The following is a 72,089-nucleotide window of genomic DNA, read 5'->3' as shown; positions in this document are numbered from 1 at the left end:
CAATCTCGGAAGGGTTGAACCTAAAACTTTTATTAGTCGATTGTTCTTATTTAGAACAGTCGACTAACGTTAGTTCAAGTTCACATCACCTTGTTAAAATTTGGTCAAAGTTCATGGCTGGTCCAATGTTATTTCTTAAAAAAAATTGAACGAACATAGGTAACTTCTGGCACTTTCTTTTTACTGTTCATTTTTCTTTTCTTCTTTCTTTGTTGATTCCTCCACTTGGTTAATTGTTTCTGATTTAGCCGCATAATCTAGGTTCTACTTTCTTTGACAGTTAGTTTCATTATTTGCATGTGATATTAGAGTAATTGAAACATGTTTAGGTTCAAGTTTTAATTAGGGTTTGATGTTTTGTATGCTCTTTCTTTGCCATCAGTTTTGGTTTGAATTCAGTGTTATTAGAGTTATTTAGGTAAGCAGTTTTTCATTTATTAATTGGTTTAGTTTTAGGTTTAATTGTATCATCATGTTTCTATTTCAGCATTTTGATTTGGGTTCTTGATACTTTATGGTTTTATCTTTTTTTTGTCCTGATTTGAAATTCAGTAAAAATTATAGGAGTTAAGTGAACAATTGAAAACTTAGGGGTAATTTGGGAGTTAGAAATAGGATTTTTTGGATAAAGTTAAGGTTAGAAGCTTCTAGAATATGGAGCAGTTGGCCCTATTTGGCCAGCACAAATGCTGAAACTAATTAGAGGTCAACAGTTGTCGCAATTCTGTTAGAAAGATGTCTTTTGCAGGCTAAGAATAATTCCCATTTTTTCTGTTTTAAGCACATGGCTAAGACGCCTATAAAGGAGGCCCTTTCCTTCATTCTAGAAAACAGACTTGGAGCCTCATTTTCTGGGATAAAAATTCTGAAAAAAGATCAGAAATCTTGACCCTAGATAAAAGTTTTCCAAAAGGTTCTTGCATTGTTTGAAGTCTTCTTCTGATTTTCACAAAATATTAGAAGGACTCCTTTGAAATTCCTGGGTTTGGATCAAGGTTGAAACATGGTTTAAGTGATAAAAGTTGTGTTGTTGCTGCTGGATTTCTATTGCTGCTTTCATTATTGCTGATTCCCAGGCTCATTTTAGTCTATTTTAACTATATTCAGGTATTTCTTGGACTATGATGGCTACTGAAGTGCTGAAATTCTTTTATATATGTATTTGTAACAAGAATCCCTATGATTGAAACATGGACTTTCAGTTTCTTACATGTGTTTTCTGAATTACCTATGTATCATGTAGTTCAGTTTTATTCGGCTTATTAAGATTATTATGTGATTTGTGGAATGGATAATAGTTTAGGGAGAATTTCATATATTAGGATTAGATTAGTCCACTTCTCATGAATCATTCAGATTTTCGAATTAGTAGATGGTTTTGTAACTTCTTTCATATTTAAGACTACTGGTTTGAATATCAGGTGTATTATCTAGCTATTGGACACACATATAAGTTTAGCTGTCGAATTTCAGCTTTGTTCATAGTTTCTTTGTTGCATGCACCAATGTGCTCAAACGAGTAGTTTAACATCCATGCCCATGATATTATTACCTGCAGCATGCTTTTAAAGTATATAATCTGGGGTTCATGTATTTTGACGCATAGAACTTCTATACTGCTTCACCACGAAATAATTAGAGAAAGTTTGCACCTGTTGGGGCCTCACTACTGAAGTTTTCTTCGTTAAAAGCGTTGGGATTAGCCTTGGCCCAAGTGAGGCAGCCTTCTTGGAAATGGGATTTTCTTGCCCATTTTTCTTTGCCTCCTCTTCGTTCCTTAGGCTCAATTCTGAGCCCCATTATATCCAGCAATTTCAATTCATTAGGTTTGTATTTGGTATAGTGAAAAGGGGTGATCATGGTCCTGGTTCTTGGCCACTCGAAATGTGGTGGTCATTCACCTTTGTCCCAGTACTGGGTTTGACGTCGAGCCTAGGCTTTGCTTGTCATCTTTTCTGGAAAGCTTTGAATAGCATTGGGCCTACTGCTGGCCCAAAACCTTGTTAAAATAATTTAGTACCTAGTAATTTATCTAATGCTTGCTTTAAATAAGTAGTTTTAGATTGAACTTTAATTAGATTAAACCTTAGCAGCCATAATTCGCTCTAGTTTTGTACAAGTTTTTTTAATTATTATTGAGGTGTGCCATCTTAATTAAACCTCCCATGGCCCTCACAAAATATTGTAAAAGAGCTATTAAGAATGAATATTCGTAGAAAAGCCTTTAGGCGCGTTTAAAATACAATTGTAATTGTGTACACGTTCGCGTGACATAATTACGATTCTAAAAACCAAATTGGAGTATGCATTCACGCAACTTCGACCAAACTTTCTCGTAATAATAAAATTGTTCTCAATGTAGTCCGAGGTGTGCCATTCACAATTTGAATCACTTATGGCCCTCTTGTTAACTGTTTTAAAAAATGATATCAGTAGTTTGCTTTAGGCACGTTTAATATACCATCGTGGTTGTGTACACGTTCGCGTGACACAATTACGATTCTAAAAACAAAACCGGAGTATGCGTTTGCGCAACTTTGGCCAAACTTTCTTAACAATAATAAAGCGTTACTAATTGTGGACACGTTCGCGTGACATAATTTTAATGCGCCAAACAAATGGGTACACGTGCGCGTGACTTGTTTCAAGATAATTTCTTAAAGGGCAAATGCACATAGGTGCTAAAATGAGTACTTAGACAATTTGATTAAGCCAAGTATGATCAAAGCGACCGTGCTAAAACCATGGAACCTGAGAATGCCTAACACCTTCTCCTAGGTTAACAGAATTTCTTACCCGAATTTCTGTGTTCGCAGACCGTAAATAGAGTCAACTTCCTTGATTCGGGATTTTAACCGGTGACTTGGGACACCATAAATTATCCTAAGTGGCGACTCTAAATTTGAAAAAAATAATATCATTTTGATTGTCACTTAAATTGGAAAAAACTCCCTTATACCCCTTTCCGGGGGTAGGAAAAAGGAGGTGTGATAGCTCTGGCGACTCTGCTGGGGATTAGGACCCCGAACTTCTGGTTCAGGGTTCAAGAATTCGAACTTGTTAATATGATTTTACTTGGCTTCATTTATTGTTAATATTACTGTATTCTGTGAACCTTTTGTGCCAACTATTGTATGTTTACTGCTTTGATATTATTTGGAATGTATATAACTATCTTCTTACGCCACCCCTCTGAGTCTTCTGAAAATGGTGCACACGTTCGCGTGGCCATTTTTTCTGTAGAAGTTATCCCAAATAGAACGAGGTTGGGCCAGCAACAAGGCCGGGTAGACTTTCGTGCTCCCGGTACGTTGCCCCCTCTTCGGCTCGAGTTGTCTGCTCGGGTAAGCCAGGTCAAGAACACAACCCCAGGTTCTAAAACCTAGAAAAACACAGCCTCATGTCGGATCCCTAGTAGGAACGTTTGTTTGCATCATGTGCATTTGACTTTGAGGACTCAACACAGGGGTTGGGTCCGTCTAGGACAGGTGTACCCAAAATAACATACCATCCTGATGCATCCTATGTGCTATATGAACATTTATTTGTTTCGGTCTGCATGCTGACCGGCTAGGAAAAATAAATTAAGAGAAAAAACAAGAGTGATGTAAGGAAGATATAAAGCCTAGTTCTGAAAAGTCCCCGGTATTTGGAAATGTCCTAAAACTCTGCCGAAAATTTTCAAAAAAATAAAAGAAAAGAAAAAGAGTCATTTCAAAATAAGTCAATACTGTGTCCCTTTCAAATGTGTCAAAACTGACCGAACTGCGCAGGTCTGATTCTCACCGGATGTGGGATACGTAGGCCACCTACATAAGGTTCGGCCTTATTTTCCGAAAAAAGGGGAAAAGAGTAAATGGTCAAATAAATGTAGTTTAGGGTTTTGGTCAAAAGAATAGCCGACCCAGCTTCGGTGATGTCTTAAGCCATTCTTGTCGGGATAGCCTTAGAGTATCTTCAGTTGTCGAAGGGTTGTTTTCGTAAAGAACGGACAAGTTTGTTAGTAAAGTGTCATTTTCATAAAGTACTTATCCCTGGCCTCAAAATTTATTTGAAATTATGAAGGGGCCACGTTTGCAAAAACAATTACTTTTGCTAAAAATAGCATAGAGAGGAGGGAGTCATGGTCCGTTGATTTTAGAAATTGAAAAACCTATTTTGCAAAAAAGTCCACCAGAGTCAAACCTAACCTTAACCTTCCACAGGTAAAAATGAACACTGTCCAGAATCTGTCAGAGTAGGTCATAGAACAGGCTCAGCTGCAGCTGCGTATGTGGTGGAATGATCTAGATGAAGATGGTCGAGATTAGGTGAAAGAGCAGTTAGGTGCCCTTATAAACATTCTGGAAATCAAACCACGAAAAGATATGATCAAGGCTTTGGTAACTTCTTGGGATCCCGTCCACAATGTTTTTTACTTCTCGGATTTTGAGATCACTCCTACTCTGGAGGAGATGGCCGAATATATTGAGTTTGGCCGAGACTTGAGGAAACAACAACTTATATTTTCGAGGGCTCCTTCTGTGCACAAGTTCTTTGACCTCCTGAATATCAGTAAACAGATGAAGAAGGCCCATGTAAGCAAAAGGTGTTATTCTTTCTACTTCTTGTACTTCAGGTTCGGTTACTCAGCTGGCTTCGAAATGCAAGAAAAGGGTTTGAACAACAAACAAGATAAGGGCCTCTGGCAAATCTATCGTCGGTTTGCTTTTATTGTGGCATTTTTGGGGATCATGGTCTTTCCAAATGCGGAAGGGACATTGGATATCCGTATGGCTAGAATTGCATAAATCCTCACTACGAAGAAAGATCATACACTCACTCTGTTAGTGTTGGCAGACATTTATCGAGCGTTGACATTGTGCAAGGTCGGGGCTCAATTCTTTGAAGGTTGCAACATTCTTCTACAAATGTGGTTGATCGAGCATCTACGCCATCACCCCAAATTCATTAGCTATGGTTCGAGCACAGATAACTTTATCAAGAGCTAAGAGGAAAGGGTGAAAGACTACAATGCTCCAGAAGGGTTTGAAGCCTAGGTCTCCCACTTGAAAGCTCTCAAAGCAAGTCAGGTCGAGTGGACTATAGGATGGCTCCCGATGACAGAATCCATATACATGACGGCAACTAGGGGTCACCTAATGTTGATGGGTTTGAGGAGTGTCCAGCCATATGCACCGCAGAGAATCTTAAGGCAATTAGGAAGATATCAGGTGGTGCCCGAAGATGGAGATCTAACCACCCAGGTCATTGAGTTACATCCAGAAGCTGCATTGCCTGAAACCTTAGTTTAGCAGGATTGGAATGGTTGTCGTTATCTGAAAAATGGCACCCAGGTACCAGATGTTGCAAAGGGGGAAGTGGATCCAGATTATGCTGTATAGTTTGGGAAAAGGTCTTGTGTAAACAACGAGTCAGAGCCTGAGCCCGAAAGGCCTGCCAAGAGACCTCATGTTCATGCTTTTGTTAATAAAAATCCAAGAAAGGTTGGCCTGGGGAGAGAATGAGAAAAAATATCAAGCCGCGATTCACACCTTGGAAGAGAAGCTGAGAAACATGGAATCCAATAACGATCTCCACGCATAAGAGGCTGAAGGTGAAAGAAGAAGGCTGGCCCAAGAAAATGAAGCTCTCCGAGCCCAAGTTCAAAACATGAGAATAGCAGCTAAGAACCCGAGCAAAAGCAGAAAAGATGAAAAGCTCATCTAAAGCCTTACACAAAAAGTACGTGACTATAAGGATGATTTGCAAAAGACTGAAGTTGAACTAGCAAAAGCCCGAGCCAAGTTAGCTAAGAATGCGGAGGGATGGGCCAGTTTCATTCGGCAACTGAAGGAGAAGTACGACAAAGGAATGGTGGGTCTAAAGAAAAAGGTCAATGTCCTTGAGAACGAAATGGCCAAGCAGGCAAGAGACTTTAAAGCAGAAAGGGAGCACTGCTATGCCTTGATGTCGTAGCTAGAAAAAGACCTACAGCAGCTTCAAGAGCAAAATCATACAGCCGAACAAGTTTTGGATGCCAGATCTTAGCAGATTGGACGGTTGCTACAGGAGAAGGGTGTTATTAGGGAGAGGGTTAGAAGAATTGCGGACTACACTATGATGAAGTGCAACGAATGTGAAGACGTGACCAGGTCCATGTTCTTCACGTCAGTTATGATTTTTGTCCGACAAATCATGGATGACTTGTTTTGTCTCTAAGAAGATATGGCTCAAAGGCCCACAGCAAGGCCAAATGGAGCGGTAGTTGAGGCACTTATGTATTCTTGACTTTGTTTGTTCGAGTCTGTATTGTCAGTTTCTCTTAAAGTTTGTTAGTTCATTTTCTAGTCTGTATTTTTAGTTTTTCTTTTGGAGTTTGTTAGTCCACTTATCGAGTCTGTCAGTTTTTATGTAGGGGAATCATTGTAATCAAGATGTTTTTTATTTTATTTTATTTTATAAAAATTTGAAAACCCCCAAAAAAAATTATTTTATTTCGCACATGTTCCTAGAACTACGCTTGGTTTGATTCATGCGGTGTCATGATACGTAGGCAATCCCCATAGGATTCGATCATAACCATGAAGTGAAAAGGAAAAAGAGGAGAGAAAACAAGAAATTGCGGGGAAAGAAATAATGGTAGAACAAGAGAGAGAAAATGAAAGAATAAAAGAATAAAGACAAGAATCAAGCAAAGAAAAGCAGGAATGAAAAGGAGAGAGAGAAAGAAAATTGCAAAATGAAAATTAGTGAAAGCTGGGATGATGCAAGCAACCATTCAAATGCATAATAGAAATGGTTGACTGCTTAGGTGCATTGCATCCCCAACTTGCGGTTTCCTATCTATTAAGCTCTTAATCGCTAACAAGTTTGCTTGTTGTCATCAAGTACAGGCAGGTGGTTAGTTTGTTCGGCATTCTGGCAACCCACCCGCACAACACCAGGTCTAAAAACAAGTTGATCATGGCTGGCCAAGAGCTGGATGCAAGTGTTATTGATCCGTCGAGAGAGGGAGAAGAGTCTGATATTAATCTGAAAGAGGAGTTACATAAGTTGAAACACCAAATGGCAGAGATGTACTAGACGTGGATGAAAGGGCATCCACCACCACCATACCCCGCCAACCCTGCTTTAATCCCGCCACTATCTCAATCCCAAGAACCTCCCGCTGTTGATTCATCTCCGCAACATGCACCAGCTTCACCCATCACCACCACTATCAGGGTACCACTTCCTAAACCACACAAGCACCACCAGCCAAACCAATCCCATACCCCCTCCACCAGCCACCCCTATTTTTGTAGCACCCCCGCCAGCTACACTTCATCAATCTTCTAGTGAGAAATTATTCCAGACCCAAGATAATCGATACTATCCCCCAGAGCCCACTTTCAAGGCCCCAGATTATTACTCCTACACTCCTCGTTTTGACCTCCCTGTTGAGACTGAGAAACCACCTAAAAACCCAGAATAAGAGGAGATGTTTAGGAAGGTAAGAATCCTGGAATAATCATTCAGAAACATGCAGGGATTAGGAGGCGAGGTGAGCGTAGCCTACAGAGATTTGTGTCTACTTCCCGATGTTCAGTTGCCTGTGGGATTCAAGATGCCTAAATTCGACCTATATGACGGGCATGGAGACCCGGTGGCCCACTTAAGGGGATTCTGCAGTAAAATGAGAGCAGCCAGTGGAAAAGATGAGTTATTGATGGCATACTTTAGCCAGAGTCTGAGTGGCGCGCATTAGAGTGGTGCACTCGTCAGGATCACATTAGATGGTATACCTGGGATGATTTGGCCCAAATATTCGCTCTTCATTTCCAATACAACATCGAGATTGTTCTAGATCATTTGTCTTTGAATAAGATTGAAAAGAATCCTAGTGAAAGTTTCAGGGAATACGGTTTTTGCTGGAGAGAACAAGCGGCAAGAGTCAACCCTTCGATGGAGGAAAACGAAATGGTGGAATACTTTCTGCAGGCTCTGGAGCCTACATACTTTGGCCATCTGATATCGGTCATAGGCAAGTCTTTCAACGAGGTAGTGAAGATGGGTGGCATGGTTGAAGAAGGGATTAAATCAAGCAAAATCATGAGCTACTCGGCCATCAAAGCAACCACCCAAGCCATTCAGAATGGTACCAGGGGAGTGATCGGAAAGAAGAAAAAAGAAGATGTGGCAACAGTTGATTCAGGATCGTGGTTTGGACCGAGAAGCCCGTCACACCATTATACCCAGCCTCGACCCCATCACTGAACCTACACCTAAATCCCATATAATCCACCCCAACATTACTTACCATCACCAGACCCTCAAATTTCTATCCACCACGCCCAATCACATAATCAACATCCTTCCTACTCACAATAGCGTGCCCCAGCCCCATAAAACACCTACCCAGCTCCACAAAATGCTTGCCCTCCTCTACGAGCCTACCGAAACCCTATTGGTCTAGGCTTCCGGCCCAAACTAGTATTCAAAAACGAGAGGTTGCAGCGGAAGAAAACTTTTACCCCGTTGGGGGAGTCTTATTCTAGAGATTGAGGCAGTTGGAGGTGCTGAGGTCAATTGAGTCGAAATTGCCAAACCCTCCTCCAAAGAATCTTGATTACTCCCTGAGTTGTGCATATTGTTCTGGTACTCCAGGGCATGATACGAAAAAGTGCTGGCACTTGAAAAATGTCATCCAAGAGCTCATCGACACAAACCAGATTGTGGTCTAAACTTCAGAAGCACCCAACATCAATCAGAACCCATTGCCAATCCATGAGGAAACAAACATGATTGAGATAGTAAACAAGGAGAGGGAGCCCAAGAAGCCTTCGCAATCCGTTATGATGATTCAGTCTAGTGAAATCAAGCCAGTCAAAAAACCAACGGTTGAAGGATCAGTGAACAAGTTGAGCATGACAAACGGTGAGCCATCTATGATAGTTGAGAAAAGATCCCCAAGTGATGCTATAGCAAAGCAAGAAAAGTCAAAGGTAATTGTGCCAGGGTTGGAAAGTAAGCCTATCATAATTGTAGAGGGTGCTCGTACGGACCCTGTCATCATCAAGCATGTAACCCAGTTGCCGGTAATCAACACCAAGGCTATCCCATGGAACTATGAACGGGTGATAGTGACTTATAAGGGGAAGGAAGTTAAAGAAGAAGTCAATGAGGCCCAGGGATTAACTCGTTCGGGGAGATGTTTTGCCCTGGAAAAGTTAAGAAAAGCTAAAACATCCAGAGATAATCCAGTTCTAGTAAAGAAAGCAGTCACTGAAAAAGAGGCGGAGGAGTTTTTGAAAAAAATAAAGGTACAAGATTACTCCATCGTGGAGCAGTTGAGAAAGACGCCCGCTCAAATTTGCTTGCTATCATTGTTGATCCATTCAGATGATCATTGTCGGGCCTTGATGAAAATTCTAAACGAAGCTCATGTCCCCGAAAAATCATAGTGAACCATCTGGAGAAGATCGCCAACAAAATATTTGAGGTGAACAGGATCACCTTCTCTGATGATGAGTTGCCCGTGGAAGGTACTGAACACAACAAAGCTCTCTATCATACAGTAAAATATGAAGATTCTGTAGTCACCAGGGTGTTAGTTGACAATGTTTCCAGTGCAGACATTTTCCCTCTCTCTACTCTAAACAAGTTATAGGTTGATGATGAGAGGATTCACAAGAACAGCATATGCATCCGAGGTTTTGATGGTGGAGGAAAAGATTCGGTTGGTGATATAGTGTTTGAATTGACAATAGGACCGGTCGAATTCACCATGGAGTTCCAGGTACTGAACGAGGCCATCTCTTATAATTTGCTATAGGGTCGGCCTTGGATACATGCCGCCAAAGTAGTCCTGTCCTCTTTGCACCAAATGGTCAAGTTCGAGTGGGACAGACAGGAGAACGTTGTGCATGGTGAGGAGAACTTGTGTGCTCACAATGATGCCTCTGTCCCATTTATTGAGGCCGAAGATGACAAAGGGCCTTGGGTCTATCAAGTTTCTAAAACAATGTCGGTTATGAAGGTTCGGAAAGGAAATGTATTCCAACTCCAAAGATAGCCTCTGCATCCGTCATGGTGGCCTCTGAAATGCTGAGAAATGGCTTTGTGCCAGGTAAAGGTCTGGGTGCATCTTTGCAGGGTATCGTACAACCAGTGTCCCTTCTTGAAAATTTGGGTATGTTCGGTCTTGGATTCAAACCTACAACGGCAGATGTGAAAAGGTTTAAAAGGTTGAAACGGAAGGTGTGGGCACTTCCGAAGCCTATCTCGCGTCTCTCCAGGTCCTTTGTCAAGCCCAGTGTCGGCAGTTCCAAGTCCTGTGGTTGACATTGATGAAGAGCTAATTGAAATGTTCCAGAGGTTGTTTGATGATGTGAATATGGTAGGAGTTGGAGAAGGTTCTAGCAAAGCAGACGTGCAATAAAGCTTAACAATTGGAAGGCTAATCCTCTCCCTACTCGGAAGGAGTTTTGGTAGTTTGTTTTGTTTTCCTTTCTATCTGGGTTATTCCAGTGTTGTGACCCAGATTTTTATTTTTCACTTGTTTGATGTACAAACCCTGTTATCCTTTATTTTCAATGAAATGCAATTTCCATTTTCCATCATTCCTGATAGTTCTTATTTTTGTTTTCTTTTCTTCTTTGTACAGTTCTTTTTATGCCGGTTTCAATGACATGACATGCATGAGGAATCTCCGGCCAAGTCTTAAAAGTCAATCTAATTCTGAAATAATAATCCAAGAAATAGAGTGTGATGATGAAACAGAATATGATGAGGATGAGGCATTTGAGAGATTAGTAAGGAACTAAATCATTTTGAAGAAAACCCCAAGCCTAATCTGAATGAAACGGAAGCAATCAATTTAGGAGATCTAGATAATGTCAGAGAACCCAAGATAAGTGTCCATCTTGAACCACAAATCAGGGAAGAAATAATTAAAGCATTGTTTGAATATAAGGATATATTTGCATGGTCGTATGATGACATGCCAGGCTTGAGTACCGATTTGGTGGTCCACAAATTGCCAATTGATCTAGCATTCCCTCCCGTCAAGCAGAAATTAAGGAAGTTTAAGAACGACATGAGTGTGAAGATTAAAGAAGAAGTCATAAATCAGCTTGATGCAAAGGTCATTCGAGTCACGCGGTATCCCACTTGGTTAGCCAATGTTGTGTCTGTGCCAAAGAAAGATGGTAAGACCAGAGTGTGTGTTGATTACTGTGACCTCAACAAGGCAAGTCCAAAGGACAACTTCCCACTGCCAAATATACACATTTTGATTGATAATTGTGCCAAGCACGAGATTGGGTCTTTTGTGGACTGCTATGCGGGGTATTATCAGATCTTAATGGATGAGGAAGATGCGGAAAAGATGGCATTCATCACGCCATGGGGAACATATTGCTACCAGGTCATGCCATTTTATTTGAAAAACATTGGGGAAACTTACATGAGGGCAATGACTACCATATTCCATGACATGATACACAAGGAGATTGAGGTTTACGTGGATGATGTGATCATAAAGTCCAGGAAGCAGTCTGACCACGTCAGAGATTTGAGAAAGTTTTTCTAGAGGCTCCGCAGGTACAATCTTAAGCTCAACCCTGCAAAGTGCGCATTTGGTGTTCCATCTGGGAAACTATTGGGGTTCATAGTTAGTCGGTTGGGCATTGAGTTGGATCCGTCAAAGATCAAAGCTATCCAGGAATTACCACCGCCAAAGAACAAGACCGAGGTGATGAGTCTGCTAGGGAGGCTAAACTATATCAGCAGGTTTATGGCTCAGCTCACAACAACTAATGAGCCCATCTTTAAGTTGCTAAAGAAGGATGTTGCGGTCAAATGGACTGATGAGTGCCCGGAAGCATTCGATAAGATCAAAGAGTATTTATCGAACCCACCTGTGTTGGTCCCGCCGGAACCCGGAAGACATTTGATTCTTTATTTGACAGTCCTAGATAATTTATTTGGTTGTGTGTTGGGTTGTGGAGTTCAGGCATATCCCTAGGATCCACAATGAGGTTGCTGATGTCTTGGCTACTCTGGCGTCAATGTTACATCATCCAGATAAAGCTTATATTGACTTCTTGCATATTCAAGTCCGCAATCAGCATGCTTACTGTAATATGGTGGAAGAAGAGCTTGATGGTGAACCTTGGTTCCACGATATCAGGGAGTACATCAAGTCAGGGGTATAACCGGTACAAGCCACGGGAGATCAAAAGAGAACAATTTGACGTTTGGCAAGTGGATTTTTCTTCGGTGGAGGAGTTTTGTACAAAAGAACTCCAGATCTTGGATTGTTGAGATGCATAGATGCCAGACAAGCCACGACTATTATGATCGAAGTGCATTCCGGAGTTTGGAGGCCGCATGTGAGTAGGTATGTTCTAGCAAAGAAAATTTTTCGAGCAGGTTATTATTGGCTCACCATGGAGCGAGATTGTATCAGTTTTGTGCGCAAGTGTCATCAATGTCAAGTACACGGAGACTTGATTCATTCTCTACCATCTGAGTTGCACACAATGTCTGCACTATGGCCCTTTGTTGCTTGGGGTATGGATGTTATCGGACCAATTGATCCAGCGGCATCAAACGGACACAGGTTCATTGTGGTGGCCATCGATTATTTCACTAAGTGGGTTGAAGCTAAGACTTTCAAATCTGTAACCAAGAAGGCAGTGGTCGATTTTGTTTATTCAAATATCATTTGTTGGTTCGGAATCCCAAAGGTGATCATCACAGATAATGGTGCTAATCTTAACAATCATCTAATGAAAGAAGTATGTCAACAGTTTAATATTACGCATCGAAATTCCACCCCATACCGCCCCAAGGCGAATGGAGCAGTCGAGGCAGCCAACAAGAATATAAAGAAGATACTTCGGAAAATGGTGCAAGGTTCCAGGAAATGACATGAGAATTTGCCCTTTTCTTTATTGGGTTATCACATTACTATTCGCACTTTAATAGATGCAACTCCTTATTTGTTGGTATATGGCACTGAAGCAGTGATACCCGCGGAAGTTAAAATTCCATACCTTCGGATTATTGCTGAAGCCGAAATTGATGATGATGAGTGGGTCAAAACCCGTCTGGAGCAACTGAGTCTGATTGATGAGAAAAGACTGGCAGCGGTATGTCATGGCCAGTTGTATCAAAAGAGAATGGCAAGAGCATACAAAAAGAAGGTGCGTCCCCGGAAATTTGAAGTGGGTCAGCAAGTATTGAAACGCATCCTTCCACATCAGGCTGAAGCGAAAGGCAAGTTCGCCCCAAATTGGTAGAGGCCGTTCATTGTAACAAGAGTGTTGTCCATTGATGCTATATATTTAATAGATATAGAAGGCAAATATGTAGATATGGCTATCAATTCTGATGCAGTCAAAAGATATTGTGTATGATCTCTTTGGTTTGTCTAATTGTTGTTTGTACTTTGCATATTTTGAAGATTGGAATGACGAAGGCATTTTATTCTGCTATCTAAACACTTTATCCTTTGTTACCCCTTTGATCCTTATTTATTTCCTTTCATACATCTCTTTTGGAATCAGTAGCAAAATTCAGAAACACAGACGCAAAACGTAAGTAAATAGTGATAAAAAAAAGAGAAAAAGAAAAAAAAAAGAGAAAGGAAGAGTGGAAAAAAAGAGAAAGGAAAAGGAAAAAAAGAGAGAAAGAAAAAGAAAAGAGAAACAACAACAAAGCAATTCCTATGACATTAACTACGTTTGACTTGATTCCTTTTTAAGGATACGTAGGCAGCCTCACGGTTCGGTCCCATCATATAAAAATTAAAAAGCCCCCAGGCAAAGAAACTGGGGCAGAAGTTGTGGTTTTGTAAAAAATATCTGATTCCAAAAGTTGTAATTTTGAACTCGTTCAAGTTGTTTTCAGCCTTTATGATATCCTTTCTTTCTAAACCCTATCCAAAATCCCACATTACGGTCCAAAGAAAGACCTTACAATCAATCTTCTAGGGATGACAAGTCAAGAAAGTAGATGTGTGATTCATATCAGGGGTAACACTCCGTTCTAAGCGAGAAAAATGAAAAAAATGAGAGAGTCTTATTGGTGAAAACCCTCATGGGCACCATAAGGCGATGGAAAGCTGAGAGAAATTAAAAAATGAGAGAGTCTTATTGGTGAAAACCCTCACGGGCACGGTAAGGTGACGGTGATTTGAGAGATGAATAAATGAGAGAGGTTTGCTGGTGAAAACCCTTCAGGGCACCGCAAGCCGAATAAGGTTGTTGACTTTGCAAAGGAATCAGATTATGGGAACCCCAGGCATAAAGTGTGAAGACTGAAAGAGGATTGATGAACAGACTAGGCTGATTAATCCGATGTGCATGTCATGATCATTGATATCAGCAACCTCACTCAGATAAGTCCCTTTACTTTCTCAAACAGTCCTTCTGTTTTGATTTTTCTTCTCTATTCATAAATCTCGAAGTCATTGCATTTCATTTCCTTTTGGGTCTACTCCTCTAAGGCTTTTTCAATATTAGCCTTGCTAAACAAGAAGAAAGGATTGCAAAGCTTATTACTAACTTCCAAAATGGACAAAAGCAAAGTGCGGTCACATCATGCTAGAAATAGCATGATGCAAAATGGAAAATAAGGTGTTAGTCGAGGTTCAAGTGATCAAGTGGTTTCTTGAATTGTGGGGAGAAATATAGAGGTTCAGATGGGAAAGACAGATATGCTAAAATAGCAGGTTGACAATAGAGCACTCGGGTCATTCAGGGTTTCATGGTTAAGGTTCAATCAGAAGGTGAAACAATTCTTTGACAGTCGGATACAGCTGAGCAAAACAAAGCATGGCAATGGAAAGGCCACCCTCAGCAAGAATGCTGCAGACTAACCACCACATTTTCAAACTGACAAGATTTTTCTTTGATTTAAACAGGGGCAGGAAATTTTGTTTGTTCCGGAGAAACCCTCCGTGAGGAAAGCATGTGCCAGACAGGCTCGGCAGTAAGTTTCCAGTACCCTCCTAGATAACAGGATTTAGTATGTTTTGAGACCCTCGGAATGACAAGGTCTGACGAGAGGTCTACTTTGGGAAGTATAATTTGGCATTTAAGTTTTTCACTTTTGAGATGAGACTTGATTTGAAATTTTTAGGATGAGGGGATTTAGCTTGGAACTTATTTTGATAACAAGAATCGGTTAACACTTAGAGATGTTCCCAATATCAAACTGGGGAAGAAAAATTTCTTTTGTTTTGTCTGTTTTGTTGTAATCAGGCGTCCACTTGGAGAACAAGGGAAGACAGCACAGGTTTCAAGGGAAAACAGTTTAAAGTAACAAAGAGAAAACGGTTCAAGTTTCGGCAGTCAGGCGCCCACCTGGAGAACAAGGGAAAACGGTTCAAGTTTCAGGGAAAAATAGTGTAAGTGTTGGAAATTAGGCGCCCACTTGGAGAATAAGGGAAAGCTGCTTAAGTTTCAGGGAAAAGCAGTTCAAGTTCAGCAATCAGGCGCCCACCTGAAAAATAAGGGAAAGCAGTTCAAGTTTCAAGGAAAAACAGTTCAAGTTCAACAATCAGGCGCCCACCTGGAGAACGAGGAAAAGCAATTCAAGTTTCAAGGAATGCAGGTCAAGTGCAGCAATCAGGCGCCCACCTGGAGAACAACAGAAGACATCACAGGTTTCAAGGGAAAATAGTTTGAAGTAACAAAAAGAAAACTGTTCAAGTTTCGACAGTCAGGCGCCCACCTGGAGAACAACGGAAAACAGTTCAAGTTTCAAAGGGAAGTGGTTCAAGATTTAAAGGGAGACAGTCCGAGTTCAGCAATCAGGCGCCCACCTAGAGAACAAGGGAAAGCAGTTCAAGTTTCAGGGAAAAATAGTGCAAGTGTTGGCAATCAAGCGCCCATCTGGAGAACAAGGGAAGGTAATTCAAGTTTCGAAGGAAGACAGTTCGAGTGTTGGCAATCAGGTGCCCACCTGGAAAACAAGGGAATTCACTTCAGAATGTAATTCAAGTCAGCAACAAAAGGAAGCTTACTTGGAGAGTACAAGTCAACAGGGCAGTAGAAACTGCGAGATCAAGTTTGAAGATATGTAGATAGGATTTTATAATTCATAGATCATAGTTTATTCTAGCTTCTTATTTTGTCTTGGTGTAATAAGGAGTTCAGCAAGCAGTAGCAGTAGTAGCAACAGCGAAATCACAACTTCCCGGTAGTCCCAATTACCGAAACTTCCCGAACTACACTGACCTGATTCCTTTATAGCCAAGGATATGTAGGAAATCTCGAAAGCAAAGTGCGGTCAAATCTTTCAAAAATGCTTCCCACGGAGTATTCAAACGGGCAAAAATCGCTCGTATCCGCTCACTTTATCTTTGCACGAAAACTCTTCGTATTTTCGAGCAAAGAGGGGCACCTGTGAGCACGTGATTTTTGCCCTATAGGAATTACTCCCATAAAATATAAGAAAATAATTGTTTTCCATTTTTTGCAATTTTATAGGATTTTGTAGAAATTTGTGCTAATTGTTTGCATTTCTGTGCATGTTTACTTTTGTTAAAAATCATGAAAAATGCCAAAATACCATGCATTGCATTTAGGTTTCGTTTTTACATTTTTAAGGTTAGCTAGTTAATTATTTAGTTTATTAAAAAATGAAAATCAAAAATTGGTTCATTTTTGTTTTTTTAGCTTTAATTTTAGATTAGTAGTTTTTCTCTTTTAATTTAAGATCAAGTAATTTTCATAATTAGATAATTAGTTTAATTTTACAATTTAGATTAATTTAGGATTTTTAATCAAAGAAAAAGGAAAAGGAAAAAAACAAAAGAGAAAGGGAATTGAAAAGAGGGCTAGTGTTGAAATTGGCCAGTGCACCCGGAATCCGCCCCAAATCCAAGCCCAAATCCTAGCTACCTGGTTCAGCCCCAATACCTAACTAAACGACGTTGTTCCATGACCGTTTAATCCCAACCATTGATCTTTGATGATCCAACGACTGGGAACTCCCTCCCCTCTTTCCATATAACTGTCTGAACTCCCCCCATACCCATTCAACCCTTCCCATTCCATCTCTATCAGTTGAAAAAGCAAACCCTAGCCGCCCCATGAACCCTCGTTGCTTCCGCCGTCAACCACCCGCTGGAAATTGCCTCATGGCGGTTCCGGCGCTCCAATCCACCCCAAATTTACACCCCAGAATCCCCGTCACCTTCTCTCTCATAATATCCAAACAACTTCCCTCAAATCTTCACCCAATTGCTCGAATTTTAGATGTAAAATCGGATCCCAAAAAACCCTAGGTGTTCCAAATCGCCCCAAATTAACATCCTACAACCCTTGCACCCCTATGAACCCTAAACCACCTTCAATCCTTTTCAAATCAGTCCCTAATTCTTTGAATTATAGATCTAAAAAAAAGCCAAGCCCTAATTTTCATACTTCTCTGATTTTTGGTCAATCTCGGAAGGGTTGAACCTAAAACTTCCATTAGTCGACTGTTCTTGTTTAGAATGGTCGACTAATGGTAGTTCAAGTTCACATCACCTTGTTGAAATTTGGTCAAAGTTCGTGGCTTGTCTAGTGTTATTTTAAAAAAAAAAATTGAATGAACATAGGTAATTTCTGGCACTTTCTTTTTACTTTTCATTTTTCTTTTCTTCTTTCTTTGTTGATTCCTCCGCTTGGTTAATTGTTTCTGATTTAGCCGCATAATCTAGGTTCTACTTTCTTTGATTGTTTTCATTATGTGCATGTGTTATTAGAATAATTGAAACATGTTTTGGTTCAAGTTTTAATTAGGGTTTAATGTTTTGTGTGCTCTGTCTTTGCAATTAGTTTTGGTTTGAATTCAGTGTTATTAGAGTTATTTAGGTAAGAAGTTTTTCGTTTATTAATTGGTTTTAGTTTTAGGTTTAATTTGTATTATCATGTTTCTATTTCGGCATTTGATTTGGGTTCTTGATACTTTCTGGTTTTATCTTTGTTTGATTTGAAATTCAGTAGAAATTATAGGAGTTAAGTGAACAATTGAAAACTTAGGGGTAATTTGGGAGTTAGAAATAGGATTTTTCAGATAAAGTTAAGGTTAGAAGCTTTTAGAATTTGGGGCAGCTGGCCCTATTTGGCCAGCATAAATGCCGAAACCAATTAGAGGTCGACAGTTGTCCCAATTCTGTTAGAAAGATGCCTTTTGCAGGCTGAGAATAATTCCCATTTTTTGTTTTAAGCACATGGCTGAGAGGCCTATAAAGGAGGCCCTTTCCTTCATTCTAGAAAACAAACTTGGAGCCTCATTTTCTAGACTAAAAATTCTGAAAAAGGATCAGAAATCTCAACCCTAGATAAAAGTTTTCCAGAAAGTTCTTGCATTGTTTGAAGTCTTCTTCTGATTTTCACAAAATATTAAAAGGACTCCTTTGAAATTCCTGGGTTTGGATCAAGGTTGAAACATGATTTAAGTGATAAAAGTTGTGTTGTTGCTGCTAGATTTCTATTGTTGCTTTCATTCTTGCTGATTTCCAGGCTCATTTTAGTTTATTTTGTTGTATTCAGGTATTTCTTGGACTATGATGGCCACTGAAATGCTGAAATGCTTTGATATATGTATTTGTAACAAGAATCCCTATGATTGAAACATGGACTTTCAGTTTCTTACATGTGTTTTCTGAATTACCTATGCATCATGTCGTTCAGTTTTAATCGGCTTATTAAGATTATTATGTGATTTGTGGAATGGATAATAGTTTTGGGAGAGTTTCATATATTAGGATTAGATTAGTCCACTTCTCATGAATCGTTCAGATTTTCGAATCAGTAGATAGTTTTGTAACTTCTTTCATATTTAAGACTCCTGATTTGAATATTAGGTGTATTGTCTAGATATTGGACACATATAAGTTTAGCTGTCCAATTTCAGTTTTGTTCATAGTTTTATTTGTTACATGCACCAATGTTCTCAAATGAGTAGTTTAACATCCATGCCCATGATATTATTACCTGTAACATGCTTTTAAAGTATATAATCTGGGGTTCATGTATTTTGACACATAGAACTTCTATACTGCTTCACCACAAAATGTTTAGAGAAAGTTTGCACATGTTGGGGCCTCACTACTGAAGTTGTTCTTCGTTAAAAGTGTTGGGCTTAGCCTTGGACCAAGTGAGGCAGCCTGCTTGGAAATGGGCTCTTCTTGCCCGTTTTTCTTTGCCTCCTTTTCGTTCCTTGGGCTCAATTCTGAGCCCCATTATATCCAGCAATTTTAATTCATTAGGTTTGTATTTGGTATAGTGAAAAAGGGTGATCATGGGTCTGGTTCTTGGCCACTCAAAATGTGGTGGTCATTCACTTTTGTCCTAGCGCTGGGTTTGACGTCGAGCCCAGCCTTTGCTTGTCATCTTTGCCGAAAAGCCTTTGAATAGCATTGGGCCTACTGCTGGCCCAAAACCTTGTTAAAATAATTTAGTACCTAGCAATTTATTTAATGCTTGCTTTAAATCAGTAGTTTTAGATTGGACTTTAATTAGATTAAACCTTAGCACCCATAATTTGCTCTAGTTTAATACAAGTTTTTTTAATATTATTATTGAGGTGTGTCATCTTAATTAAATCTCTTATGGCCCTCACAAATATTGTAAAAGAGCTATTAAGAATGAATACTGGTAGAAAAGCCTTTAAGCGCATTTAAAATACAATTGTGATTATGTACACATTCGCGTGACATAATTACGATTCTAAAAACCAAATCGGAGTATGCGTTCGCTCAACTTCGACCAAACTTTCTCATAATAATAAAATTGTTCTCAATATAGTCTGAGGTGTGCCATTCACAATTTGAATCACTTATGGACCTCTTGTTAAGTGTTTTAAAAAATGATATTCATAGTTTGCTTTAGGCATGTTTAATATACCATCGTGGTTGTGTACACGTTCGTGTGACACAATTACGATTCTAAAAACAAAACTAGAGTATGCGTTTGCGCAACTTTGGCCAAACTTTTTTAATAATAATAAAGCGTTATTAATTATGGACACGTTCGTGTGACATGATTTTTGATGCGCCAAACAAATGGGTACACGTGCGCGTGACCTGTTTCAAGATAATTTCTTAAAGGGCAAATGCACATAGGTTCTAAAATGAGTAATTAGACAATTTGATTAAGCCAAGTATGATCAAAGCGGCCGTTCTAAAACCACGGAACCCGGGAATGCCTAACACCTTCTCCCAGGTTAACAGAATTCCTTACCCGGATTTCTGTGTTCGCAGACCGTAAATAGAGTCAACTTCCTCGATTCGGAATTTTAACCGATAACTTAGGACACTATAAATTATCCCAAGTGGCGACTCTGAATTTGAAATAAATAATCCCATTTCGATTGTCACTTAAATTGGAAAAAACTCCCTTATACCCCTTTCCAGAGGTAGGAAAAAGGAGGTGTGACAAGGAGTTCATCCGGTATTTCATGTTTCGATGCTCCGGAGATATCACGGTGATTCGTCTCACATTTAGATTGGACAAGGATCTATCTTATGTTGAGGAGCCAATGGCTATTTTGGACAGGCAGGTTCGAAAGCTGAGGTCAAAAAATATTGCATTATAAAAGGTTCAGTGGCGGGGTCAGCTGGTCGAGGAGGCGACTTAGGAGACCGAGCAGGATATGCACAACCGTTATCCTCATATTTTTACCACTTCAGGCATGTCTCTATGCTCGTTCAAGGACGAATGATTGTTTTAAGAGGGGGAACATGTAACGACCCATCCGGTCATTTTGAGAGTTAGAGCCCCGATCCCCTATTAACTGCTTCCCCCATATCTATTTCTGCTAATGTGACTTGCCGGGAGGTTCATTTTGGTGTTTTTTGAAAGTGTTTGGGACACTTAGTCCCTAAAACAGAGGCTTAAGACTTAAAATTTGGTCCGAAGTTGGAACTGTGTGAAGACGACTCCGAAATGGAGTTCCGTCGATTCCGTTAGCTCAGTTGGGTGAATTTTGGATAGGGGCATGTTCGGATTGTATTTTGAGGCCCGTAGCTCATTTATGCTTGAAATGGCGAAAGTAGAATTTTTGAATTTTGGGCTGGTAGTGGAATTTTTGATATCGGGGTCGAAATCCGATTCCGAAAGTTGGATTAGGTCCATAGTGTTGAATATGACTTGTGTGCAAAATTTTAGGTCAATCAGACGTGTTTTGATAGGTTTCGGCATCGATTGTGGAAATTTAAAGTTTCAAGTTCTTTAAGTTTAAATTGGAGGGTGATTTGTGATTTTAGCGTTGTTTGATGTGATTTGAGGGCTTGACTAAGTTCGTATGGTGTTTTAGGACTTGTTGGCATATTTGGTTGAGGTCCCGAATGCCACGGGTGTGTTTCGGATGTTTAACGGATTGAAATTTGGACTTAGGCAATTGATGAGATTTCCTGGTTTCTGGTGTTTTCGCACCTGCGGAGGGGAGACTGTATGTGCGGATTCGCACGTGCGGAAGATCAAGCGCAAAAGCGGATTTATATGGAATGGTCAGGGGTCGCAGGTGCGAGGGAAACGCCGCATCTGCGATACCCGCAGATGCACTCTAGGACCCGCAGAAGCGGACATGGTCAATATGTTCTTATCTAGTTAAATATTAGATGTTCTTATCTAGTTCTAAGAAAAAGTTTAATGGTCAATATGTTAATTAATTTCCAAATTTAAAATATTAGAAACATTAATTGCAATTATATTAGTATTACATTAATGATTTGTTATTTTTAAACTTAATACATATAATATAGACATATAAATTTATTCGGTTCGGTTCGGTTAGGTATTTTTTGATATTTAAAAATAAAAAATTATCCTAATTATTCGGTATGGTCATAGATTTATATCGAACCTATGATCTTATTTAGAAAAGCTTATTAATCGATTTGAAAGGTTCAGTTCAGTCTATTCAATTGAGTTTTAGAGAACTATTGACATCCCTACATAAAATCTAATGGGAGCATTTTGTTTATTTTTCGTAAAAACCAACCTTTGATTTCTTACTTCTAATAGCATTTTTGTTTTAGACAAAATAGAAGGAAAAAAACAAGGCATTATTTTGTTTCCTTAGAACTTTGCGAAAATCTTTCTTCTTTTGGCCTTGAAATTTTAGAATCGTTTTAACGTTTCTTGCTATCATATCCTTCTTTATAATAATAATCTTATTAATTTAAAGTTCGATATAGTTAGAAAGTAATTAATAAAAAAAGATTTAATTAATTTAATAGTCCTGAATATTAGGAATAACAATATAGAAGAAATTATAGTTGTGTTACTTAATTCTAGTAAGGATTTTTTTTATATAAGGTAATATAATTTAATTGATTTTAAAGTCCTAAAATTATGATTTTTTACATAATTTAAATAAGGAAATATTTAATAAATAAAATTTTAGTTATTTTACAATTCTAATAATTAGGAAAAATAAATAAATGATAATTTTGTCCAATGTGAAATTTATTTTTTTAGGATAAGAAAGACGAATAATATTTCGCTAAGGGTATTCGTGCTTGTATAGATAAATATAGATATAAATAAGTATGTTAACTTGTTAAGGCCAGTTATACGATTCCTCTTAAAGTAATTGTTTCTCCAAATTAAGAACAACGAAAACAACTTCTCTTTTTCCTCTTTTCAGCTGATTGTAACTTAATTCTTTTTTGATTGGTATATTTAGGTAAGCTATCACCAAGTACATTTCTTTTGCAAGACAGGTGGAGAATAGTTATGTTCATTACCCTATTTTACTTAGGACTTATCTCTTATGTCAGAAATGTTTGATATTATTTTATCTCTTAAATGCCTAATCTTATTTGACGCAATTTTTGTTTTGTAGTTTGAAGCTATTTTAGGTAAAATGTCTGAGTTTGGATAGTTAATTGAAATCAAACTTTAAGCTTAACTATCATAACTTATAAATGTAGTGAATAAATATTAGGTTTCGGAATATTTAAATGAAATTATCTTCATGCCTGTACATGAAAGCAGTCGTATATCTAAAACTTCATTGACTAAGACTGCATGCGCGTCATTATATTTCGGTCTTTTTCTGCATTTTCATTCTTTAAGATTAAATTCAATTAGGGCACAATAAATCGAATTTGAAAATATTGCATATTAAAAGTTCTGAAAATTTAATTATAGACTAAATAAAGTGGGACAAAAAAAAAAGGACAACAAACTATATGGGTCAACCATGGAAGAAAAACATGTTTTTGGTCCAGCACCCGCTTACGAGCCTAAATCCCTTGGACTTTTGGTCTTGTCTTTCGATCTAAACATCCTTAGCGAGGTAAATTGTTTATATATATTTTAAGTAAATATACTATTTATTGAATCTTCTTTATTTATTTATATATTTATTCTTTATATTTTGATATCTTTAATGTAATTTCTAGCTTCGCCACAACCTATAGCTCAAAGTCAAAATCTTTAAAAAATATAAAGGATCCTAACCTAATTTCAGATCATACCTCTCACTAATCTAGAGTCCAAATTTTACTAACACTAGTACACATGACTCTAATCCAGTAAATACATGACACACATCTTAATATACATACTGGTCATAAGACTAATTTAAATTAATTTTTTATTTTTTATTTAGTCATTAGATATTCGACGTTAAGACTTTTGTAAGATGTGAATGAGAAATGAAGGAATGTTTCCCATATGAAAGAAAGAAAAGAAGGTTATTGGGCTTATATTGAAAAATACTTTAACTAACTCTTAAATAGTTGAAAAGAAGGTAAGGTTCGTGTTGTCGTCGTCCAGTAACTTCGGCTTCGGTCAAATCTGATTGAATTGATAATTTTTTTTAGACTAATATTTTCTCTTTAAATTTTATTTTGGTGAGTTTTTGTAAGCCACGTGGCATTTCCCAAACGGTCATTAACTAAAGGTTGAACAACAATTTCCGGAATAAACACTTGGGGTATTATCACTTTTAACCCGTGCCAGAAACTATTTACATCTGGTAGCCGAAAATGTGTATAAAATTTATATATTTTTTGTATATAACATGCAGAATGTATGTATGTATATGTATGTATGTATGTATGTATATATATATACAAAATATATAAATTTTATAGATTTTTCCCGCTATTATTTCTACAGCGGCTATATAACGTCATTTTTCTTAAATACTAGGGTCGTTTGGTAGGAGGTATTAGAAAAAATAATGCAAGCATTAGCTCTATGCATTACTAATACCTTGCTTGGTACATTTTTTCAACATGTGTATAACTAATACTTGTATTAGGTATACATCATACTTGGTATTATCCTATGCATTAGTAATGCATAGAAAACCATGGCATTAGTAATATCAAGGCTATTAATGCATGCATTAGTATGTTTAAAGACAAAATTGTCCTTAAAGTCCTTTAAAGCTAGAGAATATGGAGGACATTTTTGTAAATAATTATTTTTCTAAAAAATTATGCAATGCATTATAATTTTAATACACCACACCAAATAGTAGATAAGAAATAATATATGCACAACTAATACTTACATTACAAATATATGCATTACTAATACAACTTATTCCGCATTATTCTTATACGTGCTACCAAACCACCCCTAGCATGTTCGCGCTTGTTTCCAAACAGGCATCTTCCCACCTTTTGAATTTCCAACTCGTTGGCTATAAATTCAGAAGTTTGGCACAATTTTCTACACCAACTACTTTGAAAATCTCTCACTTTTTTTCTTTATATTTTCAAATAGTCAAATGTGATTTGGTCTAATATTTGAGTTCGCCGTTCTATAATTTGAAATGAAGCTATTATATAGTTTCTACCCTTTTATGCTGAGAGTAATTAATTTAAAACCTTGGAGACTAAATTCCGTAGAGAAAATAATTTTATGGGTCTTTATAAATTTGTTTTAAATTTTATGATCCTATCTATGTGGGCTAGTAACTTCATTCTTTTTATTGATTTTTGGTTTTAGAATGAACCGCAAAAGTTATTGTACATTACTTAGAAAAGAGTAGCTTAAAAAATCGTGAAGTATCTAACACATTATATAGTGTAAGATTCCAACCACAATGCGCGGTGACACGCGTGATCTCCATCTTCGTCTTCTTCCTTACTCCTCCTTCCTACTTTCCTTTCTTCACTTCACCACTAACCCCTCAAATCTTCTTCTCATTTACACATATCATATACATACACGCCCCAGAATCACCCACCTACCCCCCTCCAACTCCTACCCCAAGCCATTTCCTCTCAGCTTGCATCCTTCACTCTGTAAATATACACATAAAACACACACAGAGACCTTTATATATAAATATACTTATACTACTACAAGTTCCTTCCATTTTCACCCTTTAAAAAACTAGATCTTGGGTTCAATGGCGATTTGGAAGGTGAGTTTTGCAGCGGTGGTGGTGGGGTTAACTATGGCGGTTGAATGTGGGGTAGTAGCGGCGGATATGTTCTATTCCTCAAAGTTAGTCCATAGATTCTCCGACGAGGTAAAAAAACTTAGGGTTTCAAGGAATGGGGAAGTGTGGCCGCAGCACAGGAGCTTGGAGTACTATGGGAGGCTGATGAGCAGCGATTTGCAGCGGCAAAAAATGAAGCTTGGTCCTCAGTTTCAGCTTCTTTTCCCTTCCGAGGGTAGCAAAACGATGCCGTTAGGAAATGACTTTGGATGGTCCGTTACCTCTTTTTCATTTTATGTGGCACACCTTACTTTTCAGTTTGTCTTGAAAAGAATGGTCTGTCTTTCTTTCTTAAAGTTCGTGCCAGTCAAATACCATCACGTAAAATGGAATAGATAGAGTAGTTATTTTGATCTTAGTGTTAAAACAAAGCAGTTCGTAGAAAATACTGTTTGAGGATTAATGATGTTACTTTCTAAAAAAGGGTTGTGAATGTTGTTAACTTTAATCAGTCTGTGTTTAATTAAGACTTTGTTCTGATTCTAGCCTGTAACTATCTAACAGGATTATTATAGTATGTCAACTGGGAATTTTAAATTCTGGGTTTTGGAAGCATTAATGAAAAATAAATGGGTCATTAATGAATATGTACCATCTCTCTTCTAACTATATGGTCTAAAATTGGCGTTTTAGTCAAAGTAATAGATGCAAAAATATTAGTTGTACTATTTTGGGATGTTGATGTGACATTATTTTGTTTGGAACATTTTTGTTAATTTTTAAGTGTATTTAATTAGGCTTAATTGATTTTGGCTTGTACCTGTCCGAGCAATTTATTATCTGTTGCTAAAATAGAAACAAAAATTTGAGTTTGGAAAGCATTAATGAAAAGTCAATGGGTTTTTAAAGAATATGATTTCATGGATGATGGCTACATATGTACTATGGCAATATTTAGTTGTTCCATCGTAATTGGAACATTTTGCTTGTGTAGGTTATGAATTAGCCATAATGCTCATAACTACAAACTAGTCCAAAATCAAGTTTTCTGTAATCTATTTATTGATGAATACGCCCATAACGATCATAACTACAAAGTAGTCCATAATCAAGTTTATCTGTAGTCTGTCTACTGATGAATACACTAGATTGACATATCCTAAAAATGGGACATAGTGGAATAGTCAGGATGGAATAATATAATGGGACAATGCATATGTCAGCTAGTAGAAGTATTTTGGGTTTGGTTTATGTATGTTCTCTTTCGGTGGTGGAATGTAGGATGTTACTGAAAACTTTTCTGAAATTAGTGGTTTCAGCTTGAATTTAAAAAAAGAAAAAAACATGGTTAGGGGTTCATCGAATGAAAGTCTCAGTGTGCGTGAATTGCATTTCTGGCCCATGTTTGATGCAAGTTCGGATTTGGTGCTTAATTTTATTCTTTTTCGTTTATTACATTGTAAGAGTTTGCATTCCGGGTTATATGAAGATCTTAATCCAAATTTATGCAATTTTGTTTAGGTTACATTACATGTATATTGATATAGGAACCCCAACTGTTTCTTTTCTCGTCGCACTGGATGCTGGAAGTGACTTGCTTTGGGTTCCATGTGAATGTGTACAATGCGCTCCTCTATCAGCCAGTTACTATAGCAGCCTGGTATGCAGTATTAACCAAGAATGTTATATCACTGTTATAAATGTTTGTTCCTAGTTTCTTGCTGTTAGTGACTGCACTAGTATTATATATTTTATATTTCTTGGCTGGCTTCAGCTGAGTGGTTTGACATCCAAACCACGCTACGAAATTATTAATCAAGTTGATACAGCACGTTAAATTTTTCTTTATCTCTATACTTTTGACACTTGGACTCGTGTAGAAGGATAGAGAATATGGTTGTTAGTTGCGACTCACATTTGGATCCTAACGCCATTCCCTTTTGAAGTCTCGTTCAAGTCTTACCGGAGTTCAATAATGTTTGGTGAAAAGGTTAAAATGTTTCCATTGGAACTTATAAAGTGCCAATTCTTAACCTTCAGTGATGAGAGATCATGTCCACTCATCAGAATTATATAATTAGTATAATTCCTAAAGGATTAGAAAAATTGTTTAAATCTTAATGTCAACTACTTCAAAAGGAAAGAAAAAGCCTTGATGTTTTAAGGGGTCGTTTGGTAGGAGGTATAAGAATAGTACTGAGTAGGGGGGTATTAGCAATGCTCGTATTAGTAAAGCTGAGATTAGTTATGCTAGCATTAGATATGCTGAGATTATTTCTTATCCACTATTTGATTTAGTGTATTAAAGCATTGCATAATTTCTTAAAAAATTATCTGTTTTCAAAAATACTTTCCACATTCTTTAACTTTGTACACTTTGAGAGATTTGAGGGGCAATTATGTCTTTAACCATGCTTATGCAAGTATTAAAAATCCTTGCATTGCTAGTACCATGGTTTGCTATGTACTAGAATTAGGGCTGTTCACGGTTTGATGGAAAACCGATCCAAACCAAACCGATTAAGTAAACCGATATTTTTTTTTGATTTGGATTGGTTTTGGTTTTAAATTTTAAAAACCGATAATATTTGGTTTGGTTTTGATTCTATTATAAAAAACCGAAAAATAAACCGAACCAAACCGATTAATTATATACAAAATTTAATAATCATTTATATACAATATAATATCTTTTTCTAAATAATTTTAAATATTTTATGCAATTTAATTGTTATTTTGAATTTTGATTTATCCTACTTATATCTTAAAAGATTGCCTAAGCCCAAAACAATAGGAATCAGCCAATTTTCTTTTCCTTAAGAGACTTTAATTCTCTAACCCTCCGCACATACTTTTGCCTAACAGAAGAGTTAAAAAAAAAAATCCTACCATAAGAGTAAAGAAAGCAAACTCAAATTGCAGGACTACAATGGCTAAAGCTTGAGAAAGCAAACATTTAGTTTGTTTTTTTGTTCATTCTTTTCATATAAATAGGTAAATAAACTTTCAGTTCCGGAAGAAATATATAAAAAGCATAAATTTAGCAAACTATTTTCAGATTATTGTATAGTGTTGTTTCACTATTATCGACTTATTATTAGCTTACTAAGAACCGAAAAACCGAACCAAACCAATAACAACCAAACCGATGGTTTGTATTTAATTTGGTTTGGTTTTGGTTTTAAAATTTTAAAAACCGATTAAATTGGTTTGGTATTGGTTTTAATTAAAAACCGATCAAACCGAACCGTGAACACCCGTAGTACTAGTTATACATAGGATAATACCAAATAGGATGTATAACTAATACTAGGTTGAAAATTTTTATCAAACAAGGGACTAATAATGCAAAAACCTAATGCTTGCCTTAATTTTGCTAATACCTCCTACCAAACGACCCTAAGACTCACAGGAACTTGTAATACTTTAATTACCAGGTAGACAAGGTCACGTACTGCATTAAACAATGTTTCATGTTTTCTAATTTCATACTCCCTCTGTTCCAGTTTATGTGAACCTATTTCCTTTTTGGTTCGTTCCAAGAAGAATGATCCCTTTCTAAATTTGGTAACAATTTAGCTTAAACTTACAATTCTACCCTTATTGAGAAGCTTTTATAACCACACAAATACTCTAAGCCCCTTGTTGACATGTTTAGGACCACAAATTCCAAAAGTTTTCATTTTTTCTTAAACTCCGTGTCCAGTCGAACAGGTTCACATAAATTGGAACGAAGGGAGTAGTAGACTTGGTATAACTGAAAATATAGGGCCTTTAGTGGTCAAGTACCCTCTCTGTAATCAGCCTTACTTGTCTACTTCTTGATTCCTATTTGTTCATTTGGTTTCTGTCATTTGCCTTTTAATTTCTTGTTCTTTTGGTTTTAGTTGATAACTGATCTATTATGTGACTGTTTATGCCGCCAAGACAAGTATTGCGGTTACCATTTTGAGATATCTGAATATAGAGTTCTCTTCCTTAAACTGAAGTTTTGCTTTTGAATATTGAATAACAGAAGGGTCGAAGGCCATTTCAGGTATATAATCAGTATCACCTATCCATTGGATATGATCCTCACATTCATTTAATTTAGGCCTACAGTAGACAGAAACAACTACTCTAAGAGTGATAAGAAGGCAGTTGGGTCAACTTGAAAGGGGTTGAGTAAACTAAGGGTCATGACCCAACCCGAGGTTGTTTCGGTCAAGATAGGTTGGTCAGTTTTGGGCTAAACAATCAGTCATGGCCCAACCTGTCTAATTCAAAATCATTGTTTTGTTTGTGTGCCTTTTTCTGGAGTTCATTTAATTACATAGAATGACTTTTTCTTTATACATACAGAGAGTAGATGAACGCAGACTAAACCAATGACTTTTGTTTCATACTTTTTAACAAAGTTTTCTTCTGGGGTCAACTTGTGCCACCTGGTCACTTGACCAATCAATACTTTATCAGTTGGTCAGATTACACTAATATGGGCTAGATTTGACACCCCTAGAGTACACTAAGGGATCAGAGAAACAGATAAGCTGAAAAACCGAAAATAAAACAAAAAGAGATTCCTACAGAATAGCAAACCTGAGAGATGTCTTCATGCAGTATTATATCATCTTATCTTTCTACATTGTTTTCGGGTTCTATTTATAACACGCAGTTCATTATTTACGATGGATACTTCAGAAATTTGTACATTTTATTCAATATCATTTGCGAGTTGTTGTCTTGCCAGATTATAGTAAGTCAGAGAATCTTTTTCTTGGAGTTGCTGGATCTCCTATTAGAAGAACCTTAATCCCATCCTCTAGATAAATATCAGTTACTGGGTGTAGATGTGGAGTCTTTGCTAATACAGCCTACAGGTTTAGCACTTATATCAGATGATTGATTGGCAGGTGCTCCCTGGTATTTGGGGCATCTATTATGCAGGATAAAGATCTAAACGAGTACAATCCATCCGGCTCAAGCACAAGTAAGTTCCTGTCGTGCAGCCATCAGTTATGCGAACTGGGTTCAAATTGCAAAAACCCTAAGCAGCCTTGTCCATACACTGTGAACTATGTGTCAGATGATACATCCACATCTGGAGTGCTCGTGGAAGATATCTTGCACCTTGCATCAGGCAGCCGTATGACAGCCAACAGCTCTGCTAGAGCTCCAGTCATTTTCGGGTGTGTTCCATTGAGCAACTTGTATGTTAAGTTTGAATAAGAATTTCGTGCAGGGGACTAGTTTCACATGGTTCTGTTTGCGAAAAAACTGTATTAAGCAGGTCTAAATTTCTTTTCATGTCAGATGTGGCAGTAAGCAAACTGGTGGTTACCTGAATGGAGTTGCACCTGACGGTCTTTTGGGTTTGGGGCCTGGAGAGATTTCAGTTCCTAGTCGTCTTGCAAAAGCTGGATTTGTCCGAAACTGCTTTTCTCTTTGTTTTAAGGAAGATGATTCAGGAAGGATTTTCTTTGGAGACCAAGGGCCTGCTACCCAGCAGATAACTTCCTTTCTGCCTTCAGATGGACAATTGTATGTAAATTTGTGAATTCAGAGACTTGCTTATTAGTTTGAGTGCTGTATTTGGGTGTTTACCTCTACTATTGTCTTGCATGTATGGTTTGTTAAACTCTGTTGATTAACATCATGAGTGATTCATGGTCCAGTGTTACTTATCTTGTTGGGGTGGAATCATGTTGTGTTGGGAGCTCCTGTATTGAACAGACAAACTTCAAAGCCATTGTGGATAGTGGGACATCCTTTACATTTCTCCCAGATCAAATTTACGATAGAGTCGTTAAAGAGGTAGGCTTACAACTATTTGCTGCTTATTGTACTTTAAAGTGCTGTATTTTTACATGTCCTTTTCCGGTTACAGTTTGACAGGGAAGTGAATGCTACAAAAGCCAGCTTTGAAGGATATCCTTGGCAATATTGCTACAAATCCAGGTAATGGAATATAAGAGAACGAGAGATGTACTTTCTTTTTTCTGCCTCATTATATGTACTGAATGCATATTTGAACCTAGACAGTTCTGAAGGGTTACCAAAGATTCCTTCATTTACTCTGAAGTTCATGACGAACAGCACTTTTATAGTCCAGGATCCTGTATTTGTGATTTATGGCAGTCAGGTAAGTTCTTGAATATACTCCATCTGTTTTTTAGCTCAGAGATGAACTTTTTGGTTCTTTTGATTACATGTGCGTCCTATTTTATTTTTCCTGGTTTTTTTATCATGCCAGCTTTTGGTCCTTCACTTCCAATTAATTTTGAATTAGTTCACTATCGTGATGTAGGGTGCTGTTGGATTTTGTTTAGCTGTGGAGCCTTCGGGCATAGATATCGGAACGATTGGACGTAAGCCTGACTCTCTTCCCCATGTGGTTTCTTCCTTCTGTATGCAACTGTAAATAATTTCCACCTGCAAAGGAAGGGGGTGAAACTGTAATGCAAAAGTGATATTGCAATTTCCTCTCTCAATTTTTGGAAGTGCTAACAATCATTTTCCTGTACAGAGAACTTCATGACGGGATATCGGATGGTGTTTGATAGAGAAAACCTGAAACTGGGTTGGTCACTCTCTGACTGTAAGTACCAATATCCGATCACTAATTGTTTTGGTTTGCTCTGGATTTAACTATAACTGCTTTCTTGTCTATACCCGTGGGTGATTAACTTAAATGCTATTACTCGTATTCTGTTACTTCACTCCTAAAAACCTATTCTTGTGTATTGAGAAGTTGAACTGCAATTTCTTACACCCAGCAAGAGTCAATGTGATATACATAAAGCTTGTTCGCAGTTTCACCAAAAATTAATATTGTACATGAACTATGGTCTTCCAGATACTATTGGCTTTATTAGATGAACATATAAGAGGAAGTTTTCTCTGGTCATGTTAGTATCTGTATTTTGAGTCACTTCGTCAGTTGCTTCTATGCTCATCTTAAACTACTTGTCTCTATCCTGCTGTTTCTTTGTCGTTTATTAGTCTTCATTGCTCACTGCATCAGCCTACTTGGTGACTCTGATGTTTAATTTCCCTTGGACACTTAGTTAATAGCTGCACAAATAGGAGGAAGATATAAACTAATCAGAAAAAATTGATAAGGTGTGGTGCCTGCGAGAAGGGTTCAGAGTTTAGTGGCAGGTCGCAGGTAGGGAAGATACCTCCGTTCTGTAAGGGTGGGTAAGGAAGGTGTTTGGAAGATCTTACTGATTGCGATCCCCTAGTTTTAAGAATAATTAGCTACACTATATCTGTCATCTGGAGTATGTGATGGGGTGCGGCTTGCAGCTAGTCTTCCAGTAAAACTTGCTTTCTACCTTCACGTCTTTCCTTTGTTATTATTTTATCTTGCTTCATTACTCATTCCAAAAGTGAAAAAGGGGCAGAAAAATGCTCCTTGCCAGTTGATGATTTAACCCTACTTCGTTTTCCAATTCTGATTATTTGGATGTCTGATTTGAATCTTTTGCATGTTCAATTGCTTGTCAGGTCAAGACCTTACTGATAGTAATAGACTGCCAATGACTCCAGCGAATGGTAGTTCACCAAACTCACTGCCAACAGACCAGCAGAATTCCCCTAATAGCTCCGGAGTTGCACCTGCTGTTGCTGGAAGGACACCCTCGAAATCTGCTGCACCAACTAATCGTCGAATCTCATTCAAGTTATGTTTAACGAAGTTGCTGTTTCCATTGCTTCTCGTGTCAAGTAACTTCCGACAATCCATGTATACATTGACCTTATAAGCTTGATAATGGTATGCCCTATAGGTTCATAATATGTGTAGTTTTTCCTGTAAATCCTGTCTCCGTCATGTGGAGCCGTTTTTGTTTTCTTATTCCCCATCCCGCCCTCCTCCCCCACCCTTTTTTTTCCGGGTTTATTGTGATTTTGTTTATTAGTCAGATAGGATGGGGCTGCTAGATGAAGAGCTTGTTTTATGCATCTTCTAACTTTGGATGTTTAATTTCTTATTCCCTTATCAGGTACTGTTATACATACGTAATGCTCACTTCTGACTTCCATTCATATGATTCTAATAAACTTGTCTATTTGCCGCTTTAGCCCTAATATGCAACTACCTACTCTTCCCGTATTCAGTTAGTAATGAATTTGATATTACTTGAAAATCAAAAGTAACACTCCGTAGTAACTTCAGTATGGTATATATTCTTATACTATCTAAATGTGGCTAGTGAAATTAAAGGTTTAAAAAGGGAGGGTTTAAGCATGTAGGCAATTATCGCATTTTGGAAGTAAATGCGTGATTTACGCACACTTGAAAAAGGATCATTAACATGATAGGATTTTTATATTATTTGCTGATTAACTCAATTTTTATCCCTATTAAATATGGATTGGATCAGATATTTTATTCATTTTCGACCTGCCCACGTTTGATCCGACCCGCTCCCTTTTCATGACGTAAGGCTAGTCTAAAACTCGCATGGGATTGTATTCTTTGTCCCGTATATTTAGCAACTTACATTGCAAGTAAAAACTCCCTCGGTAGATATTTTGCAGAATTATGTTAGACCAGTTTTGTTGTGGTGAGATTCCATTTAGCATTCCATAACCTAACAACCTTAGTTGATGCCAAGTATTTATTTATTCTTTTCAATATTATAATGTCATTACTGTCATTGTTTCCTGACATTATAAACATAATGTATAGTCCAAAACGACAGCTTGATTCTTCTTTGTATTATTCTGCAACTAGGAAGACAACAGATTTCAGCATAATGTTTGTATAATATCCTAAAAATGGGAGTTAGTTCAAGAATCCAGACCAGAGCATTAAATAAACAAATACATTAATCATAGTATTTATGAACAAACCATTCCAGTATGTATTATAATGGGTGTACATACAGGTTGTACGAATAATTCTTATCCACAGCTTTCTTTAATATAACTACATAAGGTTAGGGTCTATGCATGAGCTATTGTTTGAGGTGAAGGCTAGAGTATTATGGGCTTACTTTTGGATTAATCATTTTAGGCCAAGGATCTCTTCTGGATAAGTGACCCCACAATTAATACGATTTAAAAAATTTCATTTTTACGATTTAATATAGAAATGATGCAAATTATTTAAGTTGCAGAAGGGTGTGTTTGGTTTGAAGGAAAACATTTTCCAATTTTCCCATGTTTGGTTGACTTAAATGTTCTGAAAAACGTTTTCCTTATAAACTCATTTTCCTCCAATTGGAGGAAAATGTTTTCCTTATCAAGAAAAGGGAAAACATTTTCCAAAGCTCATTCTCAACCTTTCCCACCCTCACCAACCCACCCCACTCCCTCTCCAAAAAAGGTTTTTTTTCTTCTCAAATTTCAATTTTTTCGTTATCACCCACCCTACTATCCCCCCCTCCCAAATTTTTTTTTACCTTACTTTTTTTTTTGCAATTTCAAATTTCTGTTTTTTCGTTTTTCTGTAGCACCCACCCCAAATACCCCCCCTCCACTTGCCCCACTCCCACCTGCACAATTTGTTTTTTAAAACTTCTTTTGTAATTTAAATTTCTGTTTTTTTTTTCGTTTTACTGCGTCCACCCCCTCCCCCTCCGGGAAAAAAATATTTTTTAAATATATTTTTCAGTTTTAATTTTATTATTTATCGGTTTAAAGGCTCAAAATTTTACAAGTTCCAAAATTATGAGTTCGGAGGTTTATGTGTTTGGAAGTTTACGAGTTTAGAAATTATAAAGTTTACGGGTTCGAAATTCCGCGGTTTTGAAAGTTTAGCGGTTCGAAAGTTTATGAAATTTGTGGGTCCGGAAGGTTGTTGGTTTGAAAGTTTATGCTTCATGTTTATTATATCTAAATTATTTATGAATACTCTTCTGAAGTCATTTTCCTTAATTTGCATACCAAACACCGAAAAATGGATAAGATTACTACTTGTGTTCCAAGAAAACATTATCTTGGAAAATATTTTCTACGGAAAACATTTTCCATTATACCAAACACATCCGAAGTGTCCAAAGATTTAACTGCAGGAAAAGGGAAAAAGGGTAAAAATTGCTTCTTTACAATACAAAATATCTTAATTAATTATATCTTTCTTTGTATTGTGGGGTGACTCATACCATTGCCCTTCGAAAATTGTCTCGTATTTTCTCGTATTTACCCTTAGTCATAATGAAACTCAAGTATAATAGAGACTAATTTTAAACGATACTCGCAAGGAAAGGGTTATATTTGAACTTTTTTGTCGAAGTATTTTGACAAATTGGTCCATCTAATTCATGGTAGAGCCCCGTTAACGTCAAGAGAAAATATAAAATAATTTACTAACGATAAGGTTTGAATGACCCAAAAGTATAATGAAGGATAAAATTAAGGTATTTCTTATCGTAAATGTGTAGATTTGAACCTTTTAACTCAGAAAAAATATTTGTTTTACAACATATTGTATTTGTGAAATGACACTATTTTTTTTTTTTTGATAAGGACACTCTGTTTTTATAATGCTTTTAAGGATCATGTGTATCACTTAATTTAAGTGTCGCAATGTAACAATATGAGCAAACAACAGATACAAATACACTAATATAGGGCCTTAAAGCATATATTTAATTGATACTTGGTTGTTGTGTACTTTGTTTACCTTGAAAATGATAACTACAATTATATTTGATTTGTGGTTCTAAAAATACGTGATTTATCTTAATACTAGTTGTTAAGTGAATAATGCTAAGTGTAAATGAGCAAGAAATGATAAGCAAACCCATATAGTTCCAAGGTTGAGGGCCTCGAGCTCAACGATATGGGACCTCGAGGGCAGCTTTTAAAGGCCGACGATGAGCAATAAATGAAGAACAATAAATGAACAATGATGGACAATAAATGAGCAAGAGACGAACAATGAACGAACGAGCAATAAATATGTAGAGTAATCCTTTAGCACTTTTAAGCAAGAAAAGCAGAAAATGTTCTATTGTATTCAATGTTATCTGTGTTACAAAATGACAAGGGTCCCCTTTATATAAGAGGGGGAATCCCAATATAGTACATGTCTAATAATAACGAGGAAATGCTATTGGTACAGCTGTATAATGACTTAGTACGGATTTGTACTATTCTTGCATACATGGTCAGCTCTAACCACGTGTATTCGGGAATTTTCCCGCCTTTCCATGGCAATCATCGATTGTAGTGCTCCGAGGTCGACCATAGTGAGCTTTCGATGTGCTCCCTCAAGGGACACATCTCGGGGTCGCACCTCACACTCTGCTTCGGGCTTCTTCGAGGTTAGGCGTGGAGCGACATAGTACCCCCAAAGTCGAACTCCAATTTTGGCCGCATACAGATAGTCCTCGCGTTTCTTAGAATGAAATGATAAGAAACGATCTTTAATTCTTGCCTCTTCGATACCCCCATTGTGACGTCAGCCACGTGAGATCATTAAATGTCGTGACAGAAAAGTTGTACAGGGGTTTTGTCAAGCACGATTCTCAAAAAGCTCGCGAACCGCTATTGGTCGCCCTTGCAACTCCTCCAATTCACTTAGATGACTTATAAATACTCCAATTCCCTATCTTTTAAACCTTTGCAACACTTCAGATCTTCAAATCTTTGCTAACAGTTTCCTGTTTTCACCTTTCTTCTAAGTTCACTTCTTCATCAGTTTGCTTTGAGACTTCGTTATAACCATGACCAAAACTTCTAAGACAGTACCTCAAAAAGGGGAAGCCCCTTCTTCGTCACGCTCGTCTAAGGGCAAAAAGGTAGTGCCCCTAGCATCGATGAGTGTGTTTCTGGGACCTTCGATACAGCTTCCGATTTCAAAATTGATAAACCTTCTTCGGTACCAGGCCGATACGAACCCATGTCTGGTATATTAGTCTAATAACTGACATAAAGAAGGTGAAAATAGATTGTCGCTGGGTAAAGGCGGTACAAGTAGAGATCCCTTCTTCGGAAGAGAATATAACTACACATAAACCTGGTTTCCTCAGTCATGAGCATCTAAAATTCATCTAAGAGTAAGAAAAGACATTATAGTCTAATACAAAGCTAGTACAAAGTGAAATAAAGATAGGAAAGAGAAGCACTGCGCTGCGAACGCTGAGCAGCTACCTAGTTAACCACGAACAAGCCTGCTGGAAGGCAAATCAGACTCGCTAGCGTGACTCGAGACTCCTGGATCTGCACACAGGGTGCAGGGAGTAATGTGAGTACGCCAACTCTGTAAGTGATAAAAGTAAAGGCAGCTGAGCGATAAGAAAACATGTAAAATACAGCATAATGCTACAACAAAACTGTATAAATCCAAAACAATGCAATAGTTCAGTAAAAGCTCGTAAAAACACCTTAGTTCAGTAAAAACCTTTTTAAAACATCTTTTAGTAATTCAAACGAGTGATGAAAACACGGAGAAAAAGGATAGAAACATAAATCAGCCCCTCGGGCAAAATATTAACACAACCAGCCCCTCGGGCTACCTCACAATCATTTGTATCAGCCCCTCGGGCAATAACATGAAACAACAACAGCCCTTCGGGCAATATTACAACTCACACTAGGTACCCGCGCTCACTAGGGGTGTGCAGACTCCGGAGGGGCTCCTACATCCCAAGCGCTATATCAAGCCATCTCGTGGCATAATCAAACTGGACCTCGGCCTCATAACAAGCCACCTCGTGGTGTAGCAAATAAGGTCCTCGACCTCAAAATCATGAATCAGTACACACTGCTGCAGCCCGAGCCCATAATATCCTCACAACACAGGCCCTCGGCCTCACTCAGCCAGAAATCTCTCAAGCCACTCGGGCACAGTAAAATATGATGTTTAGCCCAAAATATCATTTAAAATGTCAAAACAGAGTAAATATGCTGAGTTATAAAAAATAGTAGAATAAAGCATGACTGAGTACAAATATGAAGTCAAAACAGTGAGGAATAGTAGTAAAAATCCCCTAAGGGTCCAAAACAGTTGGCACGAGGCTGAAATATGGCATTCATCCCAAAACATGATAATACTTTCCAAACACAATGATATCAAACAATTTTCAATCAAATTTGTGGTTTAACAGTCAATGGGACGGACCAAGTCACAATCCCCAATGGTGCAGGACCCCATGCTCGTCATCTAGCATGTGCGTCACCTCAAAGTAGTACAACAATGTAAAATTTGGGGTTTCATACCCTCAGGACAACATTTACAATCATTACTTACCTCTATCCGGTCCAAACTCTAGCCCGCGATGCCTTTGCCCCTCGAATCAGTCTCCGGATGCTCCAAATATATCCAAAAATAGATTTATACCATCAAAATATGCTAAGGGAACAAAGCTCACTCGAAAATAACCAATTTACATAAAAAATCCCAAAATTGGCCAAAATCGATCCCCGGGCCCACGTCTCGAATTCCGACAAAAATCACAAAACTAGAATCCTTACACTCTCACGAGTTCATACATATCAAATATATCAAAATTCGACCACAAATGACCCCTCTAATCCTCAAATCAAAGTCTCAAATTCCAAGCCCTAACTCCCCAATTTTAGGTTTTAGATTCCACAAATTTCATGTTAAATTAGGTAGAAATCACAATAAGATCGAGTATTAAGTCCATAAATCATACCTCCAAGTATTTCCCTTTGATTCCCTCTTCAATCTCCCTCAAGAAGCTCCAAAAACCGAGTCAAAAATGGTGAACTATGGCCAAAAATCGCGAAAGTGGTCTTTTAAACATTCTGCCTAGTGATTTACATTCCTTCTTCGCGAACGCGGTCAACGCCTCGCGTTCGCGAAGCAAAAAATCCATTGACCCCTAAATCCTTCTTCACGAACGCGACACCCCTAATGCGAACGCAAAGCTTCAGCTCCTCAACCCATCGCGAACGCGTCCTCTAGCTCGCGAACGCGAAGCACAATTGGACCTGGACCCAGCTGCTCACCTTTACTCTACGCGAAACGGCAAAACCATCGCGAACGCGATGAACGCTGACCCCAACCCTTCGCAAACTCTAGACCCCCAACGTGAATGCGAAGGCCAAACTTCTTGCCTCACACCCTAACCCTTCACGAACGGGAGAGCCCACTCGCAAACGCGAATGCCAAATGTCTGCAACACCAACATCAGATTTTCTACAACTCTTCCAACATGAATTTGATCCGTTCAACCATCCGAAACTCACCCGAGGCCCTCGGGACCTCAACCAAACATGCTAACATATCCCATAACATCATTCAAACTTGTTACAACCCTCGGAACGCTCAAAACAACATCAAAACACCAAATCATCATCAGATTCAAGCCTAAGAATTCCAAAAACTTCCAAATTCCGCTTTCGATCAAAACGTCTATCAAACCTTGTCTGAATGACCTGAAATTTGCACACACATCACAAATGACACAAAAGAGCTACTCCAACTTTTGGAAATCCATTCCAACCCCTATATCAAAATCTCACCTATCAACCAGAAACCGCCAAAATTTCAATTTCACCAATTCAAGCCTAAATCTACTTCGTACCTCCAAAACACATTCCGATCACGCTCCTAAGTCCCAAATAACCTCTCGAATATCCAAACCATCAGAATTCATATCCAAGCCCTTTTTCACACAAGTCAACATTCGGTTGACTTTTCCAACTTAAGCTTACTCAAAAGAGATCAACATTCGGTTGACTTTTCCAACTTAATCTTACTCAAAAGAGACTAAGTGTCTCATTCCTTTCCAAAACCTCTCCGAACCCGAACCAACCAACCCGATAACACATAATATAGTTGAACAGGACAATAAGAAGCAGAATGGGGGGGGGGGACAGAGTGGTAACTCATGAAACTACCGGCCGGGTCGGTCTCCCAGGTAGCCTCCTCCACGTTCCCGAACGAGTCAAGAAACATACCTGAAGCCTAAAATAGGTGAGGATATCTGCTCCGCATCTCCTGCTCGGTCTCCCAGGTATCCTCCTCCACGGGCCGACCTCTCCGCTGCACTTTCACTGAAGCTATATCCTTTGACCTCAACTTTCGAACCTGATGGTACAAAATAGCTATTGGCTCCACATCATAAGTCAAATCATCATCTAACTGAATCGTGCTGAAATCTAAAATATAAGACAGATCGCCAATATACTTCCGGAGCATAGAAACATGAAATATCGGATACACACTCGATAAGCTGGGTGGAAAAACAAGCTCATAAGCCACCTCTCCAATCTTCTGAAGCACCTCAAAAGGCCCAATGAACCGAGGACTCAATTTACCCTTCTTCCCGAATCTCATAACACCCTTCATGGGTGAGACCTTCAACAGAACCTTCTCACCAACCATGTAGGACACATCCGAACCTTCATGTCAGCATAACTCTTTTGTCTCGACTGCGCTGTACGAAGCCTCTCCTGAATCACCTTCACCTTGTCTAAAGCATCCTGCACCAAGACTGTACCCATACAAAGCCTCATATGGAGCCATCTGAATACTCGACTAATAATTGTTGTTATAAACAAACTCTACGAGCAGTAGAAGCTGATCCCATGACCCTCCAAAATCAATGACACAAGCGCACAACATGTCCTCCAATATCTAAATAGTGCACTCGCCCGTCCGTCTGAGGGTGAAAAGTTGTGCTCAACTCAACCTAAGTACCAACTCTCGCTGTATAGACCTCCAAAAATGTGAAGTAAACTGAGTACCTCTATCTGAAATGATGGAAACTAGGACATCATGCAAACGAACAATCTCCCGGATATATATCTCTGCTAACTGCACTCAAGAATATATAGTACACACAGGAATGAAATGCGCAGACTTGGTCAGCTGATCCACAATCACCCAAATAGCATCAAACTTCTTCAAAGTTCGTGGGAGCCCAACTATAAAGTCCATGGTGATCCGCTCCCACTTCCACTCTGGAATATCCATCTGCTGAAGCAAGCCACTCGATCTTTGATGCTCATATTTCACCTGCTGACAATTGAGACACCGAGCTACAAATCCCATAATGTCCTTTTTCATTCTCCTCTACCAATAATGCTGTCTCAGATCCTGATACATCTTCGCGGCACCCGGATGAATAGAATACCGCGAGCTATGAGCCTCCTCTAGAATCAACTCCCGGAGTCCATCTACGTTGGGCACACATATCCAGCACTGCATCGTCAATACCCCATCATCACCGATGATCACATCTCTGGCATCATCATGCTGAACTCTGTCCCCAAGGACAAGCAAATGAGGATCATCATACTGGCGCTCTCTAATGCAATCAAATAAGGAAGACCAAGAAATCACCCAAGCCAATACCCAACTAGGCTCCAAAATATCTAACCTCACGAACCGATTGGCCAAGGCCTGAACATCAACTATAAAAGGTCTCTCCCCAACAATAATATACGCCAAACTTCCCATACTCACCGCCTTCCTACTCAAGGCATCGGCCACCACATTGGCCTTCCCCAGATGGTATAAAATAGTGATATCATAGTCCTTTAACAACTCCAACCATCTCCGCTGCCTCAAATTGATATCCTTCTGCTTGAACAAGTTCTGGAGGCTATGATGATCAGTAAACACCTCACAAGACACACCATACAAATAATGCCTCCAAATCTTCAACGCATGAACAATGGCAGCCAACTCCATATAATGAACATAGCAGTTCTTCTCATGGGGATTCAACTTACGAGAAGCATAAGCAATAACTCTACCCTCCTGCATCAACACACACCCAATACCAACTCTCGAAGCATCACAATACACGATAAATGAACCTAAAGTTGATGGCAAAAGTAACATTGGAGCTGTGGTCAAGGCAGTCTTGAGCTTCTGAAAGCTCTCCTCACACTCATCTGACCACATGAAAGGAGCATCCTTTTGAGTCAACTTGGTCAAGGGTAATGCTATAGATGAAAATCCCTGAACGAATCAATGATAATAACTCGCCAAATCTAGAAATCTGCGAACCTCTGTGGCTGAGGACGTGTGGGCCAACTCTGAACCGCCTCTATCTTCTTTGGATCAACCTAAATACCCTCACTGGACACCACGTGCCCCAAGAAAGCCACTGAACTGAGCAAAAACTCACATTTGGAGAGCTTTGCATAAAGCTTTTCCTCCCTCAATCTCTGCAACACCACTCTCAAATGCCCCGCGTGCTCCTCCTAACTACGTGAATACACCAGAATATCATCAATGAAAACTATGACAAACGAGTCGAGATAAGGCCAAAACACGCTGTTCATCAAATGCGTGAACGTTGTTGTGGCATTGGTCAGCCTAAAAGACATCACTAGGAACTCATAATGACCATATCGGGTCCTGAAAGCCGTCTTAAGAATATCCGAGTCTCTGATCTTCAGCTGGTGATACCCTGAATGAAGATCAATCTTGGAGAACACTTTCGCTCCCTAAAGCTGGTCAAACAAATCATCGATACAAGGAAAAGGATACTTGTTCTTGATTGTTACTTTGTTCAACTACCTGTAATCAATGCACATCCTCATTGTGCCATCCTTCTTCTTCGCAAGTAGAACATGCACACCCCAAGGCGACACACTAGGGCGAATAAATCCCTTATCAAGGAGTTCCTGAAGTTGCTCCTTCAACTCCGTTGGTGCCATACGATACTGTAGAATGGAAATGGGTTGAGTGCCCGCCACCAGATTAATACCAAAATCAATATCCCTGTCCGGTGGTATGCCCGATAGGTCTGCAGGAAACACGTCGGGAAAATCCCTCACTACAGGAACATAATCAATACTTGGAGTCTCTGACTGACATCCCTCACGAAGGCTAAATATGAAAGACAACCTTTCTCAACTACCCATTGTCCTTCAAGAACGAAATCACCCTACTAGGGACACAATCAGTCGAAATTCACCACTCAATCCGTGGCACACCCGGCATAGCCAATGTCACTGTCTTAGCATGAAAGTCCAAAATGACACGACACGGAGATAGCCAATCCATGCCCAATATCACATTGAAGTCCACCATACAAAGCAATAACATGTCCACTCGGGTCTCCAGACCCCTAATAGTCACCACACAAGATCGGTACACACAGTCCACAACAATAGTATCGCCCACCGGAGTATATACACGAACAGATGAAATAAGAGACTCACCGGGCATATCAAAATAACAAGGAAAATATGATGACACATATGAAAAAGTGGAACCGGAATCAAATAACACAGAGGCATCTTTGTGGCAGACTAAGACAATATAATCACAGCATCTGAAGCAATAACATCGGGTCTAGCTGGAAGTGCATAGAAATGAGCCTGACCACCACTTGATCGACCTCCCCCTCTAGGGCGACCCCTAGCTGACTGACCTCCACCCCTAGCTGGGTGGGTGGGTGGTGGTAAAGTAACTGGCGCTGAAGCCGATGGCTGACTCCTCTATTGAGATGAACCCCCAAGACGACAAGGACACTGCCTCCACATGTGACCCATCTACCCACACTCGTAACAACTCCCTGGTGCTGGAGACGGGGACTGAAGGGAACCTCTAGCACTAGAATGACTAGCAGACGCACCTAGCATAGAAGAGCCTTGAACTGATGGAGCACGGGATGAACTCTGGGCTGTAAGGGCACTGAGTGATGAATGGCCCTAATGAGAACAGTGAGAACCATGACCCGATGATGCCCTACGATAACCTGAGCGAGCTGACTGAGCATGTCTGAATAGACGACCTCTACCATGCTGAAACTGACCTCTCGAAGGAGCACCACCATAGTTATCAGATCCCGGAGGCCTCTTTGCCTCCCTCTCATCTCGCTCCTAGAGATGAACTGACTCGATCTCGCGAGCAATGTCAACAACCTCCTCAAAAGTAGCACTAGACACCCTCTCCCTGTTTATGAGAATCCGAAGCTGATATGTGAGGCCATAAACAAACCTCCTGATCCTCTCTCTATCTGTAGGAACAAACCAAACAGCATGACGAGCTAACTCTGAGAACCTCATCTTATACTGCTTCACAGTTATATCTCCCTGACGCAACTGCTTGAATTGCCTGCACAGCTCCTCTCTGCGAGACTGTGGCACATACTTCTCCAAAAAGAGAACGGAGAACTGCTGCCAGGTAAGAGGTGCTGCACCAACAGGCCTACGCCTCTCATAAGCCTCCCATCAAGTGAAGGAAACTCCCAAAAATTGAAAAGTAGTAAATGCGACCCCGCTGGTCTCCAGAATACCCGATGTACGAAAAATCCTCTAACACTTGTCCAAGAAACCCTAGGCATCCTCGCCCTCTATACCACTGTAAGTCAGAGGCTGAAGTCTACCAAACCTCTCCAACCTGTGCTGCTCGTCCTATGGCATAACAGGAGCTACATAATCCTGAGCAGCTGCAACCGGCTGGGCTGGAGGTGCCCCCGGTGTTTGAAGTCCCTGCACGACCTGCTTAGGTGTGCGAGCGGGGGGAGTGCGAGTGCCTCTCCCGGCCTGAGAAGTAGCTGTAGCTGTAGTTACTGAGACCACCTGAGCTAGGCCAGTGCATACTGATAGAATCTGGGCCAGGGCCTCCTGAAGACCTGGAATCACAATAGGCACAGCTGGTGCTGTTGGAGCGTCCACAACTGGGACCTGATCATGAATTGGGGCGGCTGGTGGATCTGCAGGTGCTGCCCTAGCTGTTGTGCGGTCTATACCCCTGCTCCTACCACAGCCTCGACTGCGTCCTCGACCTCTAGTGGCCCTAGCTGGTGGTACTGGTGATCGTCCATCCTGACCAATAGCACGTTTCCTCCCCATCTATGAGAGAATAGAATAACAGAAGTTTAGTACTCGGATCAACAGATTCACACAACAAGAATTCAAGAATATGAAGTTTTCCTAAAGGTTCTGCAACCTCCCGAGGATAAATACAGACGTCTCCGTACTGATCCGCGAGACTCTACTAAACCTGCTCATGAATCGTGAGACCTATGTAACCTAGGCTCTGATACTAACTTGTCACGACCCTAAACCAGACCCGGTCGTGATGGCGCATATCGTGAAACTAGGCCAGCTGACACAAACCCCCAAACTAACTAAACAGTTATAATAAATCATTTGAAGTCATTAATAAGCTAAAAATCCAAAAATAAAAAGTAGAATAGAATAGTGCGGGAAAAAACACAACGCGACATCGGGGTGTCACCAGTCATGAGCATCTAAAATTCATCTAAGAGTATGAAAAGACATCATAGTCTGATACAAAGCTAGTACAAAGTGAAATAAAGATAGGAAGTAGAAGCACTGGGCTGCGAACGCCGAGCAACTACCTAGTCAACTCCGAACAAGCCTGCTGGAAGGCAAATCAGACTCGCTAGCGTGACCCGAGACTCCTGGATCTACACATAGGGTGCAGCGAGTAATGTGAGTACGCCAACTCAGTAAGTAATAAAAGTAAAGGTAGCTGAGCGATAAGAAAACACGTAAAACACAATATAATGCTACAACAAAATAGTATAAATCCAGAACAATGCAATAGTTCAGTAAAAGCTCGTAAAAATACCTTAGTTCAGAAAAAACCTCTTTAAAATATCTTTCAATAATTCAAACGAGTGAGGAAAATAGGGAGAAATATGATAGAAACGTAAATTATCCCCTTGGGCAAAATACCAACACAACCAGCCCCTCGGGCTACCTCACAATCACTCGTATCAGCCCCTCGGGCAATATCACAACTCACACTGGGTACCCGCGCTCACTAGGGGTTTGTAGACTCCTGAGGGGCTCCTACAGCCCAAGCGCTATATCAAGCCATCTAATGGATAATCAAACTGGCCCTCGGCCTCATAACAAGCCACCTCGTGGCGTAACAAATCAGGCCCTCGACCTCAAAATCATGAATTAGTACACACTGCTGCAGCGCGCAGCCCGATCCCATCATATCCTCACAACACAGGCCCTCGGCCTCACTCAGTCAGAAATCTCTCAAGCCACTCGGGCACAGTAAAATATGATGCTCAGCCCAAAATATCATTTAAAATGTCAAAATGGAGTAAATATGGCTGAGTTATGAAAATAGTAGAATACAGCATGACTGAGTACAAATATGAAGTAAAAATGATGAGGAATAGTAGTAAAAATCCCCTAAGGGTCCAAAATAGTTGGCACAAGGCCCAAATATGACATTCAAACCAAAACATGATAATACTTTCCAAAACACAATGATATCAAATAATTTTCAATCAAATACGCGATTTAACAGTTATACAGGATAGACTAAGTCACAATCCCCAACGGTGCACGACCCCACGCTCATCATCTAGCGTGGGCGTCACCTCAAAGTAGCACAACAATGTGAAATCCGGGGTTTCATACCCTCAGGACAACATTTACAATTATTACTTACCTCTATCCGGTCCAAACTCTAGCCCGCGATGCCTTTGCCCCTCAAATCGGTCTCTGGATGCTCCAAATCTATCCAAAAATAGATTATACCATCAAAATATGCTAAGGGAACAAAGCCCACTCGAAAATAACCAATTTACATAAAAAATCCCAAAATTGGCCAAACCCGACCCCTGGGTCCACATCTCGGATTCCGATAAAAATCACAAAACTAGAATCCTTACACTCTCACGAGTTCATACATATCTTATACATCAAAATCCGACCACAAATGGCCCCTCAAATCCTCAAATTAAAGTCTCAAATTCCAACCCCTAACTCCCTAATGTTAGGCTTTAGATTCCCCAAATTTCATGTTAAATTAGATAGAAATCACAATAGGATCGAGTATTAAGTCCATAAATCTTACCTCCAAGTGTTTCCCTTTGATTCTCTCTTCAATCTCCCTCAAGAAGCTCCAAAACCGAGTCAAAAATGCTGAACTATTGCCAAAAATCGCGAAAGTGGTCTTTTAAACATTCTGCCCAACGATTCACATTCCTTCTTCGCGAATGCGGTCAACGCCTCGTGTTCGCGAAGCACAAATTCCGTTGACCACTAAATCCTGCTTCGAAAACGCAATACCCCTAACGCGAATGCGAAGCTTTAGCTACTCAACCCATCACAAACTCATCCTCTAGCTCGTTAACGCGAAGCACAATTGGAACTGGACCCAGCTGCTCACCTTTACTCTACGCGAACGCGGAAAAACCATCGCGAACGCGATGAACACTGACCCAACCCTTATTGAATGCGGGACCCCATCGCAAATGCGAAGGCCAAACTTCGTGCCTCACACCCTAGCCCTTCGCGAATGCGAAGGCCAAATGTCTGCAACACAAACAACAGATTTTCTGCAACTCTTCCAACATGAATTTGATCCGTTCAACCACCCAAAACTCACCCGAGGCCCTCCGGACCTCAACCAAACATGCCAACATATCCCATAACATTATTCAAAGTTGTTCCAACCCCCGGAATGCTCAAAACCATATCAAAACACCAAATCATCATCGGATTCAAGCCTAAGAATTCCAAAAACTTCCAAATTCTGCTTTCGATCAAAAGTCTATCAAACCTTGTCCGAATAACTTGAAATTTTGCATACACATCAAAAATGACACAACGGACCTAGTACAACTTTCGGAATTCCATTCCGACCTCTATATCAAAATATCATCTATCAACCGGAAACCGCCAAAATTCCAATTTCGCCAATTCAAGCCTAAATCTACTCTGCACCTGCAAAACACATTTTGATCACGCTCCTAAGTCCCAAATCACCTCCCGAAGCTATCCAAACCATCATAATCCATATCCGAACCCTTTTTCACACAAGTCACCATCCGATTGACTTTTCCAACTTAAGCTTACTTAAAAGAGACAAAGTGTCTCATTCCTTTCCAAAACCTCTCCGAACTCGAACCAACCAACCCGATAACACATAATATAGCTAAACAAGACAATAAAAAGCATAAATTGGGGGGGGGGCAAGGAAACGGAGCAGTAAATCATGAAACAACCAGCCGGGTTGTTACATCTCGCCTCTATCGAGGGGGCCTAGTTAAGCTTCAGATCGATCTGCCAAAGAATTTTTTGCCAACACCGATGAATAAAAAGACCGAGGGTGGATGAGCCGCTTCATTCGAGTTCGAACTTTGGACCTCATCCCTGCTGAGAAGATACCGTTCCCCGGGGAATGGAATATGATGCATAAGTGTTGTTACACCGAGTATGTTTTATCATCTGAATGTTTTCCTCTTTCGAACTAACTCCTTTGTTGTTTGAATTGATTTTTCTCTGGTTTCTTAGCCACCGTGTGGTTCCTAGGAGCGATCAATGACCTTCTAGGCTGGGTTAGACTTTTAGACTCTGCCTCTTCATATGACAAGCGCATTTGGCGTGATCTGGCCAAAACTCGATGGGAGGCCAAAAATCATGGTACGCCCTCACCATTATCACTTCCAAATCCCTTATGAATGGATTTATTGGCGGTATGTTTGACATTTTACGCCTATACAGGCCTCGGGGAAGGCGTTTCAATGAGACCGCCTCCTCCTGGCGAAGAGGAAACCCAAAGGCTTGCCAAAGATAGAAAGAGAAAAACGGAGACGCTGGTAGAGTCCCCAAAACCAAAGAGAGACAAGGCTTAAAACCCAGGGCCAATGCTAAGGTCCTAACTTCGGCAGCTACTAAGAGTCTTCGTGCTAAAGACGAAGACGATAACGTTTTCCCACTAGTATATAGGGCAAGATGAAGCACCGATGCTTCGAAGGTTACCGGGAAGAAACTGACGAGTCAGAGGTGGCCGATGCGGTCCTACCTCGTATTGAGGAGACCCTCGAGGAGGATTTAGACGCAGTCCTCGATCCGACCATTGAATAGGATACAACTTGTGCCGATGATTACTTGGTTGGAGCAATCAGAGGATCCCGCTCTAAGGCCCTTCGAGGACGAGAGGAAGCCTTGATAGAGGTTGATGTCATAGGCGGTCTTCAATCAGGCTCGTCATTTTCCCCAGGGCAAATACGGGATGCCTAGAGCAGGGAGATTCCTGACGTGGGGACATCCCAAGGAGTGGATGAGATGTTTGGAGATTTTTTTGCTGGTGTTAAATAGGATGCTGATCTCGATGCTCCAATCGTTCTCGAGGAGGCTGCGAAACTCCAAAAACAGGTGATTTTGACATAACTTTTTTCCTATGTGCTATAGGTCACGATGCTGTATGAGCAAGCCTTCTCCAAGTTAAGAGCTGAACTAACTCATAGTGAGGAGTAGTTCGAGAAGCTTGCCACAGAGTCGAAAGAGCTAAAAACTCTATACGCCCGAAAGGAGGAGGAATTGAACATCTTTCGAGCAAGCTCGGAGAAAGTGCTCCAAGAGCGGGCCAACATCATTGAGCAGGTAGTCCGGTATTCATGAGCTTGCTTGTTGCTTTCATAACTTAGTGTTTACTATCTTGGCTCGACATTTGCAGATCGAGCAAAAGGATGCCCTAGCAGAGCAGCTTCGGGAAGAGATTGTGGCCAAAGATGCCGAGATACTTGAGCTGAAGCAGTGCAAGGATAGCACGACCTTGGAAAGGGAAACTCTCCGAGGGGAGATGGTCTTGACCTAGGGTCTTATTCAAGATGATAAAGAGGAGGCTCACAAATTCCAGCTGCATTATGCTGAGTCGGCTGCTGCGTTGTCCATGGCTAAGTCTGAAGTCGATGAATTTTATTCTTATATCGGGATGATGATGCTGCAGCAAATACTCGAGCTAGGGAGATATATGAAGAGGACGAGCTCAAACTGGCTCGCGCCCCTCGGTTAGAGGCTCGGAGAAAGGCCTTCGAGGAAGTGCATGCCAAGGGTTTTTATCTCTCCACCGAGATCGGAGAAGCGAAAGCCTTGGAAGATGAGTCAGCAGCTCCGACTTCTTCGAACGAGGGCTCTTTGAGTGGCTCAAAGAGTAGCGAAGATGAAGACTAAGACACCTTTGTTCTTTTTACTTCTTCTTCTTTTGTACATGGACTCTGCGTGGGAGTTTTGTAAATGCGCCTTTGTAAATATATTTTTGGAATGCAAAGGATTTTCTTGTTTAATGTCTTCAAAGTTTTGCCTTTCAGTGTTCATGCCAAAGTCAAGCTTTGAACTTGAATTTAACTTCTTTGATCTTGGTCTCGGAGTAACAGAGACCCTTTAGATCGGGTTGTTCTAGTTTCGATTGCATACCTTCCGTAGGTTGGGTAGTAACGTTATTCTTGTGATATGATAGTGAAGTGACCGAAATGGCCCTGTCGGTACATTTCCCAAAATCATAATTGCATCGTGAGAGATGATTGGCTATCAAAGTTAATGAATAGTCGACGCTCTTCTTATATATACTTGCTTTCCTTTCTTTGAAGGTTTTGCCACTTTGTGCAACTACCTTTCTCTGTAGAGTTCCTTTTTTGTGCTAGTTTTAGTGCCGCATCAGATCAAAGTTTTCGCCTGAGTTTTCATCTTCCCTTTCTTGTGTTGAAGGAGCTATAGCTACCATGCCCAAATCCACTCATCAGGAAGAGGGAAGTCCCACCTTTGCTTCTAACCCGGTCGGTGGTACACTGTCGGTGTTTGGTGATCTAACTTCAAACTGTTTCGTCTCGAAGAGAGATTTGATGATAGAGAAACGTCTCGACATTCCGAGCCATCTAGAGCATGCATCGAGGTTCATTTGATCAATAGAAGAGAGACACCTTGAGGTTGTGAGGAGAGACTACGGATGGGGAGAAAAGGTGAGGCTGCAGGTGCCCTCCCGGGAAAAGGATATCATGGACCACGTAGAGGGGTTTCTGAACGTGTATACATAACCTTTTATGTTGGGTCCTCTCGACCGACTCGTGCTCGAATTATGTCGAAGACACCAAGTTACTTTGGCTCAGATCCATCCGTCTTTCTGGCGGATTGTGTTGATGATGAGATTTTTTGCTGAAAAGGCCGAGCTCGAGTTCACTCTTAGCCATCTCCTCAGATTGTATCGGCCTTTACATCATCGAGGTCTAATTATACTGCGACGCCGATCCACCAGGCCCTTTATCTCCAGTGATGAGGAGGACAAGGATAGAGGATGGATGAGTCAGTTTGTTCGAGTGAGGATTGTTGATATTATTCCTAAGGAGTTCCTGCCGTTTACCGAGAAATGGAATTTCAAGCGTAAATGATACATTTTATTCTATTACCTTTGTTCTTGGCGGAGCCAGACTCCGTAAGGGCATTTTCTTTCCTTTTTTTTGCAGCGATCCTGTGAATGCCAAATAAGGTGTTCGATCTTGCGGGTTGGGCCCAAAAACTGGCGGCCTTTTCGACTTATGATGAGCGCAATTGGCGAGATTTGTCGAAGGGCATATGGGAGGCTAAGCACCATGGTATGTGCAATGTAGTCCCTTTCTTGAAGAGTACTTTCCCTTTCGTACACTAATTTCTTTGTTGCAGGCATCAGTGACTTTTCTGAGGTGAGACCATCCCCTTTTGAGGAGGAGGAAGGACCTCCGATTTCTGAGGCAGAGAAGGATAACAAAAGGAAAAGGTCCTCGAAGAACGAGGATTCTCATAGCAAAGTGGGATCTGTCTGGGGGCGCGAGGAGGACATTGCCGCTGACGAAGACCTCATTTTTATCGATCGTTCTGGGGACATCAATGCACCCAGAGAGGATGCCTCTATATTGATGGATCAAATCAGGAGGCCTCCTGAGACGGTTGAGCCTACTGGGCTCGAGGCCCATAATCTCAAGGGAGAGATTCCACAAGCGACGTCGGGGAGTACTCTGAGGGGAATGGGCTTCGACGTATCTCCGCCCAGTCGTAGTGCCTCGAGTGGCTCTACTGGGGCCGATGAGACCAAGCCGGTAGATGCGAAGTCGACCTTCGAGGAAGCTCAATGGATTTGCTCTATGGTGAGGTTTAAGCTTATTATTACTTTTCCAACTTCGTACTCTCTCCCTTTTAACTGAACTTTTCTTTTTCGTAGGCCTTCGATAAGCTCAAGTCTGAGCTACTTTGCTATGAGGCTAAGTTGCATAAAGCCTTGAATGGGGAGAAATCCCTCAGGCTTCTTTGTGATAAGAAGACAAGAGAGCTGATACATCTTCGATCGGAGTTGGACCGAAGTCGTGATTACGAAGGCAACCTCGAGAAACAGGTATGTTCTATTTTGAGGGATTACAAACTCCTTCCCTCATCTTTGGAAACTAATGTTTCGGTATCTCAGTTGTAGAGAAAGACAGAGACGCTGGAGTGCCTTCGAGACAAAGCCTACCAAGTCAATTCTGAATGCAACAATTTGAAGGCACAGATAGATGTTCATGTTGCGGCCAAAAGGAACGCTTTATCTAAGGCCTCCGCCCTCGAGATACAGCTTCGTAATGCTCGGGAAGGTGACTCATTCCAGACGAGCAGGATTGCTAAGCTTGAAATAGATCTTTTGAAGATGAAGGCCGAAGTCGTAGACGCTCGAGCCGAAGCCGAGGAGGTCCGAGAAAAGGCCGATAAGAAGGTGGCTATCTATATGAAAGATGCTGCTGAAGCTTGTACGACGTTGAGGGAGGCTTCCTATCGAGAGAGGAAAAGCAATGAATATTCCCGATGCAAATCCCGGAGGGAAACTCTCGAGGAGATTCATGATAAGGACTTCGATCTCTCGGAGGAGATAGAGCAGTCCAAGGCGGATGAGTTCGATGCCAAGTTCCTTGTTTCCAATGCTGAAGACAATGAGGAGGGGGCCGGTGATGGAGCTAGTCCCGATGGAGCTAATGGTGACATAGTCCCCGAGGGGGGAAAGGCTAAGTTCCCGATGGTAGACTAGGTTTTTTCTTTCTTCTTCCTTTTATAGGGCTCCCTACGGGAGTGTTGTAAATGTATCTTTGTACCATTATAATAAAAAGGAACCCTTTGGTTTTCCCTTCATATGAATTTCCACTTGATTGTGTCTTTTTTTATGTTTTGAGTGTTGATTCTTGTCGATAATTAGTCCGATATGTTGCACTTTTAAGACAGGAACCCTTAGGTTGTGCTTGATGAGTAATTGATAATAGTTGACCGTTCAGGGCTCAGTCCTCGAATCAAGTTTTGACTCAGGCTCATTGACCCTTAGGTTTCAACATATTGGCCCTTAGGCTCTTATGTATTGGCCCTTAGGCTCTTTAGGCTGGCCCTTAGGCTCTTACGCATTGGCCCTTAGGCTCTTTAGGCAGGGCCTTAGGTTCTTACACATTGGCCCTTAGGCTCTTTAGGTAGGCCCTTAGGCTCTTACACATTGGCCCTTATGCACTTTTTAGTTTGGGTCAATGCGACCTCTAATATGGCTATAGTTTTCCCTATTTTGGCTGAAGACTTTTGAAGTTTTGATAATGCCTTAGCATGTTTTGTGTTCTTCCGACTCTTTGACGTCTCAAGTAAGAACCTCAATTATGAATCGATATGTGACGATAATTGAGTACCTCGGGAGGTTCTCATGAAGGTTGATTTTTCGAAGCCTTTCGTTGAAGGCTGATTGTCTCGAAGCCTTGTCATTGTTTAGATCTGATATGATCGAATCTCCTTTGCTTATGCCAGGGGTAGCCTGATTAACCGATTTTTTTCGAAGTATTTTCGAAGTATTTGAAGGCCTTTAATTTTATGGTGGCGGTCGGACGTCTCCTAGCTGCGTTAATTTGGCTGCAGCCTTTTGATATGTCCATAGTCGATAGTCCCCGAGTAAGATGACCTCGACGTCTATATCAAGTGTATTCCTTTTTAGGGGTCTTACAAGTTCGATAGATAGCCTTGGTCTTAATATCGGGATTATGCCTTTTTAAGGTCTTATAAGTTTTGGCATGCCTCGTTGAGGTCTTACAGATTTTGGGTTGCCTCACTGAGGGCTTATGAGCTCGAAGTTGCCTGATCGAGGTCTTACAAATTTGAGTTTTCGATGGCTAGATGATCTGACTGTTGATGACAGTCTCCGAGTGTTCGAGAGTTTTTTGGCCCTCGAGCCGTCTTGTAAAAAAGTAGTGAATTTCTTTGAGGCACAAAGTGTTTTGATAAGCAAAGGGGCTTCCTCAATTAATTGATATATGCATACATGTTTTTGCTTTTGGAGGCTCGATTATTCTATATGGACATGGTTCAGTTGACCGTTTGGACCAATACAACATTCTCCTATCGAGGTCCTCATAGGCATAATTCGGTTTCTTCCAAGGGGTGGCCTCCTGGGGTGATGCCCCCCAGTATTTGAGGTTGATTGAAGAGAAGCCTTGAATACTTAATGAGTTCACCTTAGGTAGCATATGGATGTTGCCTCGTTAAAAACCTCGCCGGTAAAACCCGTTTGGCATAAAAGCCGGTCTAAGGGAAAAAGAACAAAACACATGCTTTTAAAACTTAAGGTCTTTGAGCTGGAGGGCGCTTTAACTCCTTTTAATCGGACACCTGCAGTACGTTAGTATAAAACATAAATGAAAAGGGAGGAGGTCGTACCTTAAGCATTGATAGCGTTAGAGCCTCGATCTGTGTTAATTGCTTGCTCCGAGGACGCGGTACGGTCCTTTATTCACTTATTCGGGTGGAGCCAAAAATGTAGGTTGTGTTTGCTATTTAGACGTTTGCTTGGCTTTTGGATTCTTTGATGTTGAGGGCATTGATGCCGGTGCAACGTCGTGCACCGCGAACATCTCTCTTGCTGCATGCTGCTCCCCGAACACTATTTTTACACCATCCTTGGATGGAAACTTCATCATTTGATGAAGGGTTGATTGTACCGCCCTCATACTATGTATCCACGACCTTCCAAGTAAGGAATTGTACCTCATGTCACTTTCGATGACATGAAACTTGGTATCTTGGATTGTACCAGCATGTTAGCCGAGAGGATGACCTCTCTTTTTGTTGTCTCGCTCGCCATGTTGAATCCATTGAGGACTCAAGAGGCGGGTACAATCTGATCGAGCAGTCCAAGCTGCTCCACCACCCTCGACCTGATTATGTTGGCTGAGCTACCTGGATCCACGAGCGCACGTTTAATTTGAAACTTATCCAAAAGAAAAGAAATTACCAGTGCATCATTATGAGGCTGAGAAAAGGTCTCAATGTCCTCTTCGTTGAATGTGAGAGCATCCTCTAGTATGTAACTCCGAGTTCGCTTTTCCCCGATGATGGATATTTTCGTTTGCTTGACAACGGGTACCTGTGGTGCATCGACCCCTCCAATGATCATGTGGATAATGTATTGTGGTTCTTCTGGTTCGTTTTTCATGTTCGCCTCTTTTTCTCAAAATTGGTTTTTGGCTCGGTCGCTAAGGAACTCTCGAGGTGCCCTTCGCTGATCAGTCGGGCTACCTCTTCTCAAAGCTGTCTACAATCTTCGGTCCTATGATCGTGGGTGCCGTGATATTTGCCTACCAAGTTAGGGTTCCTTTGTGAAGGGTCTGATAGTAAGGGTTTTGGTCACCTGGTATCTTTGATTTTACCTATGGCTGATACGATGTCCGAGACATAGACGTTGAAGTTATACTCGGATAGTCGGGGTGCTTCTACTGGCCCAGTATGCCTATCGGACCCGGCTTTGCTCATGAGTCCCTAGGAGCATTGACCTCGATCTGTCCTTCGATCGCCTCACGGTATATTACGCCTTGGGGCGTTTCTTCAATCTTCTACATACGGTCGATATCTTTCCTTGTTTAGCCTCAAACCCCTTTCTGTAAACCTTTGTTCCTTTGCTAAGAGCTTGCTAGGATATACTGAGCCCGAGGGGGCTTCCAATTGGTCATCTTCGACCCTGATCTTCGAGTGATACCTATTGTGCACATCTGCCCAGGTCGTGGGGGGATATTTGATCAAATTTTATTTTAGCTGCTTCGAGGCTACCGAGCTTCGTTTGCTCAAGCCTTGAGTGAAGGCCTGTACTGCCCAGTCATCAAAGACTGGTGGTAATTCCATTCGCTCCATCTGAAAGCGAGATACGAATTCCTTTAGCATCTCGTTTTCTCTTTGTTTGATTTTGAAGACATCAGATTCCTGGTGGCGACCTTGATGGCACCAGCGTGTGCCCTCACGAAAGAGTCTACCAACATGGCGAATGAATCAATTGAATTTGGGGTAGGTTATGATACCACATCATAGCCCTCTTTGATAGTGTTTCTCCAAATTTCTTCAACAAGACGGACTCAATTTCGTCGTCCTTCAAGTTATTCCCTTTTACAGCACAAGTATAAGCAGTAACGTGCTCATTGGGGTCCGTGGTCCCGTTATACTTTAGGACATCAGGCATTTTGAATTTCTTTGGGATGGGCTTCAGAGCCGCACTTGATAGGAATGGCCTCTGCACGAACTTCTTTGAATCTATACCCTTCATAATCGGGGGAGCCCCAGCGATCTGATCGACCCTGGAGTTATAAGTCTCCACCCTTTTATCGTTATCTTCTATCTTCTTTTCTCCTGATTCAATTCTTTTGGTGGGATCCTCGAGCATCTTCATAATAGCAGGATCTATTGCTGACACATCGTTGCTCGATCTCTCTGGTACCTGCTCGACTCGAGGAGCCGTTTCCGGTGCTACTGTGCTTGGGGTTTTTTGGTGACTTTGTAGCTGAGCAATAGACACTTGTTATGCTTGCAACATTTTAAAAATGACTTGAAGACTAACGTCTCTCTCCTCACCGCGCACACTTCCATCGGTAGGAGAGCTTACATCGATATGCACAATGTTCTGCGAGCTCACATCGATGGGGACTTGTGTTGGTGCCTCTCTTGGGTTTTTTTGCGGTGGTATACCGGCATCTGCTGGTGCTACCCCTAGGTTTTGCGGTGGTAAAGCGGCATTTGCTCCGTTTTATGCCTGAAGCCCAATACCGTTGTTTTCACGTGCATTTGCTGAGTTAGACATTTTTGACATGAAATCAGAGATTCTTGAACAAGAAAAAGTGTGAAGAATAACTTGTATTTTCAGAAAACTAACACCAAAACAATCACTATTATTCTTACCCTCATGGTAGACTCCAAACTGTTTACCTTGTAAATGGTAACTACAATTATATTTGATTTGTGGTTCTAAAAATATGTAATTTATCTTAATACTAGTTGTTAAGTGAATAATGCTAAGTGTAAATGAGCAAGAAATGATAAGCAAACCCATATGGTTCCAAGGTTGAGGGCCTCGAGCTCAGCAATATGGGGCCTCGAGGGTAGCCTTTAAAGGCTGACGATGAGCAATAAATGAAAAACAATAAATGAACGATGATGGACAATAAATGAGCAAGAGACGAACAATAAACGAACGAGTAATAAATATGTAGAGTAATTGTTTAGCACGTTTAAGCAAGAAAAGTATAGAATGTTCTATTGTATTCAATGTTATCTGTGTTACAAAATGACCGGGGTCTCCTTTATATAGGAGGGGGGAATCCCAACATAGTACATGTCTTATATAACGAGAAAATGCTATTGGTACAACTGTATAATGACCTAGTACGGATTTGTACTATTCTTGCAGACCTAGTCAGCTCTAACCACGTGTATTCGAGATTTTTCCCGCCTTTCCATGACGATCATCAATTGTACTGCTCCAAGCTCGACCATAGTGAGCCTTCGATGTACTCCCTCGAGGGACACACCTCGGTGTCGCACCTCACACTCTGCTTCGGGCTTCTTCGAGGTTAGGCGTGGAGCGGCATAGTAGCCCCAAAGTCGAACTCCAATTTTGGCCGTATACATACTTAATAATAGATCACAGCTAAGAACTTCCTCCACAATATTTTTACTTTTTATAGATTCACGAATAATCTTTTTCTTGCACTTCCACGTTCAATTTAGTCTTGTTTTCATCTTTTTATAGATTTAGTTACTTGTCTGTTTGAAGCTGGAGACTAATGATTAATTTAGTCATCTTAGCCAAACTTGGAAAATTATTCTCCTGCCTTTATTGTTTGAGTACCTACATCTAAATTAAGGTTGAAGAATATGTATATACTTAGTATTCATTAAGTCCAACATAACTTGTTTTCAGAAACTCTTGAGCTGTCATCAACATTCGATACTTTCTGTTTCTATTCTTGTCTCTTTGAGATGCATGATTGAAGTTTTTGTTTTCTTCTTGCAATTAATGGTCCTAATAAAGATCACCTTTCACAATAATTGCTCTCTTTCCTCTCTAGCAACAAACAGGGGTCCTACCTTAGTTTCTATGTTGTATACACTAAGAGAAATATTTAGGTAAAACTATTTAATAATGTTTGTTTTGGGGTCTATAGGCATCTAAAATCTTTGCCTTCTTTTAGGAAGAAAAATTATTCTTGTTAAGTATGAAATGGTTACATTGTATTGTACTATTGTTTTTCTTTCTGTCCTCTTGTAATAGAACTTATGTGAGATTTTTATTATTATTGAGGGGCTTCATATTTAATCAGCATGCTTTCCTGTAGATATTGAGTTCTTTTTGTTTTTGAGGGAGTTTTCATAGTTTTATCTTAGCAAAGAATTGGGGAGATAGTTATATATACTCCTTATTTTTCCTTTTTCTTCTGCAAGATTAGTCCCGAAGCATTAGTTAAATAACAAGTGCTAAAGGGCATATTAAGCTCCCGTTTCGCTATAAAATTTGGGAGTTTTTTTTCAAACATTATTTTCAAATATTTGTTTGTTTATAGATTTTAACCATTTTGACAAATTTGAAAACAAAATGTTCAAATCCCAAAAATAGTTCTAGAGTAATTATTGAAGTTTTCTACAAACAAAAAGTTCAAATTCTTTTAAAGTAAAATGCAAGCCTAGATACAATTTTAACTTTCAAAACCATTTTCACCTCATCTTCGAAAACTCAATTTTTTTTAAGTTTTAAGTTAATCTATATCCAAACGCTAGCTAAATTATTTTTAAATGATACTGCGCCCAAAAATTTTTATATCAAAATCTGGCTCACATACTTATTGCTACGTGTGCATGAACGTTTTAGAAAGGTTAAGACAATCGTCAAATCTAGCAACACTTATTTTATGGTACATTATTTCAATTAAATGGGTGGGTTTGGTAGTTTTTTTGGAATATGGATAGGCATATATGAAAGAAGACAATGAAGAAAAAGGAGGATTTTGTGAAAAAGAGAAATTATTGGGGGCTAATAAGGGTGCATGATTGGCTTTAGGGCTCCACCTTTCATTTTTTAAAAGCCTTTACCTTTATTATATTGTTAAAATAGTCTAACCTCATTGCATTTGGTCTTTTGGCTACTTTGTCCTTTGTGATCTTCCTTTCCTTTTCTGTTCCTAGTACCTACCATGTATATACGATACTAAGTTGTGTTCAAGGGTTCTCATCTTCCTAATAAAATAAAAAAAGTCGGTGAATATTTTAATTTTGATCATATTTATGTTGGCTAATTCTATTAGTAAATTCTTTCCAAGAGTTTAGTGGCGTTGATGCTATTACACAAACTGGAGTGTAGGGTGGCAAAAAATTGCAGAAATATGAAACTTTTTTGAGGGGAGAAATTCAAAAATAGCTAGATTTATAAGTTATCATTCAAAAATAGCCACGCCTTCAAAAATAATCAAAATTTAGCTACTTTTCATGTAAAGATAAATTTGAGCGAAAATACTGTTCAAAACCCAGAAAATACGCCAGTATATTATACTGGAGTTCCAGCATAAGTATACTTGAACTCCAACATATTATACTGGAATTTGAGGATAAGTATATTGGAACTCCAGCATAATATAATGGAGTTCCAGCATAAGTACACTAGAACTCCAGCATAATATGTTGGAGTTCCAGCAAAGTATGTCGGTCCAGTATAATATGCTGGAAGTTTATACACAAATGCTCGAATCTCCAGTATATTATGCTGGAACTTTCCGTGTGTTGGAGTTCCAGCATAATATGCTGGAAGTTCATACACAGGTGCACCGAACTCTAGTATATTATGCTGGACCGGTCTCGGTTGCAGCAAAATAATGGCTATTTTTTAATGACTTGGCAAACGCTGGCTATTTTTGAATGACCAGTCTGAAAACTAGCTAGCCTGTGCTATTTTTACGTATATATGTTAAACGTAAAGTTCTGCTTAGATATTGAATTTGAGACAAAAAAAAATTGAAATATTTGAAAATTCGAATTTTTTATACGTTATATATCGTTATGGTTGGTTCACCCAGCCCTACCAGGCTTACCAATTTGGACATTAGTCCAGTGCATGTCCATCAGCCAAAAATGCACTTCACTTAAAGAAGAATATAGTTTCAGACTAAGTACATCGTATCTTCTTTTCTAGTTTCTACTGATATGAACCGCCATACTTCTACGGATCAAAGTGATAATACTTGTGCCGTACTGCCATTGGCTTATTGAATATTCGCATTTGATCTTTACTTTTTGCCATGCAACTTGAGATATGGTGTCGAAGAAGATGCTGAACTATCGTTTCAATGGTTATCAAATTCCTATTATCCTGAAATCTCCTAAATCACTTAGATTGACACTTAAAATTGAAAATTGGAAATCAATTAATCGCGTAATCAAACTTTCAAAAAATCTAATTAATCTGAGCTTAGTTGGATTAGATATAGATTAAAATTTCTTAAATTCTAAAATTGAAAAGCCAAATCAGAGTTTTAATATTCTATCCTAACACTTGGAATAAGATTGATCGTTTGGTTGGGAAACAAGCTATCCCATGATTAATTATTCATGGATTATTTGTCACAGGATTCCGGGATTAGTTATATTGCGATTTTATCCTAATCAAATGTGAGATAATCTCATATCAAATTTAATTCTAAAATTAATTATCTTCTATTCCTCGTAACAAACGAGCTAGAAACCACGTTAGCCCTTGCTGAAAGGGGTACAAGAAGGGCATGTAGCCCATAAAGGGATAGGAATCCATTTATCCATCTCACATCGTAGCGTCATGAGTTCAGTTCTTTACTTCTGTAGTAAAAGGTATACTGATGCGCCTTGTGAAAAATCTATTAGTAACTGAAGCGTGATTAGGAGATAAATATTCAAAGAGAAGAAAAAAAATTAAGGTTTATAATATATGCAAACATTTTTGGTGCTTTATGCAACTGTGAAATCTTGGAATTACATGTGAGCTGTTTGTAATTATGACAAACCATGGTAGTGCAATTAATCCAATTAAAGCAATTTTTTTTTAAAATATTGAAAATCATTGTCAATCATTTTCCAATGGGCTCCTTAAAAAAGTGATTGAAGATGATATTTTTGAGGTGTTGCCTAATTAACTTTTCTCATTTTCAGACAAGGATTTACGTCTCAACAGTTTGATGATTAAACATATTAAGGTATTTAATAATAAAAAACAGTTTTAATGCAGGTCTTTCCATCAGTGGAACGTCATGAAACAAATATTCATAAACTATTCCTTATACAGGAAAGTTGATAAAGATGAATTTAATATAATCTATGACTACTTTGGATTTAACCACTATAATAATCATATATTGGTTGTCTTATATGTACGTAAGTTGATTAATGGTCCTTGCTAAAGATACACTAATCGACAACCAAACAAATTAAACGGTGTGTTTTATAATTGTCAACTTAATTCTCTTAAAATGCTCTATACATTTATATCAAGAAAAGGATATCTTTATCACAATAGTTTAACATTTATATTCTTATCGTAGAAAAAAATATTTTTCGCCCAAAATTATTTAAAAGATAATTACAAGTACTCATAAATGTACTTCTTTGCAAATTTTAAGGAGACTTCTCAGAACCAGAAGAAAATTAAAAAAAAAAAATGCTACAAAAATTTGAAATTACAATAATATATAGTCAAAGAAGATGTTGTGGTCAACAGAACCCTGTATGGAAATATCCAGCTAAATGTTTGTTAGGAGACAATGCATGTAACCCTAGAACCCTACTGTCTTTTTCAATCAAAATATTTAACAAACTAAAGAAATTGAAAAGAGAAAATTGATAAAGAATTTATTAAGAAAAGTTCCATTGTGAGAAGCCAAGTATTGGATTAATTTAAGTAAGAAGAGGGAACTTTGAAGCTTCAAATAATGAATAATAGTTATGGTTGTCGATCTAACTGTACTTTTGGAAGAAGCTTTCTTCCACCTATAGTTTTCTATATCACTGACTTAGAAGATTGAATTCTTGAATGGAAGATAATTTATAGCCTATTGGCCAAGCTTCTTCCGAAGTCAAAAGCACTATTTTTCTTCCAAAAAATATTTTTCATCCTCAATTTAAGGTGTTTGGCTAAACTTTTTTGAGGGAAAAAATGATATTGGGAAGAAGTAGAAGTTAAAAAAAATAACTTCTCCCTAAAAACAGAAGCAATTTTGACTTTTTCTTTTTACAAAAAATACCCTTAGCAAATATAGTATATACCAAAATAACCTTACTTATTTTAAACTTAATATTTAGAATTAGAGATTGTATTATTGAGAACTCTCCTAATGTATAAATATGTTGAATGATTTTTTGATATATTTAAATCAACTCGAACAAATTAAAGTACTTTTCAATTTTATTTCATGCTATACCTAAATAAAATGAAAACTTAATTATAATCTTTAATAATAAATATTTGAGACTATTTATTTATTTATATAATATTAACTATTAATTAAAACTTTTTATGTCCTTATTCGTAATTTGATATTTATTAGTATTCTTTAAAAAGCTTGGTCAAGCACAAATTATTGCTCAAAAATGTTTTTTAGATTGATTAGCCAAACACAAATTGATTTTTTCAGTTTGGCCAAACGGACTATTATATTCTGATTTACATTATTAGAAGATAGGAAAAAGCGTCTCCACTCACTCTTTTGAGATTAAAACAAAGTGGAATAAACATTAGGCTCATAGAAGTATATTAGATATTTCAATCTAAACTCATAACAATATTATATTTTCTAACAGTATTCCTTTTAAACCCATAAATTTTTAAAAATTGTTTTAAATACCAAAATTTTATTGTTTTTTCTTTCTGAAATTTGGCACTCAATCTTGCCTTAAAATTTTATTGAGAAAAATACCTGACGCGCTTCAAGCGTCTTTGGTAAAGTAATTTCTTTAAGCATAAAAAACGCGCCATGAGGCTCCCAAAATAAAGCATAAATACACCTCACACACGTCAAAATCAACCCCTAACAACTCCTCTATATTTTAACCCAAAACAAATAAAGGAAAAAATGAAACCAGCTCCCTCTTCACCAATATCGACGGTTGTATTCAACAGAAATACCTATGATATGGACACGTGTTGAGGATGCATATACCTCGAAACACGTAGAAGCTACTCTCTCTATTATTGGTGGTTTTCTTTCTTTAACGTGGCCCCCACTCTTGCACCTTCCATTCAACGTCTAATTTTATCATATTAACTCTTGATACACAAAAAAGAACTCTATTGACACTAGTCACCTTCTTAGTGGTCGTTTGGCATGTTGTATAAGGCAATTAATCATTGTATAAGAAATTGTGTTAAATTACAACATTGTTTGATTGTAATTTCAAATGTAGTATAAGTAATTCATGTATTATTTTATATACCAATTGGTGTATTGTCTTATCCCCTGTCAATAGGGAATAACTAATCCATATAATATTAGTTATACGTAGATAAAGTACCAAAAGGACAAAACTATCTTTTTCCAAGAAACTTATGTAGACCAAATATCCTAAGGTATAATTATAAGTTTATTATTTTTTAGTTTAAAAACAAATAAATAATTTAGATGATACTTTGTATACTCAATTAAGTGTAATGAACCGAATAGCTAATAAGAAATAATCATACTATTAATTTTCGTATTGTTAATATCTGCATTGCTAATCCATTATAGCTTATCTTTGATCCAAACAACCCCCAGAGGCTACTTATTGTGTACTTTTATTTACGGTGTGATTCTGTGCTTTTGACCTTCTCTCTTTTAGCCCAAAAAATTCTTTCTTCCCCATTAAGCATTACTGTTCAAGTCTTAATTAATAACTAAAACACAATAAATTAATACTTCTTCTAGTACTCTTAGCCAGAGTCGGCCCGACGAATTTTGTAGCTTAAAGTCAAATTTTATAAGGGGCCTTAACTTTTAAAATTATTTATTTGAAGTCTATTTTTTTTTTAACTTTTCTTAGATACAAAGTAATTAATAATTTTCCTATAATCAATAACTCCTAATAAGTATATTTCAGTTGACAATATAGCTAATCCATTTAATCTTTCTTGAGACGTTGTTAATGTTAGGTGATATTTTATCAATTTTAATTTTTACAACTTCTTTCCGCTGAAGCAACGGTAATAAGAGTTATTAACATTATTCCATAACCAATATAGACATTTGGAAAAGAATCAAATATTTATATTTGATTGAGTGTATCAATTAAACTGCTTCTCCATCTTCTAATTGTACTGTTTTTCTTGATATTTTTAATTCAGAAAATAAATATAAACCATCAATATCGAATTGATTAATATGCTTTAAGGAACATTCAAGATTGATGCAATATTGTTTTAAATTTTCATCATCTAGTGATCTTAGTTTTTACCGCTAAATAGAAAATTAAAAATAGTTTCATAAGCTTCGAATTGTTAAGTGAAAAAATAGCCTTGTCTACTATGTATAAAAGTAATCAACTCTAAAGGATTCTTTGAAAGATTTTGAGATTTCATTATTAAATTCTCATCAAATTGTCACTTCCTACATATCACACATTTCTTACGAAATTTGAGTTCGATATTCATTTCAAGTGCAATTTCGTTGGCAGAAATCATAGCAGTTGTATATCCTTCTTCTCTATATTTGTTAAAGAAAAAAACTTTTTCTCTTTACAATTTTTTTTAAAACTTATATAAAGCTTATTAGGTGTAACAAAAAATGGGGCCCCGCAAATATGGGGTGTAAAACAGTTGCTTTACTTGCTTTATGGAAGTGCCGTCCCTGCTCTTAGCTCCTGACACTACTAGAAATTTGGCAAAAACCGACCAAGAAAAACCGACCAACTTTGGTCGGTCAAAAAACCGGCCAAAAACAGACCAAAGTTGGTTGGTTTTTCAAAATATTTTAATTTTTAATTTTTTGTTACGAAACCGACCAACTTTGGTCGGTTTTCTTTGGCGCAAAAAGCGGGAAACTATTTTTGAGTCCCGCGAAATTTATTTTTCAAGAAACCGACCAACTTTGGTTGGTTTTTGCAATTAAAATTAATAATAATTAATATTAAAAAAAGAGAAAATGCATAAAGTACCCATTAAACTTGTTCGGGAAAATCATTTACACACCTAAACTACGGGCGACCTTTTACCCCACTATTTTCATCTAAACTAAATTTAATATCTCATTCAAAATACTGAACCAGTCTTGTGGTGGGCTGTGTCAACACGCGCCATACATGTATCAATTACTACACTATTTTTTTTTATTATATACTTCTTCTTTCCTTTTCTATTCTTTTTTTTTTATTTCATCTTCTTCACCTTTCTTCCTCGTTATTTTTGTCATTGCCACTGTGGAAGCCATTCACAGCCATAACCTCCCTTAAACACATCAACTCTATCTCTATTCTTCTTTTTTTATTGTAGATAAATTTATTTGTGCCTTTGACATTACACGGAATTAAGGAGAAAAGGGGTCGGAAAGCTTACAGATCAGCTCTATCTCTATTCTTCTTTTTTCATTGTAGATAAATTTATTTGTGCCTTTGACATTACACGAAATTAAGGAGAAAAGGTCGGAAAGCTTGGGATAGAGAGAAATGTTTGGTTGGCCGGAAAGTTTGGTATCGTCGGTACCGTATTTTTTGACAAGTTGGGTTTGTGCTCCTAATTCCCTTCGTCTGGGTTTTCTTAGGAGAATTTTTGTCACTTTATTCCTCCTAGTTTTGTATTGAAAGAGTGAAGAAAACCTAAGATATAGAGCCACTACTTAAGGACCTATAAATTTTCTCCAGTCGGAGAATTTTCCGGTGACACCTTGTCTTCTTTTCAACACTATGTCTGGTTCTAAAGAGGTATTTTTCAGCAAATAGATGAAAAATAGGATGGAAAAAATCTCAATTGAAGAAGGACGGAGATAAGGATAAGATCATTGGAAATGGATATTTTAGCAAGCTAGAGCCATTGGTTCCTGCTTCTGTTAAATGAAGAAAGAGGAAAAAAACGAAAAAGAAAAGAAAAATGAATAAGAAAAGAGAAAAACATAGTATTAAGTTAATTAGTTATAATATCCAATAGGAAAGTGACACCTGGACAATTAAATTAGTTTTAAGTTATTTTTTTTTGCCTTCACGCGCATCTACAAAATGAATTATACGTTTTATGCCAGGTCATCATTCAAGAGGGTATTAAATTCACTTAAGTTTAGAATAAGGGGGTAAAAGATCGCTCGTAAAGTTTTGGTGTGTAAATGATTTTTCTGAACAAGTTTAATGGGTACTTTATGCATTTTCTCTTAAAAAACCGACCAACTTTGGTCGGTAAATTCGGCAGGTCATTTTAAAAAACCGACCAATTTTGGTCAGTAATTTTATTTTTTAACAAAATCGACCAACTTTGGTATGTTATTTTCGTGCGAAAATACAATTATAGAGTATAAATAAAAAATAAGACAATCTTAAAACAAAATGCACTAATGGTTTAGTGGTAGAATAGTTTCCTGCCATAGTACACACCCCGGTTCGATTCCCATATGATGAATCTTTTGATTACATAATTAAAATACCGACCAACTTTGGTCGGTTTTTTCTTGCGACCAACCTTGGTTCTTTTACCTTTATGACCAACCTTGGCCAGTAATTAACGACCAATTTTGGTCGGTATACTAAAACGATCACCAAAATAGCGACAAAGCGTGTTTGGATGCGTTTTGGTCGGTAATTTGCTAAAATCGACCAACATTGATCAGTTTTTGTGATCGCTAATTACCGGATTTTTAGCAGTGTGAGTATCTTGTATTGTAATGGAAGGAGTATTGTTTACTGATTGAGGTCAAGTACTAAACTCCTTTTAAAATCAAGCTCATAGGACCGTCAATTTCGTGTTGTCCAATGGGGGGCCATCTTTCTCTTTTTAAACAGTGTTGGAGAAAAGAAAACGCCTATAAAAAGAAGTAGGCCTGTGTAAAGAAAGATCTCATCTTATCAAAGGAAGCAAAAAAGAAAAGTTTTAGTAGAGGGAGCAGCCTTTTTGCTTTCTCCCTTTTGTCCTTAAGCCTGTTCTAAAGCAAAGGAAAGAATCCAAGGGAAGTTTCTTACAAAGTCTTCCCTTTCATTAAAATCTTTTTAGTATAAATTTACTCATATAATTAACCCACTTTCTTTCCTCAGAAAAGGTTCAAAGTCTCTGATGTTCACTTTCTTCCTCTAAATTAAATTAAAGTTGTGTTTCATAGATATAGATATTTGCTTAAAGAGAGAAAAAGAAAAATGGGTCTAGGAGGAACTTTGGAGTATATTTCTGATATCATGAGTAGTGATAAGCCCAAAAAGAAGAAGAAGCAGTTTAATACAGTGGAGCTCAAAGTCAGAATGGATTGTGATGGCTGTGAACTTAAAGTCAAGAAAGCTCTTTCTTCCTTGAGTGGTAAGTACGATAACTTCATTCATCATCATCTTCTTTTTTCCCATTTACAAACAATTACTATCAGCTTTGTTTAGCTAAGTTAGCTGAAAGATACTTTTAACATGCTGATATCAGTGGCAAAGTCAGGTATTTTCCAAAAAAGTGAAAAAAAATGACAGACAAACTAAAAGGTATTCAATATATGTTATATACCACTAAAATATAATATTTTATTTATATATGAGGTATAATTTTTCGACCTTTAAGAAATGTAGCTTCGTTCATGGTTGATACTGTTGTGACTCAACTACAGTTTTCTCAATGTCTCACACTATTAAAAATTTCCTTATAGTTTATATGTAGTTTATTTTTTATCAACTTCCAATATGCGAATTTGTTCCCACACCCTACACACGAGATATATCCAATAATTTTAAAGTTAGGTATATTAAAGCTGAAATATTTTGGTTTTGGTTATAATTGCAGGAGTGAAGTCTGTGGAGATAAACAGGAAACAACAGAAGGTGACAGTAACAGGATATGTGGAAGCAAACAAGGTGTTAAAGAAGGCAAAGTCAACAGGGAAGAAGGCAGAGATATGGCCTTATGTCCCTTACAATTTGGTGTCTCAGCCCTATGCTGCAGCAGCTTATGACAAGAAAGCACCACCTGGTTATGTCAGAAGAGTTGATCAGAACAACTCAACTACTGGAACAGTTGCAAGATATGAGGACCCTGCCTATACCAACATTTTCAGTGATGACAACCCTAATGCTTGCTCTATCATGTAATATTCTGCAAATAACTGCGCCTTAATTCCAAATTAGTTGTAGTCAGCTATTATTATGGGAGTAATATTCAAAAAATTTAGAGCACTGCAAGTTTGTGTGCAGGGTTTGGGATTGGGTCGAAAGGTTAACTGCTGTGGTTGTAAGTTTTGCATGGGTGTTAATGAGCGGAGTATGTATCAGAAATAACTTTGTACTTTCACAAAATTGGGGTATAGTTTGCGTACACTATCGTTTATATACCTACTTGTAGGATGTCACTAAATTTTTTTGATATTGTTGTTGTTGCATGGGTGTTAATGAGTAGGGTTGGGTTTTTGGTACAGTCTGGAGTACTGAATGAGCAGTCAAGCAAATAATTAGGAATTTACAATGGGGGTGGTTGTAATAAACCTGCTACTTGTAGTAATAGAAGAATACTACATTGTCATTTTGAATGTTATATTCTCTTTCGCTTGTTTGTTTTTTTCTTCTTTTTTTTAAGTGTAATTTCTACTATATATTTACAGAAAATTTTCACAATTATCTAAAAGATAATTATATGTAATTGTGCATAAAAAAGGGAATTAGCAACCTAAAAAATAAGATGGGCTACTAATACAATAGATTAAAATATACTAATAATATAAAAAAAAATTGTACCATTTAGGGTCTTTTGATTTATGACTTCGACTAATTAATTGCAACATATAAGATAATACAACGTTTGGTTGGCTTCATGAAAAAATTAATTATCCTATAAACTAATGCGAGGCTTGATTGGCAGTGTTAAATAATATAAGTGTATTAGCAATGCAGAGATTAAACTATTTAAAGACAAAAATACTCCTTTTTTATGCATAATAATGTTCTCATAAGCATAACTGCATAACAATCTCTTTATTACTATTAATCATGGACTAAACAATCCAAATATTATATATAATCCCATCATAACAATTATGTCAACCACACGAGCCCTATGAATAAAAATTCGATTTTCTACTTGGGATGATGTTTGATGATGAGTTTCCTCTCTGCTGGTTGTACACAGCTGTAACATTGATATCACAGCAAATTAGCTGGTTGTTAACGTTCATGACCCTCTCCTATTGCTGGAAACTGTTGGTACAAATAATTTTGGGTCCAACACCCACGGTTTAAGTAGGACTTCTTGAGTTGGTGAGGACGGGAGCCAGTGGAGGTGTAGTCCTTTCAAAACCAAAAGAAAACAAATTGAATAAGAAAATGAAAGAGTTAATATATATATAAATTCCTATAGTTAACTTACATACAAAAATAGTTGAATGTTTTATTAGCTAGCATTTGGATATATATCTGGTTGAAACTTGTAAAAACAAGATTTTGAAGATGAGATGAAAATTAATTTTTAAAAGTTGCAATTGTATTTGAACATGCATTCTACTTGCAAAGAATTTGAAATTAAATTTTGCGGGTAAAAAACTTCAAAAACTACTCTAAAATTATTTTTGGGATTTGAAGATTTTTTTAAAAAAATATGTCAAAAAATAGTTAAAATCAATAAAGAAACAGATATTTAAAGATAAAATTTGAAAAGAAGCTCCCAAATCTTATGGCCAAGCTTTTTTTTGGGCCAAAAAAACACTTTTGGCCAAAAATTGAGGTGTTTGGCCAAGCTTTTGGAAGGAAAAAAAAGTATTTTTCAGGAGAAGCAGAAGTAGTTTTGGAAAAGCAGAAAAAAGTAGCTTCTCTCCAAAAGCACTTTTCGGAGAAGCACTTTTGAGAAAAATACACTTAGAAGCAGTTTTCAAAAGCTTGACCAAACACTAATTACTGCTCAAAAGTGCTTTTCAAATTAATTAGCCAAATACAAACTGCTTCTCACCAAAAGTATTTTTTAAAAAAAGTACTGTGACGACCCGCCTAGTCGTCTCATGAGTTACCGCTCCATTTTTCCCATTTCTGCTTCTTTATGCTTTCTTTATCCGTGTTATGTGATATCAGGTTGGTCGGATCGAATCCGGAATGAATTTGGTAAGGTTTGAGACACTTAGTCTCTTTTGAGGAAGCTTAAGTTGGAAAAGTCAACCGGATGTTGACTTATGTGTTAGAGGGCTTGGATGTGAGTTCCGATGGTTCGGTTAGTTTCGGGAGGTGATTTGGGTCTTAGGAGCGCGATCAGAATGAGTTTTGGAGGTTCATAGTAGATTTAGGCTTGAATTGGTGAAGTTGATATTTTGGCGATTTCCGGTTGGTAGGCGAGATTTTGAAATAGGGGTCGTAATGAAATTCTGAAAGTTGTAGTAGTTCCGTTGTGCCATTTGGGATGTGTGTGTGCAAAATTTCAGGTCATTCGGACGTGATTTTGTTGAGTTTTTGATTAAAAGCGTAATTTAGAAGATTTTGGAAACTTAGGCTTGAATCCGATGTGTTTTGGTTGATTTGATGTTGTTTGAGGTGTTTTGAAGATTTGTACAAGTTTGAATAAGGTTTTAGGATATGTCGGTACCTTTGGTTGAGGTCCCAGGGGCCTTGGGTGAGTTTCGAGGGGTTGAACGGATCACTTTTAAGTTAAGAAAATTGCAGATTTTGGTTTCAGCGGTTGCAGACATTTTGGTCTTCGCAAGTGGACCCTCGCGTTCGCGAAGGGTCAGGAAGGGAGGCGTCAGGTTTGGCCTTCGCATTCGCGAAGGGGAGTCCCGTGTTCGCGAAGGCCCGGAATGGTAAGCATCGCATTCGCGATAGGCTTGGTCGCGTTCGCATAGGTTGGTGAAGCTGAGGCATCGCGTTCGCGATGGTGAGGTCGCATTCGCGAAGAAGAGTTTTGGTCAACAGAATTTTTGTGCTTCGCGAACGCGAGCCGTTGACCGCGTTCGCGAAGAAGTAAATTAAGGCCTGGGCAGAATGTTTAAATACTCGTCTTGTCCGCGATTTTGGGGTTTATTTCCTCCATTGTTGGTCGTTTTTGGAGCTTTTTGAAGGGGATTTAAGAGGGATTCAAGGGGAATCACTTGGAGGCAAGATTCTTGGACTTAAAACTTGATTCTAATGTAAATTTCACCTAAATAATCATGGAAATTTAGCCAAAAATTGAATAACTAGGGCTTGGAAATTTAGACCTTTGATTGAGGATTTGAAGGACCATTTGAGGGCGGATTTAAGAACTTTTGATATGTATGAACTCGTGGGGAGATAAAGAATCTATTAATATAAAAATTATCGAATTCCAAGATGTGGGCCCGGGGTCGGGTTTTGGTAATTTTGGGATTTATGTTGTAAATTGATTATTTTCGCTTGGGCTTCATTTCCTTGGCATATTTTGACGTCCTCGTTCTGATTTTGGATAGATTCGACGCGAGTGGTGGCCGATTCGAGGGGCAAAGGCATCGCGAGCTAGAGATTTGACCGGTTCGAGATGAGTAATGATTGTAAATGATGTTCTGAGGATTTGAAACCCTGGATTGCACATCGTAGTGCTATATTGAGGTGAGGCACACGCTTGATGACGAGTGTGGGGTCGTGCACTTTTGGGGATTGTGACTTGGTCCGTCCCGAATTACTATTTGACTGCGTATTTGACTAAA

The 72,089-nt window shown here is 38.7% G+C and overlaps 3 protein-coding genes across 6 annotated transcripts; all 3 read left to right on the top strand.

Annotated features, from left to right (window-relative positions):
* The first annotated feature begins 25,039 nt into the window (after positions 1-25,039).
* Positions 25,040-33,377, top strand: LOC104226589 (aspartic proteinase-like protein 1). Of its 4 annotated transcripts, XM_009778620.2 has the most exons (11): positions 25,040-25,649; positions 26,899-27,037; positions 30,304-30,346; positions 30,443-30,566; positions 30,670-30,897; positions 31,032-31,170; positions 31,244-31,314; positions 31,399-31,498; positions 31,664-31,724; positions 31,883-31,954; positions 32,866-33,377. In XM_009778620.2, exons 1-11 carry the CDS (start codon positions 25,345-25,347, stop codon positions 33,120-33,122), a joined length of 1,539 nt encoding a protein of 512 aa, XP_009776922.1. In that variant the 5' UTR covers positions 25,040-25,344; the 3' UTR covers positions 33,123-33,377. The 4 variants fall into 4 exon arrangements, with proteins under 4 accessions (XP_009776922.1, XP_009776921.1, XP_009776920.1 ...); XM_009778619.2 differs by having other exon boundaries at positions 25,197-25,649; positions 30,304-30,545; XM_009778618.2 differs by having other exon boundaries at positions 25,197-25,649; positions 30,304-30,566.
* Positions 33,378-48,704: 15,327 nt separating this feature from the next.
* LOC138869327 (uncharacterized) lies at positions 48,705-53,050 on the top strand. Its single transcript, XM_070146938.1, has 7 exons — positions 48,705-48,842; positions 49,345-49,401; positions 49,703-49,831; positions 51,132-51,402; positions 51,682-52,142; positions 52,217-52,387; positions 52,463-53,050. The coding sequence occupies exons 1-7, from the start codon at positions 48,705-48,707 to the stop codon at positions 53,048-53,050; spliced, it is 1,815 nt and encodes a 604-aa protein (XP_070003039.1).
* A 14,472-nt stretch (positions 53,051-67,522) lies between these two features.
* Positions 67,523-68,770, top strand: LOC104249316 (heavy metal-associated isoprenylated plant protein 23-like). The gene is made up of 2 exons (XM_009805714.2): positions 67,523-67,777; positions 68,243-68,770. The coding sequence occupies exons 1-2, from the start codon at positions 67,621-67,623 to the stop codon at positions 68,545-68,547; spliced, it is 462 nt and encodes a 153-aa protein (XP_009804016.1). The 5' UTR covers positions 67,523-67,620; the 3' UTR covers positions 68,548-68,770.
* The last annotated feature ends 3,319 nt before the right edge of the window (positions 68,771-72,089 follow it).

This window comes from Nicotiana sylvestris, chromosome 5 (genome assembly GCF_000393655.2).
Source record: "Nicotiana sylvestris chromosome 5, ASM39365v2, whole genome shotgun sequence".
Lineage (NCBI taxonomy): Eukaryota > Viridiplantae > Streptophyta > Magnoliopsida > Solanales > Solanaceae > Nicotiana > Nicotiana sylvestris.
Note: the sequence above shows the minus strand (reverse complement) of the source record. Positions and strands in the feature narration are given on the sequence as shown.

What these genes read in the sequence shown, in the direction of transcription:
- LOC104226589 (XM_009778618.2), top strand. Translation starts at nt 25,345, where the DNA reads ATGGCGATTTGGAAGGTGAGTTTTGCAGCGGTGGTGGTGGGGTTAACT. An exon ending in CCAGTTACTATAGCAGCCTG is followed by an intron (nt 27,038 to 30,303) that starts GTATGCAGTATT and finishes TCTATTATGCAG; the next exon opens with GATAAAGATCTAAACGAGTA. An exon ending in ACGATAGAGTCGTTAAAGAG is followed by an intron (nt 31,171 to 31,243) that starts GTAGGCTTACAA and finishes TTCCGGTTACAG; the next exon opens with TTTGACAGGGAAGTGAATGC.
- LOC104249316 (XM_009805714.2), top strand. Translation starts at nt 67,621, where the DNA reads ATGGGTCTAGGAGGAACTTTGGAGTATATTTCTGATATCATGAGTAGT. An exon ending in AGCTCTTTCTTCCTTGAGTG is followed by an intron (nt 67,778 to 68,242) that starts GTAAGTACGATA and finishes TTATAATTGCAG; the next exon opens with GAGTGAAGTCTGTGGAGATA.
- LOC138869327 (XM_070146938.1), top strand. Translation starts at nt 48,705, where the DNA reads ATGGATTTATTGGCGGTATGTTTGACATTTTACGCCTATACAGGCCTC. An exon ending in CTGCGAAACTCCAAAAACAG is followed by an intron (nt 49,402 to 49,702) that starts GTGATTTTGACA and finishes CGACATTTGCAG; the next exon opens with ATCGAGCAAAAGGATGCCCT. An exon ending in CTCAATGGATTTGCTCTATG is followed by an intron (nt 52,143 to 52,216) that starts GTGAGGTTTAAG and finishes TCTTTTTCGTAG; the next exon opens with GCCTTCGATAAGCTCAAGTC.